Source organism: Mesoplodon bidens (genome assembly GCF_964165515.1).
Source record: "Mesoplodon bidens genome assembly, chromosome: 7".
NCBI classification, from domain to species: Eukaryota; Metazoa; Chordata; class Mammalia; order Artiodactyla; family Ziphiidae; genus Mesoplodon; species Mesoplodon bidens.
This window is the reverse complement of record NC_138164.1, coordinates 115,719,894-115,778,033: the sequence shown is the minus strand read 5'-3', so window position 1 is coordinate 115,778,033 and position 58,140 is coordinate 115,719,894. Positions and strand designations below refer to the sequence as shown.

Below are 58,140 nucleotides of genomic sequence, written 5' to 3'. Positions count from 1 at the left end.
TGTGTGCAAGTGTGCAGTGCACTGTGTGCATGTGTGTGCGCACGTGTGTGTGCGCGCGCAGGCCCAAGGGAGACCAATCCCCCAGGAGTGCTGTTGCCCTGCCCTCTGTGACCCCTGCCCCCTGCCCTGGGAACCTCCAAGTTTCGAAAACCCAGACCCTCTTCCTCAGAGGCCCCAGGGGAGTCCCTGACACCCCCCCCGTGACACACTGGCCTCAGGCTGGACCCAGCCCCACAGCATCACTGGGAAGGTGGGCAAGGGCCGTGCGGATGTCCCTCTCCAGGCATGGAGGGAGCCTGCTGCCCAGAGAGGGCAGCGGAGGGGGCAGGGGGCAGGGTCCAGCACAGGAATGCACAGGCTATCCCGAGCTCCCCAAGCCTGAGTGCCAGGAAGGGGCACCCAGAGCAGACAGGCCCACGGGGTCAGGTGCCAGCCCGCTGACCCCAGCCATTGCTGGGAGGCCAGCCTGGCCTGGACCCCGACGGGGCGGGGGGCTGCCAGGCTGGACGGTGCTGGCCACCAGGGTTGCCCTGGGGCTCACAGTCCCTGCCGAGCTTTCCACTGCTCCGTGCATCTTGGGGCCCCTTTGCTGGGCCAGAGAAGGCCTCGGGGACCTGTGGACACTGGGCAGTGGGCTCGAGTGGCCAGGCGTGGATGCAGGGCAGGGGCGGACACCTCACCGCCTGTCCTCCACGACAACATGGGTGCGGGGGGAGCAGGCTCTCAATGCTGCTGGAACCTAGGCCCGGGGAGGGCAGCTGGCTGGAGGTCAACTGTGGAAACACAGGAAGCTGGACTCGTGTCCTCATGTCCCTGCTGTGGCTCCTGGAATTAGATGCCCACCGCGTCCACCTCACGCTGCCTTGGTCACAAGAACCTGGGCCGGGCTGAGTTGGGCCTGGGGGCCGGTGGGTCTGGGGCTGGTGGCACCAAAAGTCCCACCTCCAGGACCCAGCTGCAGTCCCTGCACTGCCACAAGGTGGCAGCACAGTGGTCTTGGCGCCTCCGGCTGGGCCAGGGGCTCAGGAAGCAGAGTCAGGGGTCTCAGGGGTCCAGGGAGGCGGCTTACATCCTCTGAGGCTGGGCCGCCCCTTGAGGTCCGCAGGGCCGTGAGGACCCTGGATGAGGGCGAGGACCGCCCTTTACAGTTTACACCCCTCTGGCCGGCATTGCCCACTCCCACCCCTGTCTGCCCTGTCCTGGGCGTCAAGTGCCCGGTGCCCTGGTCCAGCTCCCCACGGCCCGCCTGACCCGGCTGTTTGCTCCGGCCGGCCGTGTGGGCAGTGGAGCTGACCTCACAGCCTGACCTCTCCTGTCAGAGACCAGGTAGGGGCTGAGGGGCTCCCGCAGCCATGACCCCACGACCCCTTGGGCCCAGGAGACGGCCTGAGTGGGAGGTGGATGGACGTGGCAACGAGGTCCGGGCAGGGAAGTCACTGCCACCCCCATGGGACGCCCTCCTTGGGAGCAGGAAGTTCCCGGCCCTCTGGCTCTGGGAGCTGCTGCCCCAGTGACTGGCTGGCCCTGTAGCCGCAGGTGGCACCCTAATCAGCGCCACTGCCCCTGGAGGGGATCGGGTGTCGGAGGGAGCCCCCTCTTCCTCTCTGGCTGGGACAGACGCCAACACAGTGATTAACCCTCCACCCCCCCAGGAGTGCACAACCCCTCCCCTGCCTGGAACTGTGACCAGGCAGCAAGAGTAACCAGATAATGGGTCCCTGCTGCCACTCCAGACCCACAGCCCCTGGCCATGTGGTGCCAGGAAGAGCAACAGAGCTGGGTTTGGCCCACCGAGGCGTCCACGGCTCTGCCTGCAGGGCAGCTCCTCCAGGCTGTGCTTGGGGCCCCCACCTGCTGGATGCTGGGAGGGGAGGGGGGGATGATTTGTCACCACGGGGCTGGGGACACATGGCCAGAAGAGGTCCCGGGGCCAGGGCTGGCCTCTGCGGCTCACACCCCACCTCCTTTGGCCCCCGTGGAGTCTGGCCTTGGCAGGGCCATCCCTTCATTTCTGGGTCCTGCCCCAGGCAGATGGGGAAGGGGCGTCCACCCTCACGCTGGGGGGACCTGATTGGGGGCAGCTTCTGCCCAGATAAAGGGCGCTTGGGGCTCCTGGATATGGGGAAGGAGATGGACAGGGACACAGGACACTGGGGAGCCTGTGACTGGGGTGAGCAGGTCGGATTGCAGCCCTCTCCTGACCTCTGCCCCCAGCACACCCACCCCATCCAGGGACACTTGGACTCCCACTCAGGCCCGAACCACTGGAGAGGGCTGCTTGGTCTGAGGCCAGAGCTGGGGCGCCAGCGGCTGGCCTAGTCCTGGGCACATGCAGGTCACAGCTCTGACCTATTTGACCTGGGCCCTGGGCAGCGGATTGGCGATTCACAGCCAACCCCGCGGGGACACGTGGGGCCCGGGCCATCACAGGCGTCTCTGTGAGCATGGCCCAGACAGCCTCGCGGCCCGGTCTTCAGAGGAAGTCAGCAAACTCACTGCAGAATCTGGCATGGACGTGAAAGGTCCTCAGATATCCGGATCAACTGACAAAGAGCCGAGGGCACTGCCCGCCGGCGCGGGAAGTACCGCAGCCACCTCGGGGCCAGGGCTGCGCCAGGAGCTGTGCCACGTGGCAGCCCGGGATCCAGCGCGAGCCGCATTCAGGGACCGACCGGGCCACGCGCAGAGCCACGCACAGCACGAGCCGGGCGATGGCGGGCAGAGTGGACAGATCACTGGGAATGAGGCCACGCGTTAGTGCCATGGGGGAGTAAAGCAGAGAACCCCTTCCTGCTGGTGGGGTCCCGCTCAGTGGCCGTCATGGGAGGGAGGGAGGGAGGGAAGGAGAGAGCCTGGGAATGTCTGGGGGAGCTGCCCCGGCAGGGCCTGGCGGGGTTGGAGATCGGAGCTGCAGGGACACGGGTGTGCCCCAGGTGGGCGAGGAGAGGGGGCTGGAGGGCAGCCGGGCCAGGCGGAGTGGGCCTCAGGGTCAGCCAGAACCAGGCCTTAGCACTGAGTGAAGGGGCCCTGAGGGACTGGGCAGAGGTTGTAGAGCCCTGCCTTGTCCTTCAGGCCCCACTGCAGGGTGAGGACAGACACACGGGCTGAGGGAAGAAGCAGGAGACTAGGTGGGGTCTGAGCTGGGAGGGAGGTCAGCGGTGAAGGTGACTGTTCGGCGATGGACCGCCTGTGGAGTGTGGGTGAATAGACAACATCCTCCATCGGGGGCTGGGGAAAGATGGGGTGGCTGTGGCGGGGCATTGGGGCGGGTAGAAGCTTGGTGGGGTCACACTGTGTCTGGCCATTAGATGCCCGGTGGAGAGGTCAGGGTGGTAGGTGGACATGTGAGTGCGGGGGCCAGGGCTGGAGACTGCCCTCACCGGGAGGCAAAGATGGGAGAAGTCAGAGCTTCGGCTCTTCAGCTCGGGAGATTGTCAAGGGAGTGGGTGCAGATAGAAAAGAAAGGGAGGGGAGGCGGGGGGAGGGAGGTGGGAGGGAGGTCTCCTCTGCTCTGGACTCCAGGAGGCTCAAGACCTCACAGGTGAGGACCCCGCAGGCCCAGGGAAGCTGTGGGAGATGGTTCTGTGATGGGAAGTGGGGAGAGATCCCTTCTGCAAGACGTAAAACCCCAGATGCTGGCAACAACCCTGGGCTTTGCTGACATCAACTCTGTGGTTCCCCTTCACCGTGGTCCGTGGACAGGGTGACACAGCTGGGGTCGCTGTCTGCATCCGTGGCTTTCTCACAGCTCATAGAACCCACCTATAGAGAGGCACACCAGGGTTTTATTTCTTTACAGAATAGAATAAAAATAAAACATCATCGTGTTACCACTGTAAAGCCCCTGTGTCCTGGCTTCCAGAAGAAAATGCATTTATGACTGAGGTTCCAAAGAGCATGGTTCCCAGAGCCAAGCAAGGACGGACAGAGGGACGTGGAAGATGCCTAGAGCTGCAAACAAAACCGAAGGTGGGAAGCCAGCCCAGAACTCGGGTGAGGGGCATGATTAGGTGTGTTCCTGACAGCAGGGGGTGCTCTGTGCGATCAGTGATCAGCCTGGGACTCAGGACACCCCCGCAACGCAGCATCCACCCCGGGGGTGTCCAGCTGCCGAGCAGGGGGCTGCCCAGGGGGCTGGGCAGGAGGGTCGCCAGGGCAGGTCAGAGCTGACGCAGCTGGATGGGAACCGCCCCTCCACCAAGACAAACAGCCTGGGCGCCCCCAGCCCCCGCAGGGCTCAGGGAACTCGGTGCCCTCACTCCCAGGTTGACAGGTCCTGAGGGGACCCCAGCACCCATGCCAAGCTCAGGGCCACCCTGTCCTGTGAGTGCCACAGCCCCCCAACCCCATGAAATGAAGGAGCAGGTAGGGTGTCCTCCAGGGACACAGCCTGTCAGAGGGTGCTGCCAATTCAGGAGACCTTTCTGAGCAAGGCACCCAGCCCACTGGAGGCCGTGAGGGGCAAGAAATCCCCGGGGACATGAGGTGGCCCCCCCCCACTTCCCGCCCAGCCCCTCCCGGGGGCCCTTCCCCGCCCTGGGCCCCAGCCCTTCCTGCTTCCACCAGGGAAGCCAGCCCCGGGGGCACACAGCGTCCACAGAGCCAGCAGCCCCATGGCAGCCTGGGTGTCTGGAGACTGACCCCCAGGTGGGAGGGGTGGCCTGGCCTCGTGGACCCTAGACTCAACCTCGCAGGCCACAGGCTGAGCCCTTGGGTGGAGGGACTTCATGCCCTGTCTCCAGACCCGTCCTTTCCTGGACCCCCTCCTGACCCTTAGCCTCCAGCCCCAGGAAGTGGGGCCTGGAGTTCCGTCCCTGGGGTGGGGTCTCTGTTTCCTGCTGGCTGCATCCACACTCTGTCCTCAGCTGACGGCTGAGCCTCCATGGTTCCACGAGGGGACGGTTCAGTGTGTGTGAAACCAGCAGGGACCCGGTCCTGCTGCTCCGGGCTAAGCCATGCTTGGTGGGGCCCAGGAAACCACCAGGAGCTTCCCCCGGCCCCCATCTCCTCCCAGGGCCCCTGCAGAAGCTGCCCCTGGGGAGGCGGCCACACCCCCAACCCTAGGCATCAGGGAGACGGCGTCTGTCTGGCCATGGCACCTGCGTCTCTGCTCACGTTGCACCGGGGTGTGCGCGTCACTCACACGGTCCCTGGCCAGACCTGCAGACATGGACACCAGAGCCCTGGGGACGGAGGGCAGGGACTGCTCTGCTGGCAGAAACCCCTCTTGCAGAGGCCAGGCAGCCTCCCAGGGAAGGGGGCTGGGGCAGGGGGCTATGGGCAGAGCGCTCCGGCCACTGCTGCCCCCTGTGGGTCCCATCATCCTGCTGGCCAGTGAGATCCATCCCGAGTGGTCCTGAGTTCTGAGGGGCCTGGCAGCAGCTCTGCTGGGCAGATGTGGGGGCAGACATGGCGAGGCAGCTCTAACACCTCCTCCCCCGGCTGGTGCTCCCAAGAAGCCTCCATCCAACCCTCCCCCCAGCCCGCTAGTCCAGCTTGCGCCTCGAGGCCTTTCCTGGCCCCCAGGACCGCTGCTGTTAGCCATCCTCCCCGCCCTCCTGTTACAGTCCAGAGTTCAAACTCACCCATCGCTGGGGTGTACTCCACTTGCTGCATCGGCCACATCCCAGACATGGGGCTAGGCGGGGGCCCTGACAGAACACGAACAAGATACCCAGACACGAGAGAACCCCTTCAGCCTCCCCAAGAAAACGCAGCAGAGTGAAGGCGGGGCCTCCAGAGGTCAGAGATCAGGCCTGGGCCTGGGACCCCCAGGAGGGCTGGGCCTCTCCCACCCCGGGGCCTGAGCCCAGACGAGGGCGGCGTGGCCCAGGATGGTGGTGTGTCCCCCGGCTGCCCTCTCCGGTCACTGGTCACCGCTGAGGCCTTGAGGCCGGTGGGAGAGGGCAGCAGGCGGGGTTTGGATGTGGATGACCAGCCTGCGTAGCCTCAGGGCCAGGCGCCCCTCAGTACTGGCTGGGGGGTGTGGGCCTGGGCTGTGTGGGGCTGCGTCGGGCCCCTCTGCCAGCCTGTGGTGCCGAGTCAACACTGGGGTTCCTGGAGGGAGCAGGGCACGCTGCCCACTGACACCTGGTCACCTCTGCTGGTGGCCAGGACACCCCACCCGCTACTGTTTATTCTCCCTCATGCTGTCTTAATCCTGAGCAAACGTGGGCCCAGGGGCCCAACCTTCTCCTCTGTCCACATCTGCCTGCCCATACTGGGTCATGCCTGCCCCCTCGCCCAGGCTCTGCCCCCTTGGGGGGTCCCGTGACCCTCCCCAAGACCTTGGCCCTGTATGGGAGTGCTGCTTCTCCAGGAGATTCACAACAGGGCTGGGGAAGAGGAGGGGGAGAAGGGGTGGAGAGGGAGGGAGGAGAAGGGGACAGGGAGGCACCTCTTGCACCTGCCTGGGTACCTGCCACGTCATGGGGCCTCTGCTTAGGCTGGCTCTGCCCAGAAGATAGGGTGCCTGCCCCTCCTCCACTCTCCCTTATTTCCTCCCCCTCCCCCTTCCCCCCTTTCCCTTTGGCCCTCCCCTACCTCACCACTGTGTTCCTGCCATGTACAGGTGCAGTGGTCCCCCAATGGCCTCCCTCTAGTCCATTCCCCAAATCATAGCCAGCATGGAGCTTTCTGAAGAACTTTTGGATACAATTTCCAATTTATGGATAAGTTGCAGAAATAGTATAAAGAGATCCTGTCTGCCTTTAGCCCAGATTCTCCAGGGTTTGTAATTGCTCCCTTTACTGTACTGTTTACTCTTGGGCTGTGCCGTGCCTGCCCTCCCCTCTCTCTGTGTCTACATATTTTCTCTGTATCACTGGAGTTTAAGAAGATTGCCCCTTCATCCTAAATAGATGGGGGTGTGTCTCCCAGAAATAGGGCAGGGTCTGTGAAGATGCAGCACCACCTGCCATCCTCAGGCTGCTACACCCCTTGCTTGTCCTGCTGGTGTCCATTCCTCCCAGTCCGGGGTCTGACCCAGGACCACATGTCACATGAGTGCAGCCTTCTTGGTCACCTATAACCTGGAATCTGTCCCCAGCCTTTCTCTGGGCTTCTTGACCATGCCCTTTTTGAGTAGTGTGGGCCAGTTACGTGGTGCAGCACCCCCAAATCTGGGTCTGTCTGTGGCTTCCTTGTGTCGAGGTTGGAGTACACACTCAGCAGGAGTGAAGCTGTGTCCTTCTCGGTTCCTTATACCTGGAGGCATGTGATGTCGGTTGGATCCACCACTGGGAGTTCACTTTGGCTCAGGGTGGGTCTGTCAGCTTTTCCACTGGAAAGTAGCCATTTCCCCCCTTGGCATTAATAAGGGTCTTGTGGGAGAGGCTTGGGACCATGTAAGGATCCCACTCCCTTTAGTGTTAGCACCCACTGATGCTTTTCTAATCACATCCACTCTTCTTACCTGCATTCTTCAGTAAGAAGAGCTTTCTCGTTTCTTCCATTTATTTATTTTTCATTTATTCATTTATATCCATTTAGCCTCATGAACTTGTATTTTCAGAATGACTCTGTGGTGGGCTGGGAAGCTCTAAGGTCTCGTTTTCCACAGAAACGTTGAAAAGGACAAGGAGAAACTGTCTGGAATAACTGTCTTCAGAGCTCTAGAAGATAGTCAGAGGTTAACAGCAACCAAGCCAATGTCCAATCCAGAAAAGGCCATCTTCAGAAGGATAGGAAAGTTCTGTGGCATTTTCACTCACCCTTGCCCATCCCCAGTGCAGTGGCAGTTTTGGTCTTGAGTTGCCAGCCCAGTTCCATTCCCCTCCCCCACCCCAAGCCAGAAGGAGCAGAGAATACCATATTTGCAAATTACTGTGAACATCTGGTGGATTCACGAAGGAATGATGCAAGGCACGCATCTCTGTTTTGCTTAACCTGGAATTCAAGTGGCAAAAGTGGCAGACACTGCTCATAAAAGCTGCGAAGTGACTACAGACCCACAGACTCCTGGGGCAAGAGATTACAGTTGGAGATATATAATGGACCATCTAAGGCCTGGAGCAGTTGAAGTAGGACTTTTTGAGAAATTCGGGCATTCAAAAGCAGCCATGCACATGAAGGAATTCAGAAAGACACACTCATGCCCAGGCAAGATTTCATCTTGGGCTGGTCCCCAGGCTCAGAGCAAGCCTTCCTAAGTGTTGAAGGACAGAGCCAGGCTGTGAAGACTGGGAAAGCTCCTGCTACTCAAGGAAACTCTGCCCAAACACCGGCTGAACACAAGCTAAACCAGCAAAGATTCAGTGATCACACACAACAAGGAATAGTCTTTGTAAAAATTAAGACTTTGGAAAAGTCTCAAAACAAATAGGCCGCTACATCCTTCAACAACAAAAAAAGAAAGAAAGAAAAGAAAAAGAATAGCAAACACTGGGAAGGGGAGAATCTGATTTCCAGAGTGACCTCTCAATTTTCAACAAAAAAATCACAAGGCTTACAAAGAACAAGAAAATATGGCCCATTCAAAGGAGCAAAATAAATTTATAGAAATCATCCATAAGGAGGTCGAGACATCAGTCTCACTAGACAAAGAATTTAAAACTACTGCCTTAAGTGTGCTCAAAGAGCTAAAGTAAAACATGGACAAAAACCAAAGGAAATCAGGGAAATGATGCATATACAAAATGAGAATATTAACAGAAAGATAGAAATTATTTTAAAAAATAGAAATTCTGGAGCTGAAAAATACAGTGACTGAAATGGAAAGTTCACTAGAGGGGCTCAATAGCAGACTTGAGCAAGCAGAAGAAAGACTCAATGAACTTGAAGACAGAACAATTGAAATTATCAAAGTTGGGGAGCAGGAAAAAAAGAATGAAGAAAAGTGAATAGAGTCTAAAGGACTTGTCAGGCATCATCAGGTGGGCCAACATATGCATGATGAGAGTCCCTGCAGAGAAGAGAAAGGGGCGAAAATATTATGTGAAGAAATAATGGCTGAAAACTTCTAAGAAGCTCAACAAACTCCAGGTAGGATAAACTCAAAGAGGTCCACATTGACATACATTATAACTAAACTGTTGAAAGTCAAAGAAGAAAACCTCAAAAGTACCAAGAGAAAAGAGAATTCATTCTCAATAAGATTATCAGCTGATTTATCATCAGAAACCTTGGAAGCCATTAAGGCACTGAATGATACATCTGAAGTGGTGAAAGAAAAAACAATCAACCAAGAATTCTTTATCTGGCAAAGCTGCCCTTCGAAAGTGAGAGCAAAATTAAGACATTTCCAGATAAACAAAAACTAAACCTACTGTATAAGAAATGCTAAAAGAAGCCCTTCAGGTTGAAATGAAAAGACTAGACAGTAAAGCAAAGCTCTATAAGAAAATAAAGATATCCAATAAAGCTAAATATGTGGGCAAATATAAAAGCCAGTATTATTGTAATTTTTGTTTGTAACTCTACATTTCATTTTCTATGATTTAAAAGATAAATTCATAAAAATAATTGCAAATCTATGTTATTAGCACACAAGGCATAAAGATTTAATCTGTTACAACAATAACTTTAGGAGGGGAAGGAACTATATGGGATTAGAGCTTTGTATGCAATTGAAACTAAACTGGTTTAGTTTAGTCTAATTCAAATTAGACGGTTTTAACTTTATGGTGTTATATGTAATCCCATGATAACCATAAAGAAAATATCTACATAATGTATACAAAAGAAAATGAGAAAGGAATCAAAATTTGTCACTACAACAAATCAACTAAACACAAAAGAAGGCAGTAATGGAGGAAATGAGGAACAAAAGAGCTAGAAGACATATAGAAAACAAATAGCAAAATGGCAGAAGTAAGTCCATCCTTATCAGTAATCACTTTAAATGTAAATCGATTTAAACTTTCCTTTCACAAGGCAGAATTGATTAAAAACAACAACAACAATCCAACTATATGCTGTCCACAAGAGATTCATTTTAGAACTAAAGACACAAATAGGTTGAAAGTGAAAGGATAGAAAAAGATATTTCATGCAAATGGCAACCAAAAGAGAGCTGGGGTGGCTACACTAATATCAGACAAAATAGACTTTAAGTTTTTTAAAAAAAGTTTATAAGAGACAAAGAAGGATATTATTTATTGATAAAAGAAAAAAATTCAACAATATATAACAATCGTAAACATATATGCACCAAAATGTATAGTCCCAAAATATATGATGCAAACATTGGCCAACTTGAAAGGAGAGCTAGATAATAAAACTACTAATAATAGTTGGATAATTCAATACCACACTTTCAATAATGTATAGAATAACAAGACAGAAGATCAATAATGAAACAGAGGACTTGAACAAGACTATAAACCAACTATGCCTAACATACATATACAGAACACTCCACCTATCAACTGTAGAATACACATTTTCTCAAGTGCACATGGGATATTCTGCAGAATAAACTAATTGTTATGCTCTAAAACAAGCTTTAGGAAAGGTTAAAAGATTAATATCATTCAAAGTATCTTTTCTAACCATAAAGGAATGAAGCTACAAATCAATAATGGAAGGAAAGTTGTAAAATTCACAAATACATGGAACGTAAACAACACACTCTTAAACAACTAATAGGTCAAAGAAGAAATGAGAAAATCCTTAGAGATGAATGAAAACAATAACACAACATACCAAAACAGGAGATTCAGTAAAGGCAGTGCTAAGAAGAAAATTTATAGCTGTAAAACCTACATTAAAAAAGAAAAAAGATCTCAAACCAATAACCTAACTTTACACCTTAAAGAACTAGAAAAAGAAGAGAAAACTAAACTCAAATCTAGCAGAAGGAAGGAAAAAATAAAGGTTAGAGCAGAGATAAATAAAATAGAGAATAGAAAAACAACAAAGAGAGCCAACAAAACCAAAAGGTGGTTCTTTGACAAGATAACAAAATTGACAAACCTTTAACTAAATGAACTAAGAAAAAAAAGGAAGGAGAATCAAAATTTAAAATCAGAAATGAAAGGGGCATTACTGTCAATTTTATAGACATAAATGTGATTAAAGGTTTGCAACAATATGGATGGACTTGGAGGGTATTATACTAAGTGAAATAAGTCAGACAGAGACAGACAAATACTGTATGATATCACTTATATGTGGAATCCAAAAAATACAACAAACTAGTGAATACAACAACAACAACAACAGACTCATAGTTGTAGAGAAACGACTCTGGTTACCAGTGGGGAGTAGGAAGCGAGGAGGGCAACATAGGGGTAGGGGATTAAGAGGTACAAACTATTATGTATAAAACAAATAAGCTATGAGGATATATTGTACAACATGGCGAATATGGCCAATATTTTATAATAACTATAAATGAAGCATAACCTTTAAAAATTGTAAATCACTATTTGTACACCTGTAAATTGTATAATATTGTGTATCAACTATATTTAAATAAAAAATTAAAATAATAGAATAAAATAAAATATAATACCATGTATGGTTGCTCAAAACAGTTGAAAAAAAAAGGCTTCAGGATCTTTTGTACTACAATATTATTATTATTTTTTGTTGTTGTTTTGTTTTTTGCGGTACGCAGGCCTCTCACTGTTGTGGCCTCTCCCATTGCGGAGCACAGGCTCTGGACGCACAGGCTCAGCGGCCATGGATCACGGGCCCAGCCGCTCCGCGGCATGTGGGATCCTCCCGCACCGGGGCATGAACCCGTGTCCCCTGCATCGGCAGGCGGATTCTCAACCACTGCACCACCAGGGAAGACCCTGTACCACAATATTATTATTACTGGCATTAGTTTATATTGTTCTATGAATATGAAGGTATAATCTAATGAGGGCAATATAGTATATTAAAAACTAAAATCACAAATGCTTAGAATCACAAAGAAATAAATATAATACAAATAATACTAAAAATATGATTAAAGGGAATAGTATGAAGAATTGCATGCCAACAAATTTGATAACCTAGAAGAAATGGACAAATGCCTAGAAACACAGAGTCTAACAAAACTTACTCATGAAGAAACAGACAAACTGAATAGACCTTTAACTAGGAAGGAGATCAAATCAGTAATCAAAAACCTCAAAAAAACCAACAAAAGAAACTATGTTTGGTCCAAATAAAGAGAACTATGTACCAATATCCCTTATGAATAGTTATGCAAAAATCCTCAACAAAATACTAGCAAACAAATTCAGAAATATATTAAAAGGTTTCTACACCATGATCAAGTGAGTTTTATTCCAGGAATGCAAGGATGTTCAACATACAAAAATCAACCAATCACCACATTAATAGATTGAAAAGGGAAAAAACCCACATCTCAATTAATGCAGAAAAAGAATTTGCCAAATTTCAATCTTTTCATGATCAGAAACTCAACAAACTAAGACTAGAAGGACACTATCTCAATATAATAAAGGCCATATATGAAAAGCCCACAGCTAATGTCATACTTAATGGTGAAAGATAAAAGCTTTTCCTTTAAAATCAGGAACAAGACAATGATGCATACGTTCATCGCTTCTATTCAACACAGTATTAGAAGTTCTAGCCAAAGCAATTAGGCAAGAAAAAGAAATAAAAGGCACCCAGATTGGAAAATAAACTATACCTGGTCACAAATGACATAATCTTATATGTATAAATTTCTGAAAATTCTACCAAAAACTATTCAAGCTTGCTATGGTGTGTTTCCCTCCAAAATCCATATGTTGATATTCTAACCCTCAAAGGTGACGGTATTAGGAGGTGGGGCATTTGGGAGGTGCTTAAGTCATGAGAGTGGAGCTCCCATGAATGGGATTAGTGCCTTATTTTTTTTTTGATTAGTGCCTTATAAAAGCAGTTCCAGAGAGATCACTAGCCCCTGCTGACTTTGCAAGAAGTGGGTAGTCTGAAACCAGGAAGAGGGCTTTCACCAGAACCCAATCATGCTGGCTGAATTCCAGTCTCCAGAACTGTGAGAAATAAATTTCTGTTGTTCATAAGCAACCTAGTCTGTGGCATTTTGTTATAGCAGCCCAAATGGACTAAGAGAGAGCTAATGAATGAATTCAGCAAGTTGCTATACACTAGCGAGGAACAACCCATAGAGGAAATTAAGAAAATAATTCCATTCACAGTAGCATCAAAAATAATAAAATACTTAGAATTAAAGTTAAGCAAGGAGGCAAAAGACTTGTACAATGAAAATTATGAAACATTGGGACTTCCCTCATGGCACAGTGGTTAAGAATCCTCCTGCTGATGCAGGGGACCCAGGTTCAAGCCCTGGTCTGGGAAGATCCCACATGCCGTGGAGCAACTAAGCCCGTGTGCCACAACTACTGAGCCTGCACTCTAGAACCTGAGAGCCACAACTACTGAAACCCATGTGCCTAGAGCCTGTGCTCCACAGCAAGAGAAGCCACCACAATGAGAAGCCTGCACACTGCAACAAAGAGTAGCCCCCGCTCGCCGCAACTAGAGAAAGCCCATGCGCAGCAACAAAGACACAATGCAGCCAAAAAGAAATAAATTAAATAAATTTATTTTAAAAATTACAAAACATTGCTGAAGGAAATTAAAGAATACATAAATAAATAGAAAGATATCTCATATCCATGGATTTGAAGACTTAATTCTGATAAGATAACAATATTACCCAAAGAGATATACAGATTTTATGTAATCCTTATCAAAATCCCAATGGTGTTTTTGCAGAAATAGAAAAATCCATACAGAAATTCGTGTGGAATCTCAAGGGAATAGTCAAATTACTCTTGAAAAAGAAGCACAAAGTTGGAAGACTCATTCTTCCTGATTTCAAAACTTATTACAAAGCTGCAGTACTCGAAACACTGTGGTACTGTCATAAAGACAGACATGTAGACCAATGGAATAGAACAGATAGTGCAGAAATAAGCCCTGGCACACACAGTCAATTGGTTTTTGACAAGTGTGCTAAGACCATTCAATAGGGGAAAGGAGCCTTTTCAACAAATGGTGCTGGGAAAACTTGATATCCACAAGCAAAAGAGTGAAGTTGGACTCTTATCTGACACCATATATGAAAATTAGCTCAAAATAGATCGAAGACCTAAATGTAAGAGCTAAAACTATGAAACTCTTAGAAGAAAATTAGGGAAAAATCCTTGTAATGTTGTATTTGGCAATGATTTTTGGATATGACCCTAAAAGCACAGGCAACAAAAGAAAATTGATAAATTGGACTACATCAAAACTAAAACCTTTCTGCATCAAAGGACATTATCAAGAGAGTGAGAAGATATGCTTCCCTGGTGATGCAGTGGTTGAGAGTCCGCCTGCTGATGCAGGGGACACAGGTTCGTGCCCCAGTCCGGGAAGATCCCACATGCCATGGAGCGGCTGGGCCCGTGGGCCATGGCTGCTGAGCCTGCGCGTCCGGAGCCTGTGCTCCGCAACGGGAGAGGCCACAACAGTGAGAGGCCCGCGTACCACAAAAAAAAAAAAAAAAAAGAGAGAGAGAGAGAGAGTGAGAAGACAAACACAGAATGGAGAAAATATTTGTAAATCATGTATCTGATTAGGGATTAATATTCAGAATATTAAGAACTCCTTCCGCCTGCCGATGCAGGGGACACGGGTTCGAGCCCTGGTCTGGGAAGATCCCACAGGCCGCAGAGCAACTGGGCCCGTGAGCCACAACTACTGAGCCTGTGCGTCTGGAGCCTGTGCTACACACCAAGAGAGGCCGTGACTGTGAGAGGCCCGCACACCACGATGAGGAGTGGCCCCCGCTCGCCGCAACTAGAGAAAGCCCTCGCACAGAAACGAAGACCCAACCCAGCCAAATAAATTAATTTAAAAAAAGAACTCCTAAAACTCAACAACAAAAACAAACAAACAACGCAGCTCAAAAATGAGCAAAGGACTTGAATAGACATTTTTCCAAAGAAGATATGCAAACAGCTAATTAGCACGGGAACAGATGCTCAACATCAATAGCCATTAGAGAAATGCAAATCAAGACCATGGTGAGATACCACTTCATACCTGTTAGGATGTGGCTATTATTAAAAAAGAGGGGATCTAAAGTACTGGCAAGGAAGTGGAAAAACTGGAAACTCTGTGCACTGTTGCTGGGAACATAAAATGCTTCTGCTGTTTGGTGATTCCTCAAAAAGTTAAACATAGATTTATGATATGATCTAGCGATTCTACTCCTAGGTATGTACCCCAAAGAATTGAAAGCAGGGACGCAGATATTTACACCGTCATGTTGATGATGTCACAGCCTTATTCACAATAGCCAAAAGGTGAAAACAACCTAAATGTCCATCAAAGGATGAATGGATAAACAAAACGTAGTATATTCATACAATGGAGTATTATTCAGCCTTAAAAAAAGGAAATTCTGACACAGGCTACCATGTGGATGAACCTTACAGACACTGTGCAGAGTGAATAATCCAGTCACAAGAGAACAAACACCGTATGATTCCACTTACACGAGGACCTAGAATAGTCAAATTCACAGAGACAGAAAGTAGGAAGGACTGGGCCAGGACCTGGGGGAGGGGAGGGGGGCGGGAGAGTTGTTTAATGGGTAGAGTCTCTTTGGGATGATAAAAAAAGTTCTAGAGATGATAGTGGTGATGGTTGCACAACACCGTGGATGTACTTAATGCCAGTTAATGTACACTTAAAATGGTAAATTTTAAGTTATATACATTTCTCTACACAGATCAAAAAAAAAATTCCCTATGGTTTCCCTGCTTTAAATGCTCCAGTAAACTGTACCCCCCAAATTCAAAGTAAACCCTGACTCCTCCCCTGGTCCAGCCTTGCCCACGCCACAGTCAGCTCCCCTCTTGCAGGTGCGCCAGTACCAGCCGCACCAGGTGCCTTCAGACCCTCCAAGGAGCCATGTTGATCCCTGCCCCAGGCCCTTTGCACCTGCTGTTCCCTAATTTGCTAAAGGCTGCCTCTTCCCCTTCCTTCAGCTCAATGTCACCCTAGCCCCACAGCGAGCTTTGGTTCCTTCAAAGCTCTCACTGCTCCCTTATATGGCCAGTGAGCTGTGAGCTCCAAAGGGGACCTCTCTTCTCCTTGGCCACATCAAATCCCCAGGGCTTGGGGCTCATCAGAATTTGCTAGAGGCAGAAAGGAAGGAGGGAAGGAGGGTGAGAGGGAGGGAGAGAGGAAACGGGCAAGGAAAGGGGTTGTGTGAAGACCAGGAAATAGAAGAAGATGCTGGGTGGGGGTGGGGGGTCTTGGTCTTCACACAGGGTAGGGGCTTCCTGGGGGAGGGTCTCCACATTCTTGCAGCCCTGGGGCAGGTTTAGGGGAGTGGGCGCAGCCTTTCTCACCGTGGTGGCCGCTCTGGGAACGAGGATGCCCCGGTGGAGCCTGATCCCCCCTCCCCCACACTCCCCGGGGAATGGACCAGGGCGGGGGGCACCCCATCTGCCAAGTGGAGGTTTCCACTCCCCGCAGAGACAGCAGGTGCAGAAGGCCTGCATCCCCAGACAGCCAGGGGCCGGGCTCTGAGCAGGCCTAGAGCCAGCCAGGCCTCTGACGCCCCCAGGGCCATACCTCGTACTCCTGGACCCTCCATGGTGTCCAGTGTGGAGCTGGGCAAACAGCCAGCACTCAATAAATGCCTGAGGCTTGATGCACCCCAGTGCCCATGGACCTGACTCCGCACTGCTGTGGTGAGAGGCCGGTGGGCAGGGAGGGGTGAGCTGAGAAGGGCACCCAACGCTCCGTGATGACTCCTCCAGGGGCTTCCAACAGGGCCGAGGAACTGGCCAGGGCAGCCCAGCTCCGGGCTCTGTGTGTGGGGGGTCTTTTCTGGGGGGTGGGACCACGTCCGCCTGTGGGCTCTGCAGGCTGAGCGCGGGACAGGGTGCGGCCCAGGCGGGGCAGGTCCCTGGCACGTCCCTGCGGCCTCCCCAAGCCCCAGGAGGCCTGGCCTGGGCTCTCCTTCCCAGCAGCCTTGTGCTGCGCTTCCTTCTTCTTCTGTCCTCGGCTCTCTCAACTGTGAAGACGTACACTCACTGAGCAAACAGGCTGGGCTTGGCGTCCACATCCGGGATGTCTCAATCCTGCGACCCTGGCGGCCCCCACGGCCAGCCCTGCCCGAGGATGGTGCTCCGGGGGGGAAAGGGCAGCGTCGGGCCACGGCACAGCCGTCCTCCCCCTCAGTCTTCCGGGGCATTGACTGAGTGCCTACTGTGTGCCAGCTGTGAACAGATGGGCCAGGCCCCTGCCACATGGAGTGCTCCTTCCAGGGTGCTGGTGGTGGTGGGGGGCAGACGATAACCTTGAAGCTTGAAGAGATAACGTCCTCGAGGGCCGAGGCGCCCAGGCTGCTCACACGTGGTGCTGGGGGGTGCGGAGCGAGGGGCCGACCTTCACGGGGACTGGGGCTGGCGGGGCCCCTCTGATGGCTGTGTGGTGCTGGCCACCCAGGGCGGGCGGAGGGATGTACCAGCCTTGAAGGCGCCCAGCTCGGCTCTGGACCAGGGGCACAGATGGAGAGCTGAGCCTTCGGGGAGTGGGGGGAAGGCGGGCACGGGGGCTCAGCCTGGGGGGCCAGGTTCCCTGCTTCCTTCCTTCCTTCAGGTGGAGTCAGGGGTCCGGGCTGTGTGCACTCCCCACCCACATGAGGCACCAGGTGCCACAGCCTCGAGCACCAGCCGTTGGCCTGGAGCAAGGGCAGGAAGGCCAGGCACAGGCACAGCCTGAGAGCTCGGGAGGGCGGGGGATAAGAAGGTGGAGGGAGGGGTTCCAGCGCACCCTCCAGGCCTGTTCTGCAAGGGGCCCCACCCAGCCCTCCCCCAGAGGCCCCTCCAGCTGTGCCCTCTGCAGAGGGGACAACTGGGTTGGCTGTGAAAGAGAACTCTGGAGATCACGAACCCCAGCCCGGGAGGTGACACTGAGGATGGGGGAGGAGCAGCTGGAGGGCAGCCTGAGCGCCTGCCCTGGGGTCCCAGAAGCGGGCAGTGAGTGGGGTCTGAGCCCAAGCTGAGACCCAGGGCCCAGGTCCGCAGGAGCCCCCATGCTGCTGCCAGTGCCGGAAACGCCCCAAAGACACCAGGAACCAAAAGGAGACGCAGGACCTGTGGGGCCATTGGCCAAGCTGGGGGGATGACGTCGGTAAAAGACGTTCATTTTCCCTTTGCCCCAGAAATTCCACTTCAGTGGACTTATCAGAAAAACAAAGGCGGAGGGCAGGGCTGGGGGGAGTGGGTACCAGGTGCTCCGGGCTTGTTAACCACGAAAGCCTGGAAGCTGCCGACCGCCCAGCTGACGGATCACAGCCCGGTCCTGTGCACCCCGCCCCCCAGCCGTCCTGTGCTCAGACACAGCAGGTTTGGGGTGAGGACGCCCAGTAGCCAGAGGAGGGAATGGGGGGAGGAGGAGTGTGGCTGGGGGGCTGCACTGACCAGGGCCCCCCCCAAACCTGCCATACCCGTCGGGGGAGCAGGCCTTCTTGGCTCCCGCTTGGGGCAGGTACTGGGGTTTAGAGATCCCCGGTCCCCCGGTGTCCCCTGTCAGCCCTGCGGGGGCCCCCGGGGGCACATCACTGTGTACATGGGTCCCTGTTCAGACTGCCGTTGGCTGGGGACCCCAGGTGGGTCTGGGATCCCTCTGTGCCCCTTCCCTGGGGTTAACCAGCCGGCCTTGGGCATGAGGCGAGGGTCAAACAGGACCCAGGCTGGGAGCCCCTGGCCCTGCCTTGGCCAGTCCCGGCGTGCGTGCCGGCCGGGGCGTCCATCCTCAGGGCCTCGGTTTCCCCTTGAGTTTGACCTTGGTGACAGAGAGGAGCCCAGAGGCCTGGCAGGGTCCTGCTGGCACAGCTGGGAGCTCTGGGACCCCCAGGAGCCTGCAGACCGGTACCCCCCTCCATACACGGCATGCGCACCCCGCAGTGAGCAGGAGCCCCGTCCCCACCCCCGCCAGGCTGAGCGATGGCCTCGCAGCCCCCCTGCTCACCCCTTGGGGACGGGGGTGGTGAGCACCTCTGGGCAGCTCCCCAACGGCCGCCTCTTCCCCTCCAATCCCCCTTGACCGCCTCAGCCAGGCTCCCGGGAGGTGCTGCCCCGGGGTCGGAGCCCGCCTGCTGCCCACACACTGCACCCCACCCCAGCCCCATCCTAGCGAGGGCGCGGGGCTGCAGCAAGGCGGGACCCAGGCAGGCCGAGGCGGCCCTGCTTTGTGGGGGCTTTGCCAGCACCACCCTCCGGCTCCATCCACGCTTCCTCTCCTGACTCTCAGAAGCGGCTGGCTGGGGCGTGGGGGAGGGGTCCTGCACCTCTGGGGCCCAGAGCCGCAGATCCTTCCTCCTCTAGGCTCTTGTGTGCCACAGCCCCTCCCCAAGAGCAAACATACGTGGCTGCCGTGGGGAGGAGGACAGCACCCTGCGTGGCCCAGGAGCTGGGCACGGGGCCAAGCCTTCCTGTTATATAAGCCCCAGGGCCCCCAGGGCAGCGAGCATCGTGCCCCACTCCCTCCTCGCCACCTGCCCACCGCCGTGCCGGCCCTCAGGATGGGTGCCCAGAGCGGGTGCCGGGCCCTGGCGTGGGCCCTCGTGGTCCTGCCCTTGGTGCAGAAGGCAGGTAAGGCCTAAGCCCCTGACTCCATCTCGTCGGCCCCCGCAGGGCACAGCGTGTCCTCCGTGGGGCCCTGCATGCCCCAGACTCCAGGCCCCCCCGAGGGCGCCCAGCCTGCGTTGGGAGAAGTTAGGTCCCCCTGGGGAAACTGAGGGTCTCAGCCTCCGGGATGGGACGGGGGGGTGCTGTGGGTGAGGAGCCTGGGCTGGGGGTTCTCTCTGGTTCCCGTGAGGCCCCCAGAGCAGAGCGGGCAGGAGACGGCACAGGTGCCTGATGGCAGGGGGAGCAGCAGGGTTGCATCTTCCACACTCCGCCCTCCAGGGCTGGCCCGGGGTCACGGCCGTCACGGCAGCCCCGCCCGAACGCTGGCCCTGCTCCTGGAGCCGTAACTGCCCTGCGGCCTTGCTCATCCTCCTCACCTGACTGCCGCCTGTCTGGCCCTGTGGCACTCCAAGCCAGGGAAGCACCGTGAGCCCTAACACTTACTGTCAACACGAAAGATGCTGCCTGGGGCAGCCGGTGACACCCAGCGGGGCTGGCCTGGAGCCCTGGCCGCCGGGGGCCACACCTCCCATCCCCGGGCCCCACGGACTGCTCCTGCAGCCCCTCTATGGCACCTCACCCCAAGCTCGGGGGTCTGGGCAGGTGGGCACCAGCCCGAGGCTCTCTCCATCTGTGAAAGGGAGGTGGTGAAGGGGAGGGGGTTGTCTCCCAGAGCCCCTGTCCCAAGCTGCCTTCCTTGGAGGGTGAGCTGGGCTGGGTGCGGGGGCATTTCCATAGGAGCTCCCAGTGGGTGTCCCGCACGGTTTGGGTGGCCGGCCAGCCTGCCTGGCCCAGCCGTGGACCCGCTCAGCCCCGGGCCAGCAGACCCGCCGTCAGCCCACTCCCCCTCCTCTGGCTGGGGGCAAATCCCTGAGATGGGTCTGTGCTCCTGTCAGAAGGAGACGCGTGCCGTGGCGGGCGTGGGCCGGGAGACGGAGCAGTGAGCAGCGGCTTGAAGCAAGACCTTAGTTCCCTGCCCAGGAAGTGGACCTGGGTAGCCTGGATGAAAACCAGGAATCTTAGCCGCTAGTCCACCAGAGGCTCAAGGCTAGAAGCAAGGTTCCCCTGGCCCTTGCCCCCACTGAAAAATGCATTTCTCAAGGAGGCGAAAACTGTAAAAACAGGTACAAAGTATATTACTAGAGACACAGCACAAGCCGTGGGAGAGCTCACAGAGAAACAGCTTGTTTAGTTAAGAAGCAGGGCAGAGATGCCCTGATCCTAACCGCCCCCTCCCCCAGAGAGAAAGGGCGTGGGCGCCCCCCCAATGAGGAGGAGCCCAGGAAAGAGGCCCTGAAGTCATTCATACAGGGCAGTTCTTCTGGGTCTTTGTTTACCTCTGGCCAATTATCCGGTTTCCCTTTCCACACCCTGAACCGCCCTAGGACCCTCCCCAACATGCGTGCGCAACATTTAGCCAAGATGGATCCCAGCCCGGAGGCCTATGGGAGGCCTTGGCATTACCTATTAGGGGGTGGCGCCCCCTCCTTTTTGACCCCCAAGGAGCCTTTCTGCGTGTGTGCAGCGTCTCCCTTGCCCCAGGGACGGGAAATATGTGACCTCTTGTGACCCTCAAACAAGGGTCAGCCCCTCTCTGTCCCTGCCATGACTGTTATCTTAAAGCGTCCACCAGAAACAAAGTAAAGCTATTTACCCTGTTCCTGTTGTTATTTCCATCTCCAAGTGCAGAGGGGAGGCTGGTTGTAAATATCTAGCCTGGAGCCCACCTGCCTCCTGCCTCGGGAAATGTAAACAGGAGGCTGACTGTAAATGTCTAGCTTGAAGCCTATCTATCTCCTGCCTCAAATGGGTGTCCCCTGGGCTGGAGCCCCCTTATGGGTGGGTGAGGTTGGGCCCTGTGTGTGGGGGGGTTTCCATCAGGGGGATGTGCACCCAGACCGCAGCGTGATGGGGAGGTCAGCAGTGGGCACTTCCCTGGCCAAGCACTGGACCCAGGGTCACTGGGCGGTCACCTGGCCCAAGGAGGGTGTGCCATGTGAGCCTGTCCGTGTGAAACCCCTGATTTCTCGACCATGGGGTGGGTACAACAGCGGGCACATGCGGGAAGGGCCGCAGGTCTGGGGTCAGGGTGGACAGGGGAGCAGCCACGCTTCTGGGAAACGCAGTCCACTAGGGCCCTTAAGAGGAAAGAGAAATTCCAGGCCAGTCCCTGTGGTTCCCATGTCGGTGTCCCTGACGGGAAAGTCGCACAGGGAGTGGAGGCTGGCATGGTAGCTGCGGAGCCGAGCCCCAGCGCCCCCGGGGACGTGGGGACCCCTCTGGGGCTGCCCCTCCCACTCCCGAAGAGGCGCAGGCTTGGGCCGAGCATGGAGAACCCCACAGACGTGACGAAGGAATTCGGAGGTGCCAGCCCGAGAAAAGGGTGCCCCAGCCTGAGCCTGGGACAGAGGGGCCTGGAGGGGGGCACAGTCCTGTCCATCAAGATTGTGGGGGCACCTGGACACTGGAGGGCTGTGCCTGGTGGCGGGGGACACACAGGTGACCTGGGGAGCCGTGCCAGCACCAGGGCCCCCAGGCCTCCCACCTGCCACGGCTGGTAGTTCTAAGGTGGAGCTGGCTCTGGTCTTGGGTTTCTGCTAAGTCACGCCCAGGAGCCTCCCCAGCCGTGTGTGTCCTTCTCCCCAACAAAGCCAGGCTTTGTCCTTCTCTGAGGGGTGTGTGGATGGGGCCAAACGCTCTCCCTGGGATGACCTGGGGTCAGTGAGGCCAACAGCTTTTCCTGATTCCATTCTACCCTGAGCCACAGTGAGATGCGGTGCAGACGGGGAGGGCGGGTCAGCTCCCTGCCGAAGCTCCCATCCCGGCATCGGGTGCTGTTCTCATGGCCACCATCCTGCAGCCCTTGGAGACCAAGGGACAGGTGGCTGATGTCAGGCTTCTCATGGACTCCGGTTCCCTTTTCCCACAGAGACCCAGGGCAGCATGGAACAGAGCTGGGCGAGTCAGGAGGCTACCATGAACGGTGAGAGGGTGGACGGTGGTAGGAAGGGCCCCACACGGAGCCGGCAGGGGATCTGGGCAGGGGTGGGGGGTGGACCCTTTGCCACATTAGCTACGTGTCACATAAAGACCCTCCCGGATCCCATCTGCCCACAGGACGGGACAGCAGAGGTGGCCTAAGAAAACAAAGGCACCGAGCAGACAGGCTCAAACGCTCACATGCACTCACACATGTGTGCACACACATGTTCACACACACACGTCTGTGCTTACACGAATGCCCACCCACTCACTCGCAGGTGTGGACACACTCACATGCTCACACACACACACAACTGGGGAAACACACAGACCTGGGCAGGAGCGGGTCCTGGGCAGATAGGTAGGGTCCTGGAGGGGACAGCGTTAGTCCTGGGCTCCCTCGGCTGGGTCAGGGTTGGCCTGCGGCTCCCTGCTGCCCCAGGGTAGCCAGTGAGGAGGACGGGGGTCCTGGGAAGGGGTGTCCTGGCTGGTCCCTTCCCGGCCATGTTCGGGTGTAACCCGGCTCCCTCTGCAGCCCAGCGTGTGACCTTCATCCCACAAGTCACTGGCTTCCCCACCATGAGCTGTAAGTGGTCGCCGCCCACTGCCCACGGGGGCAGGGGTGTTTGCCAGCCTCAGGGGGTGGTCACAGACCTGGGGATAAAGCCGGGACAGAGTGGGCAGCCGGGAAGCTGGAGCTTGGCTGGAGCCGGGCCTTGGGCGTGGCTGGGAGCCATTCCTGTAGATGGTTCTGCTGGGGGCTGACCCGGGTGCTGGTGTCAGGGGAATGGGAGAATCCGGAGCAGAGGGGAGTGAGGAAGGGGGCGGCGGCTCCCCAGCCGGAAACCGGGGGCCTGGTCCCAGGGAAGGCTGCCCTCCCCCACCGCGCACTCCCCACAGCCCTGAACACGGCGCACCGCGGGCGGGTGTGCAGCACATGGGGCGACTTCCATTACAAGACCTTCGACGGCGACGTCTTCCGCTTTCCCGGGCTGTGCAACTACGTCTTCTCCACGCACTGCGGTGCCGCCTACGAGGACTTCAACCTCCAGCTCCGTCGCGGCCTGGTGGGCTCCAGGCCCACAGTCACCCACATCATCCTCAAGATGCAGGGGCTGGTGCTGGAGGTCTCCAATGGGTCCATCCTGGTCAACGGGAGGCGGTGAGCCTGCCCGGGCGTGGAGGGGCCAGGCTCCAGGGTGGGCTGGGCTCAGAGCTGGCGGGGAGGGCGCTGGACCCGTGGGAGCACCGAACTTTCTGCCCCAGGGAGAAGCTGCCCTACAGCCGCGCCGGCCTCCTGGTGGAGGAGAGCAGTGCCTATGTCAAGGTCAACATCCGGCTGATGCTGACCTTTATGTGGAACGGAGAGGACAGCGCCCTGGTGAGGCTGCCCACCCCGACGCCCTCCCCACCCAGGGGGAGCCCTGCGGGAGCTGGGTGGATGGGGGCTGGGGGCCCTGCCGGGCCCGCAGAAGCTGGAGCTGCCCCTCCCCCGCCCCCAGCTGGAGCTGGACCCCAGGTATGCCAACCAGACCTGCGGCCTGTGCGGAGACTTCAACGGGCTCCCGGCCATTAACGAGTTCCATGCCCACAGTGAGTGCACAGCAGGTGGCCGAGCCCAGGCTGTAGGGTCCCAGGGAGGCTGGGGGCGCAGGGTGGGGGCCTCGCCGGGGCACTGGGCAGGGAGCAAATCGGGGGGTGGCAACGCTTCCAGTGATGCCCCAGAGGGAAGCTTCGGGGGTCCTGAACATGGGTGGGAGCTCTGCCCCCAGCGCCCCTCCGGGCCCCTGCATGGAGTGCCTCCTCTCTGCAGATGCCAGGCTGACCCCTCTACAGTTTGGGAATCTGCAGAAGCTGGACGGGCCCACGGAGCAGTGCCAGGACCCCCTGCCCTCCCCAGCTGACAACTGCACAGATAGGGTGAGTGCCTGACCGCAGCCCCTGCAAATACTTGCCCCCCCAAACACAGTCTCACCAAGAGGGGGGCACTCAGGAAGCCCAGAGCAAAAGCCCCTCCGATGCGCTGGGAGGACCCCACCTTTGGAAGTGGCCTAGCAGCTCCAGGATCCCCGAAACCAGCAGAATCCGCGAGCCTTAAATGAGGACCTGAAGCTAGTCAGGGGTGGGGGCTAAACAAGGGGGACGGTCTCGGCACTGACCCTGCCGGGGCTGACGGTGGGCGCCTCCGCCTCCCCCTTCTCTGAGCCGCCTCCAGCATGGGGTCTGCACCCATCTTGGGCATGCGCGCCGTGGGCAGGTGTGTCCTGGAGCCCGGGGTGGGCGCAGGGAGTCCAGGGTCGTGGGTCACCAAGCAGAGCTCCGCACAGAGCAGTAGCAAGCTCTCAGTAGCTGAGCAGAAGGATGGGTGGATGGGTGGATGGCTGGCCGGCTGGCTGGAGGGATGGATGGATGGATATGTGGATGGACAGATGGACAGAGGAATGGAAGGATAGATGGGTGGATGGAGGGAGGGAGGATGAGAAGATGGATGCGTGACGGATGACGGGCAAGCAGGTGGCTGGCTGGCTGGAACCTCAGGGGAAGGGGGCTTCCTGGCCTGGGGAAGGGCTGCAGGGTTGGGGTCCCCACTGATACCGCACAGAGGACAGAGCGTCCAGCCTCTGTCTCACCAGGAGGACATCTGTCGCCACACCCTGCTGGGCCCAGCCTTTGCTCCGTGCCACAGGCTGGTGGATGCCGAGGTGTACGTGGCCACCTGCACCCAGGACCTGTGCCGCTGCCCCACCTGCCCATGTGCCACCTTCGCGGAGTACTCTCGCCAGTGTGCCCACGCTGGGGGACAGCCGCAGAGCTGGAGGGGCCCTGACCTCTGCCGTGAGTGCCCCCATGCACTGGGGAGGAGCCCAAGGCCCTGCACCCACACCGGGTCCCTGGGGAGAGTGTGAGGGAGGTGACCCTCAGGCAGGACACCTGGCACCTGGCTGGGGATCTGGGCAGGTGGAGCCCCTCGGGGGGCCCATGGCGAGAGGATGGGCAGGAGATCAGAGGGGAATATGAAAGGCCTGCGGGCCCCCGGGGACCCAGAGGGAGGACCTGGCTTGGGCGCACTGAGCCAGGCTCACCCCTGAACCCAGGTGGGGGCGGGGGCGCTGCCCCCGGAGGCTCGGGGCCCCACGCTCCTCTCCCCTCCCGCCTCACTCAGAAGATGGCTAGACGGGGCAAGAGGCGCCCCTTTGGGGACCCCTGGTGGCACACGGAAGGCGGGAGCAGGGTGGCTTCCTGGGGCCAAGCCCTGTGTCCTCCTCCCCACAGCCCAGACGTGTCCCCTGAACATGCAATACCAGGAGTGCGGCTCACCCTGCGTGGACACCTGCTCCAACCCTGAGCGCTCCCAGCTCTGCGAGGACCACTGCGTTGACGGCTGCTTCTGCCCCCCAGGCAGGTCCTCGGGGCCCTTGGGGACCGCCCCCCACCTGGGCCTTTGCCCCCATCTGGTCACTGTGTTTCCAACGTCTGAGCCCAGCCTCCGCTGACTGCTTGTGTCCCCCCACCCCGCTGCTCCCCAGGCACGGTGCTGGACGACGTCACCCACTCGGGCTGCCTGCCCCTGCGGCAGTGCCCCTGTACGCACGGCGGCCGCCCCTACGCCCCGGGGGCCTCCTTCAACACCAGCTGCAGCTCCTGGTAGGTCCCCCGGCCGGCCCTGCCCCTGCCCTGCCCCTGCCCCACATGGGGCTCACCTACCCCTCACCATGGCCCCTCTGTCACGGCCACCCCCCCACCCAGCACCTGCTCCGGGGGACTATGGCAGTGCCAGGACCTCCCATGCCCGGGCACCTGCTCCGTCCAGGGCGGGTCCCACATCTCCACCTATGATGAGAAACTCTACGACGTGCACGGGGACTGCAGCTATGTTCTAACCAAGGTGAGCCCCCCCTGCTGGGCCCTCCCGGGACCCTCCGTCCTCCTCCGCCCCAGGAAGGGTTCCATGACGGCCATCCGAGCGGTGAAGTCCCCTGGGGTTCCATTCTGAGAGGAAGCTCACACTCATGGGGGCCAAGGGGCTCCCAGGTCTGGACAAGCTGCCCAGAGGTGACCAGGTGCCAGAGGCCCCCGACCCTGCAGGGGCTTCCTGGGCACAGGGCACCACACACACACAGCCCCTCCCTGCCCGGGTTGGGGGCTGGCCGACCCAGGACACGGGCGGGCTCTGTCCCGTCAGATATGTGCAGGCAACGCCCTCACTGTGCTGGCCGAGCTGCGGAAATGCGGCCTGACGGACAACGAGAACTGCCTCAGAACAGTGATGCTGAGCTTGAACGGAGGGGACACGGTGAGGGCCCGGCTGCGAGGGGGCGGTGGCAGCGGCCCTCTGCGGGCTGGCCGGCCGGGCTCCACCCCACGCTGACCGCGGCCCCGCCTCCTCTCGCCAGACCATCCAGATCCAGGCCAAAGGCGGGGTGTTCGTGAACTCCATCTACACGCAGCTGCCCGTGTCAGTGGGTATGTGGCCCCCAGGGAACGGGCCCTGCGGCGGCCAGGTGGGACCTCTAGGTGGCGGCACCGAGCCAGCAGAGTCCCTCGCTAGTTCTTTGTAGCCTTGGGAGTCCCGGAAAGGCCCAGGGCTGGGTTCCCACCTGCAAGGTGGGGCTGTCACGGGCCTCATCTGTGACTCTGGGGACCCGTGTGGCGCACACTCGGTGCCTGGCCTCATGGTAGCGTCAGTGGTCACGGCCCAAGCACACATGTGAATTCCCGCCCAGCTCCCGGGCCCTGGAGGGGAGGCCGGGGTTCCTGCCGGGCAGCCCCCGGAGCCCTCGGCTCAGGCTCGGCTGGTCAGCACGGCGGCCTCTGACCGTCCCCCCCAACCCGCAGCCAACATCACCGTCTTCAGGCCGTCATCCTTCTTCATCCTGGTGCAGACGGGCCTCGGGCTGCAGCTGCAGGTGCAGCTGGTGCCCCTCATGCAGGTGTTCCTCAGGCTGGACCCCTCCTACCAGGGCCAGATGTGTGGTGAGGCCAGCGGTGGGCTTGGGGGGCCGGGGGCGGGGCAGTGGGGGGGGGAGCAGGGGCTGGGCAGTCAGGCCAGAGGTGGGGACTGGGGAGTCAGCAGCTCCCCGGGCGCAACAGGGACCCCGGCACGGGAAGGCGGCCCGGGAGGATGGAGAGCAGGGCACGCTGCCCTCACAGCGGGCTCCATGTGGGGGCTACCCGCCCCCACACCAAGGCTCATCTGCAGATGGTTTTGGAACAAACATCCTGGGATGGGGCTCTCCGGCAGGGCCACGGTGTGGTGGTGCCTGTAGGACCCGCAGGCGCCCGGGAGCCTGGGCCGAGCTGGGCGGCCCGCTGATGCCCAACCCCCGCCCCCAGGCCTGTGCGGGAACTTCAACCAGAACCAGGCCGATGACTTCCGGACCATCAGCGGCGTGGTGGAGGGCACGGCCGCCGCCTTCGCCAACACCTGGAAGACCCAGGCCGCCTGCCCCAACGTCAAGAACAGCTTTGAGGACCCCTGCTCCCTCAGCGTGGAGAATGGTACCCTCAGCCTGGGGGTGGGGGGGGCCTCGGGTTACCCTGCGGCCGGGCCTGGGAGCTGCCCGTCTGTCTCACCTGGGCTCCGGGGCAGCCGGGGCTGGGGGTGAGCAGGGCGGGGTGCGGGGTCACCGACAGGCTGCAGGCCCGCCCCCGGGGAGGCGCCCGCTGCCCTGTGAGCAGGGCCCACGTGGCGCGGCTGGCGAGCCCCCAGTTCCAGTTCGGTTTCCTCAGCGGAGGGGCCCCCACAGGGCCTGCATATGCCGAGAAGAGGCTGGGAGGGTGGGCAGGTGCAGGGGAGGAGGTGTGGGAGGAACGCCAGTGACCTCTGAGCTGTGCCCACGACGGTCCGCCGTGCCTGCCCTCCCCAGAGAACTACGCCAAGCACTGGTGCTCCCTGCTGACCGACCCTGCCGGGGCCTTCTCGTCCTGCCACTCTGTCATCAACCCTGGGCCCTTCCACTCGGTGAGACCCCCGGCCAGCCCCTGGGTGGGGTGGGGTGCTGGGGGCAGGACATGCCCCGCTCCAGGCTCCCTCTCTCAGCACCGCCCTCACCTCCGTGGCCGAGGGTCATCCCACTCTAGGGACATGGCCACTGCTGGTGTGTTCGTTGCCTGGGGTGGCCATAACAAAGGGCCACAGACTGGGGGTGCTGACAGCCGGAAGCATCTACCCACTGCCCAGGTCCTGGGGCCAGAAGGTTAAAATTACAGTGCTGGCAGGGTCCCCAGGGGGTCCTTCCTGCCTCTCCAGCTTCTGGGGGCCACGAGGCTGCATCACCCCAGCCTCTGCCTCGTGGCCTCCTCCTTGCATGTCTGGGTCCAAAGCTCTCCCATAAGGACACCAGGTGTGTTGGTCCAGGCCCACCCTAATGACTTCACCCTAACTTCGTCACATCTGCAAAGACCCCGTTTCCAGCAGGGCCATGTTCACAGGCCCTGGGGTCCTGACATGGACACATCCTTTGGGGGGACAGAACTCGACCCGACAGTTGGCTCACAGGCCGCTTCTCTGGAAGCCAAAGCCCTAACACGCATGTGACTCCAGCCCCTGGGAGTGCGTGTCCACAGCTGGAAGACCCAGGCCCGCTTTGGGGGCTGCACCCCCTGCCAGCACCCTCCCATCCAACTCACCTCCAGACATCTCCTGCCTTCAGTCTCCCCCCACATGCAGCTCAGCCCGTGAGGGATCTAGAACTCAAGCTGGTCCTGGTCCCACAGAGGCCCCTCCCTTGGACCCTGTCCGCAGCCTGGCCTGGCCTGGCCTCTCCAATCCCTCAGAGCAGCATGTTCCCGCCCGCCCCCCAACCTTGGCCTTACACCAAGTTCCCCGCGGGAGGCCCCGCTGCCCTGTCTCCCGGCCCAGACAGGGGTCCCAGGAAGGATGGACACAGAGAGAAGGGTCCCTGCTGGGCTGGGGTCCCTGATGTCCCAATGCCCCCCCAGAACTGCATGTTTGACACGTGCAACTGTGAGAAGAGCGAGGACTGCATGTGCGCGGCCCTGTCCTCCTATGTGCGGGCCTGCGCCGCCCGGGGTGTGCTGCTCGGCGGCTGGCGGGACGGCGTGTGCAGTGAGTGTCCGCCAGCCGGCTTGACGGGCCGCGGGGTGGGGATGTGGGGGGACCGGAGACCCTGGGGCGCATGCCACCACCTGTCCTCAGCGAGAGCCTTAGGCCTCCCCACCCCATCCAGAGGGGAAGCCAAGTCTCGGGCCGCTCCAGCCCCAGCTCGGACGTGGTCAGGCGGGGCTGGACGGGCTGCCCGGCCACTGACCTGTATGTCACCTGCCGGCCCCCAGACAAGTACGTGAGCAGCTGCCCCAAGACCCAGATCTACACCTATGTGGTGGACAGCTGCCAGCCCACCTGCCGCTCTCTAAGCCAGGCCGATGTCACCTGTGACGTGGCCTTCGTGCCTGTGGATGGCTGCACCTGCCCCTCGGGCACCTTCTTGGACGACACCGGTGGCTGCGTGCCTGCGGAGGCCTGCCCCTGCTACTCGCGTGGCTCCGTGCTGGCTCCAGGGGAGGTCCTGCACGACAACGGTGTGGTGTGGTAAGGGGCCCTCCCCGCTGTCACCCCCTCCCCGATGTCATGCCCCCCACCCCGCCTGCTCCACACACAAAGATCTCTGTGCCTCCCCCAGGGGACTTTAAAACACAGGGGACTCCCTGGGGAGGGAAGTTCAGCCCCGTGCACCCCTTAGCCCTTCTTAGAGGGACCCCTCCTCTGGCCCGGGAAGGTGTTCCGTGGGTCTGGGGCCCGTAGGGGGCATGGTGTGTGCCCTGGAGGGCCCACCTGCGTGCACCCCTGTCCTGGCCTCCCCCATCCCCTCCCGCCCGACTCCAGGTACCTTCCTGGCACCTCCGCTCATTCACTCAGTGCGTTCACGGGGATCTGGGGCCCTCACCGCACCCCGGAGCAGGCGCCTCCCTCCCCTCATGACAAGGCCCGGGGGCCCAGCCGGCCGAGATCTGGGTGAGGCCTGTGGGGCAGCGGGCAGCTGCCCAGACCGGCCATTGTTCTCATCTCTTGTAGTTCATGTGCGAACGGGAAGCTGAGCTGCCTGGGAGCCGTGGAGCGGAGCACAGGTTCTACCCCCCACCCCGCCCCGGGCCTCCCCCACTCAGGGCCCCGCGCCACCCCCCGACAACCAAGGGGAGGGGCTGCTGCTGGGCCGGGCGGCCCACCCAGCGTGGTCTCCTCCTCAGGGTGCGTGGCCCCCATGCTGTTCCTGGACTGTAAAAACGCCTCCGCGGACACGCCCGGGGCCGAGTGTGTGCGGAGCTGCCACGTGCTGGATGTGGACTGTGTGAGTCAGCTGGGAGGGCACGGCAGCGCCTGCCCGGGCCCGGGGGTGGGGGGGCAGCGTCCCCTGCCCCTTGGTGTCCCCGAGCCGAGCCGGACAAGCCGCTGATGGGCATCTGCCTGTCCACAGTTCAGCACGCACTGTGTGTCGGGCTGCGTCTGCCCCGCGGGGCTGTTGGCCGATGGGAGCGGGGGCTGTGTGGCCGAGGACGACTGCCCCTGCCTGCACAACGAGGCCGCCTACAAGCCTGGGGAGACCATCAGGGTCGACTGTAACACCTGGTGTGTGGAGGGGCCGCGGAGGGGGCGGTGTGGGCGGAGGCCACGGGGACAGCGGCCCGAGCGGGCCTCGGCCAGGATGTCCTTGGCAGGAGGCGGGAGAGGAGCTGAGGCCTGGAAAGCCCCGGGTGGCCCGTTCGTCCTCTGGAAGGTGCCCAGGGACTGGCCTTCTCTGCCCAGCAGACAGCAGGGCCAGTTGAAGCTGCCCCCAGGGCCGTGGGCCCTGCACCCCAGGCGCCAAGGGTTAGGGGAGCCTGCAGACAGGAGCCCAACTCGGGGGTGGGGTGTCGGATGCCGTGTGCCCCGAGCTCCCTGCTCCATTTAACCCCTCCAGCCTGGGGAGGGGCACCACCGCGTTCCTGTTTTATGGAAGAGGCACTGTGTCCTCGTCCTTGTCACAGTCGTGACGGGCTCTGCCGCGGCTGCCTGGTGAGGTGGTCTCCTGGCCCGGCGGCCTCCTGGCCCGGCCCCCTGCAGCAGGGCATCATCTCCCCTCCCCTGCAGCACCTGCAGGGGCCTGAGCAGGGCATCACCTCCCTTCCCCTCCAGCACTTGCAGGGGCCGCAGGTGGGAGTGCAGCCGCCGGCCCTGCCTGGGCACCTGCGTGGCCTACGGGGACGGCCACTTCATCACCTTTGACGGCGAGCGCTACAGCTTTGAGGGGAGCTGTGAGTACACGCTGGCCCAGGTATGCGGCCCCCTCCCTCGGCCAGCACATGCTGGCCCAGGTACACGGCCCCTCACCCACCCCCCGGCCAGCGAGCTGGCGCTGGGGCCGTGACCACGACCCTCTCCTCCCCTTCCCAGGACTACTGTGCGGGCAACAATGCCAGCAACGGGAACTTCCGCATCGTCACCGAGAACGTCCCCTGCGGGACCACAGGCGTCACCTGCTCCAAGGCCATCAAGATCTTCCTGGAGGTGGGGGCACCTGGGAACCGTCTTCCTCCCTCTGCAGCCCTGTTGGAGCCCCAGCCGGGGCCCCTGGACCTCCAGCTGTGGCCTCGGGTCTCAGGGCCACAGTAACAGCCACATCCCAGGGACTTGCAACCCGAGAAATTAATTCTCTCATGGTTCTGAGGCCAGGCTCCCGCCACAGGCTCCAGGCGAGGGTCCTTCCTGCCTTATCCAGATTCTGGGGGCTCCTGGCTTGTGGCCGTGTCCTCCCCGGTCTCTGCTCTGTCCTCACACAGCCCCTTCTCTGTGTTCTTTTCCCCTGTCTGACCTGGTAGCAACCCCCGTCCCTGGATCTGGGCCCTCCCTAAATCCACGATGGTCTCACCTCCAGATCCTTCACTTCATCACAGCTGCAAAGACCCTTTTTCCAAATCAGGGCACATTTGCAGATTCTGGGGGTTAGAACTCGACGTGTCTTTTTGGGGGGCTTCATTCAGCCCCCCACACCTGGGGTGACCACTTCTAGCAGAGGGTGGTCAGAGTTCACAGTGCAGAGAGCAGGGCTGCTGACTGGGGGCCATTTCCCACACTCCCCAAAGGTGGGGAGAGGTGTGAGGAAGGCAGAAGAGTGGGGTGCAGGCCCGAGATGGGGCTGGGTGGTCTCCTGCAGCTCCTGTGCCCTCTGCCCAACTCTGCTTGCCCACAGCTCCCAACTTCCCACACAGCCTCTGCGGGCTCCCAGCCTCTCACCTCAAGTTTGCAGACAGTGTCAGGAGTCTGGCTCATTCCTAATGCCAGCCCCATGCATTGGGCCCCTGAGCACCCACAGAGTCCCTGTCCTGGGCCACGGGGGGAAGGGGGCTCCGGCCCCAAAGCTGGCCCCTCAGCTGCCTGCAGCCGTCGCCTCCCCTGTGCCCCTCTGCAGAACTATGAGCTGATCCTCCACGAGGGTTCCTACAAGGTGGTGCAGAGGGGGCCAGGCGGAGACCTGCCCTACAAGATCCGTTACATGGGCATCTACCTGGCCGTCGAGACCCGCAGTGGCATGGTCGTGTCCTGGGACCGGAAGACCAGCGTGTTTATTCGGCTGCACCAGGAGTACAAGGTGGGGGTGGGCAGGCTGCGGGACCCCCTTGGGGAGGGACAGAGCTCTTACTCCTAGACCTGGCCCGGCAGTGCAATCTGGCAGCTGACGGACTGCTGAGGGCTGGGGAGGCCGTGCACCATGTCCGGTTCCCGAAGGGGCAACATGTTGAGACCAAACTGACCAGTGGGCGTGTCAGTCCTGTGGGCATGTCAGTCCTGTGGGCGTGTCAGTCCTGGTTGGAAAGCGCTCTTGCTCCCTGGTCTCTGAACTCCGCTGTTCCATGCCCACTGGGCTAAGGTTCTATAGGGGAGCAGGTGCCTGCCTGCCTGTCTGCCTGGTTTTCTGTCCACCTGTCCACCTGCCCACCTACCTGTCCACCTGCCCACCAGCCTGCCTGCCTGTCCATCTGCCCCACTGTCCACCTGCCCACCTGTCTACCTACCCACCCCCCTATCCACCTGCCTACCTGCCCACCTTCCTGTCCACTTGCTTACCTTTCTACCTGTCTACTTGCCCACCTATCCGCCTGTCCACCTGCCTATCCACCTGCCCACCTGCCTTCATGCCCACTGCAGGACCCCTTGTGCACCCTCCCTTCCTGAAAGTTCACTGGGTGCTGCCTGGGGGAATAGGGTGGCCTGCAGTCACGCCTCCCAGGCCAGGCTCTGTGCTGCTCCCTCAGGCCACCCCATGCAGCCCCACCCTGTGCCCATCTCTGCATCCATCTGCAGGGGAGGGTTTGCGGGCTGTGCGGGAACTTTGACGACAACGCCCTCAACGACTTCACCACGCGGAGCCAGTCCGTGGTGAGCGACGTGCTGGAGTTTGGCAACAGCTGGAAATTCTCCCCGTCCTGCCCGGACGCCCAGGCCCCCAAGGACCCCTGCACCGCCAACCCGTACCGCAAGTCCTGGGCCCAGAAGCAGTGCAGCATCATCAACAGCGTCACCTTCAGCGCCTGCCGTTCTCAGGTGGGCCAAGGGGGTGCTGGGGCTGCCTCCTTCCCTCCTGGTGGGACCTGGGTCTGGCCCAGGCTGGTCCTCTGAAGATGGCCTTGACCCTGACCATTGTACACGGCACACTGTGTGGACCTCCCACCAGGCAGGTGCCCATGTCCCCAGTCCTGCTTTGCTTCCCCTGATGGCACTCAGCCTCATCCCCTGGAAACGGGGCTGTGAGCCACCCAGGAAGGACCTCAATGTCACCTCCCGGTCCTCCCCCACATTCCCTGAGCCGCCAGCCCCCAGCACGGACAGAAAGCTCAGGGGGCCTCCAGCCCAGCCGGGCCCCACGGAAGCGGAGGATCGCCACGGCCTAAGAGCCTTCCCCGAAGCCCTTCCTGCTACTGAACCAGGACCGCAGGGCCCACTCACCGACTCGGTCTCGCAATCTGGGACTCGCGGGTGCCGAGCAGGCGGCGTAGCGGGACTGGTCCGCAGCTGACGCTGGCCAGTCTGCGTGAGGCCTCGCGTCCCGCCGGGCTCGCAGCCCCCGCCCACACCCCAGGTGCCCTGCCCGCTGGCTCAGAAAGTCCTCTGTGAACCTGACACAGCAGTCCGCACCTCGGATGGTGCCGCCCGTGGTGGCGGATGCGCGACACGGTTGCCCTGGGCTCTGCCACCTGGGAGGGAGGAGCGGGGGGCACCCCGTGACCCTGAGGAGACAGCACCCCGTTTGTCAGGACAGGTCACAGCACGGTCACGGGGGGGCTGGCCTAGAGCTAAGGGAGGTGGCCGGGCAGAGGCGAGGGAGGAGTGGCAGGGGTGGGTGCCCAGGTGGGCGCGTCGCAGATGGCAGATGGGGGTTTGCCGTGCAAATGGGGAGCCGGCTGCCCAGGGGCAGGCTTCTTCTCGCTGAGCAGACACCTCCCCCACCCAGGTCGACTCCACCAGGTACTACGAGGCCTGCGTGAGCGACGCGTGCGCCTGTGACTCGGGGGGCGACTGCGAGTGCTTCTGCACGGCCGTGGCCGCCTACGCCCAGGCCTGCCGCGAAGTGGGTGTGTGCGTGTCCTGGCGGACCCCGGACATCTGCCGTGAGTCGGGCTCTGGCCATGGTGGCGGCTTGAGGTGCAGCTGCACCAGCTCTGGGGCCTGACGGGCACGCATGCACACATAAGGACACGTGACACGTGTGTACTACACGCGTGTGCTCACGTTCGTGTGCGTACAAACCAGACAGACAGGTAGCCCCCAAATGGGATGGCTCAGCGGGGGACAGGAGTTCTGAGAGCAGGGCTGAGAAATGAAACTGGAATTCGGGGGGCCAGGCCCTAAGACCCCTCGGATCTGGGAGGAGTCAGGTGATGGGGCCTGGCGGGCGCCCACAGCCTCTCTCCCCCTTGCTCAGCCCTGTTCTGTGACTACTACAACCCCCACGGGGAGTGTGAATGGCATTACCAGCCCTGCGGGGCCCCCTGCCTGAGGACCTGCCGGAACCCCAGCGGCCACTGCCTGATGGACCTGCCAGGCCTGGAAGGTGAGGGCAGGCTGTTCGGGGGAGGCCACGCCTCATCACCGCAGCACAGCGTGCAGGCAACGGGGCAAGGGAGCTCCTGCCTCCCCATGCCCACCCTCGGGACAGGGGGACAGAGACGGGTGGCGGCCGGGGCAGTCCCACCACCCGGCCTGAGAGGGGAGTCTTCTCCCTGCCCTGTGCCTGCCCCAGGCTGCTACCCAAAGTGCCCGCCCAGCAAGCCGTTCTTCAATGAGGACCAGATGAAGTGCGTGGCCCAGTGTGGGGGCTGCTACGATGAGAATGGAAACTACTATGATGCCGGCACCAGGGTCCCCACGGCAGAGAACTGCCAGAGCTGGTGAGCCAGTGGTGGAGCGGGGTTGGGGTCTAGGAGGACATGAAGCGGTGCTGGGTGGGCACAGTAAGGCCTGGGCCCTGCTGGCCCTCAGCTCTTCTCTCTCCCCCTCCCAGCGACTGCACCTCCAGAGGCCTCCAGTGCACATACAGCCCCGCGGGTAAGCGGGGCCCTGTTGGTTTGAGGGCTGGGGGCTGGGGGCTCTGAATGAGCCCCGTACCTGTCCGTCTCCAGCCTGTACGTGCACCTACGAGGGCAGAACCTATGCCTACGGGGACGTCATCTACAACACGACCGATGGGCTGGGCGCCTGCCTGATTGCCATCTGCAGAGACAATGGAACCGTCATCCGAAAGGCCGAGGAGTGTCCCGGAACCCCATCCACAACGCCCTTCACCTTCACCAGCACTGCGGTTCCGCCCTCCACCACAGGTAAGCCTGGCAGACACACCACTGGTCCTGCCTCACTCACCAGAGCCCCTGACCCGGGTGATGGTCTGGGTGCCAAGAGAGAACCCAGTGGGCACCTGGTACAGGTGTCCTGGGTGCAAAGGATGGCCCGGGGCCAACGCTGGGGCAAGGGGACATGAGTCACTCCTCTGGGCGTGGCTGGCGAGGATGCAGAGGAGGCTGATGGGGACCCCGGCACTCCACCCACAGGCTCGGTTGCCACACCCTCCACCGTGTGCGTGCAGGAGCACTGCCGCTGGTCCAACTGGTATGACAGTGGACGTCCAGAGCTGGGCATGGAAGGGGGAGACTTCGAGACCTTTAAGAACCTGAGGCAGAGGGGCTACCAGTTCTGCCCGGCACCAGCGCATGTCGAGTGCCGGGCCCAGCAGTTCCCAGATATGCCTTTGGAGAAGCTGGGCCAGAAGGTGGAGTGTGGCCAGGCCCGCGGGCTGACCTGCCTCAACAGCGAGCAGAACCCCCCGCTTTGCCACAACTACGAGCTGAGGGTCCTCTGCTGTGACTACGTGCCCTGCAGCACCAGCCCGGCCCTGAGCACCAGCCAGCAGCCATCCTCCCAGCCCCTGCCCACCTTCACCCAGACCACACCCACCAGAGGAACCACCCTCCTGTCCACGCCAGCCTCCACCTCACAGACCCCATCCACCAAGTCCACCTCAACCGTGACCCGAGTGGGCAGCAGCTCTGTGGTCCCAGCCACCAGCACCTGTGAGCCCCGCTGTCAGTGGACAGAGTGGTTTGACGAGGACTACCCCAAGTCTGAGGAGGCCGGGGGGGACGTCGAGTCCTATGACAAGATCAGGCGTGCGGGAGGGGCCGTGTGCGAGCAGCCCCAGGGCATAGAGTGCCAGGCCGAAAACTTCCCCAACGTGAGGCTGGAGGAGCTGAATCAGCATGTGCACTGTGACGTCAGCTTCGGCCTGGTCTGCAGGAACGACGAGCAGGTGGGCCTGTTCAAGATGTGCTACAACTACAAAATCCGCATGCTGTGCTGTGGGTACAGCCACTGCAGGGAGCCGACATCCTCCACCGCCACTGCCACCACATCCACTGCCACAGCCGCCACTGCCACCACATCCACTGCCACAGCCCCCACTGCCACCACATCCACTGCGACAGCCCCCACTGCCACCGCATCCACTGCCACAGTCACCACCGTGGCCACCTCTATAGCCTCCACTGCCACAACATCCACTGCCACAACCTCCACCGCTACAGTCACCACTGCAGCCACCTCCACTGCTGCCATTGCTACAGCAGCCACCTCTGCTGCCACAGCCACCACATCCCCCACTGCCTCCAGCACCACCACTGCTGTGTCACCAGCCACGCATTCTAGGACCTGGTCAGGGAGCACAGGAATGACCAGGTCCCCCGCCAGCAGTGCCACACCAGCACCTTCCCTTTCCACGGGACTGACAGCCCAAGTAACATCCTCGTGGCCCAGCCACACAGGCACTCTCCCAGTGTCTGCCACGTCGGTCCTCCCGACTCACACAGCCTCAAGAGGGCCCACCCCGACATCGATGATGATGCAAACCTCCACGTCTCAGCTGCTGACGGGAACAGCAGTGGGCACAACGGGCACCACCTCCACGGGCCCGCTGTCCACCTCGCACCCTGAGACCAGCACAACAGGAACCCTGGGGTCAACGGCCACCACCACCTGTGAGCCCCGCTGTCAGTGGACAGAGTGGTTTGACGAGGACTACCCCAAGTCCGAGGAGGCCGGTGGGGACGTCGAGTCCTACGACAAGATCAGGCGTGCGGGAGGGGCCGTGTGCGAGCAGCCCCAGGGCATAGAGTGCCAGGCCGAAAACTTCCCCAACGTGAGGCTGGAGGAGCTGAATCAGCATGTGCACTGTGACGTCAGCTTTGGCCTGGTCTGCAGGAACGACGAGCAGGTGGGCCTGTTCAAGATGTGCTACAACTACAAAATCCGCGTGCTGTGCTGTGGGTACAGCCACTGCAGGGAGCCGACGTCCTCCACCGCCACTGCCACCACATCCACTGCTACAGCCACTACGGCCACAACCTCCAATGCCACAGCCACCACTGTGGCCACCTCTACAGCCCCCACTGCCACCACTTCCACTGCCACAGCCCCCACTATCACTGCATCCACTGCTACAGTCACCACTGTGGCCACCTCTACAGCCCCCACTGCCACCGCAGCCACTGCCACAGCCCCCAGTGCCACCACATCAACTGCCACAGCCACCATGGCCACCACATCCACTGCGACAGCCTCCACTGTCACCACCTCCACTGCCACAGCCACCACTGCCACTGCTACAGTCACCACTGCCACCGCATCCACTGCCACAGCCCCCACTGCCACCACATCCACTGCGACAGCCCCCACTGCCACCGCATCCACTGCCACAGTCACCACCGTGGCCACCTCTATAGCCTCCACTGCCACAACATCCACTGCCACAACCTCCACCGCTACAGTCACCACTGCAGCCACCTCCACTGCTGCCATTGCTACAGCAGCCACCTCTGCTGCCACAGCCACCACATCCCCCACTGCCTCCAGCACCACCACTGCTGTGTCACCAGCCACGCATTCTAGGACCTGGTCAGGGAGCACAGGAATGACCAGGTCCCCCGCCAGCAGTGCCACACCAGCACCTTCCCTTTCCACGGGACTGACAGCCCAAGTGACATCCTCGTGGCCCAGCCACACAGGCACTCTCCCAGTGTCTGCCACGTCGGTCCTCCCGACTCACACAGCCTCAAGAGGACCCACCCCGACATCGATGATGATGCAAACCTCCACGTCTCAGCTGCTGAAGGGAACAGCAGTGGGCACAACGGGCACCACCTCCACGGGCCCGCTGTCTACCTCGCACCCTGAGACCAGCACACCAGGAACCCTGGGGTCAACGGCCACCACCACCTGTGAGCCCCGCTGTCAGTGGACAGAGTGGTTTGACGAGGACTACCCCAAGTCCGAGGAGGCCGGGGGGGACGTCGAGTCCTACGACAAGATCAGGCGTGCGGGAGGGGCCGTGTGCGAGCAGCCCCAGGGCATAGAGTGCCAGGCCGAAAACTTCCCCAACGTGAGGCTGGAGGAGCTGAATCAGCATGTGCACTGTGACGTCAGCTTCGGCCTGGTCTGCAGGAACGACGAGCAGGTGGGCCTGTTCAAGATGTGCTACAACTACAAAATCCGCGTGCTGTGCTGTGGGTACAGCCACTGCAGGGAGCCGACATCCTCCACCGCCACTGCCACCACATCCACTGCCACAGCCACTACGGCCACAACCTCCAATGCCACAGCCACCACTGTGGCCACCTCTACAGCCCCCACTGCCACCACCTCCACTGCCACAGCCCCCACTATCACTGCATCCACTGCTACAGTCACCACTGTGGTCCCCTCTACAGCCCCCACTGCCGCCACCTCCACTGCCACAGCCCCCACTATCACTGCATCCACTGCTACAGTCATCACTGTGGCCACCTCTACAGCCCCCACTGCCACCGCATCCACTGCCACAGCCCCCAGTGCCACCACATCAACTGCCACACCCACCACGGCCACCACATCCACTGCGACAGCCTCCACTGTCACCACCTCCACTGCCACAGCCACCACTGCCACTGCTACAGTCACCACTGCCACCGCATCCACAGCCACAGCCCCCACGGCAACCACCTCCACTGCTACAGCCACCACTGTGGCCACCTCTACAGCCCCCACTGCCACCACCTCCACTGCCACAGCCACCATTCCCACCTCTACAGCCCCCACTGCCACCGCATCCACTGCCACAGCCCCCACTGCCACCACATCAACTGCCACAGCCCCCACTGCCACCACATCCACTGCGACAGCCCCCACTGCCACCGCATCCACTGCCACAGCCCCCACTATCACCGCATCCACTGCCACAGTCACCACCGTGGCCACCTCTATAGCCTCCACTGCCACAACATCCACTGCCACAACCTCCACCGCTACAGTCACCACTGCAGCCACCTCCACTGCTGCCATTGCTACAGCAGCCACCTCTGCTGCCACAGCCACCACATCCCCCACTGCCTCCAGCACCACCACTGCTGTGTCACCAGCCACGCATTCTAGGACCTGGTCAGGGAGCACAGGAATGACCAGGTCCCCCGCCAGCAGTGCCACACCAGCACCTTCCCTTTCCATGGGACTGACAGCCCAAGTAACATCCTCGTGGCCCAGCCACACAGGCACTCTCCCAGTGTCTGCCACGTCGGTCCTCCCGACTCACACAGCCTCAAGAGGGCCCACCCCGACATCGATGATGATGCAAACCTCCACGTCTCAGCTGCTGACGGGAACAGCAGTGGGCACAACGGGCACCACCTCCACGGGCCCGCTGTCCACCTCGCACCCTGAGACCAGCACAACAGGAACCCTGGGGTCAACGGCCACCACCACCTGTGAGCCCCGCTGTCAGTGGACAGAGTGGTTTGACGAGGACTACCCCAAGTCCGAGGAGGCCGGGGGGGACGTCGAGTCCTACGACAAGATCAGGCGTGCGGGAGGGGCCGTGTGCGAGCAGCCCCAGGGCATAGAGTGCCAGGCCGAAAACTTCCCCAACGTGAGGCTGGAGGAGCTGAATCAGCATGTGCACTGTGACGTCAGCTTTGGCCTGGTCTGCAGGAACGACGAGCAGGTGGGCCTGTTCAAGATGTGCTACAACTACAAAATCCGCGTGCTGTGCTGTGGGTACAGCCACTGCAGGGAGCCGACGTCCTCCACCGCCACTGCCACCACATCCACTGCTACAGCCACTACGGCCACAACCTCCAATGCCACAGCCACCACTGTGGCCACCTCTACAGCCCCCACTGCCACCACTCCCACTGCCACAGCCCCCACTATCACTGCATCCACTGCTACAGTCACCACTGTGGTCCCCTCTACAGCCCCCACTGCCACCACCTCCACTGCCACAGCCCCCACTATCACTGCATCCACTGCTACAGTCACCACTGTGGTCCCCTCTACAGCCCCCACTGCCACCGCAGCCACTGCCACAGCCCCCAGTGCCACCACATCAACTGCCACAGCCACCACGGCCACCACATCCACTGCGACAGCCTCCACTGTCACCACCTCCACTGCCACAGCCACCACTGCCACTGCTACAGTCACCACTGCCACCGCATCCACTGCCACAGCCCCCACTGCCACCACATCCACTGCGACAGCCCCCACTGCCACCGCATCCACTGCCACAGTCACCACCGTGGCCACCTCTATAGCCTCCACTGCCACAACATCCACTGCCACAACCTCCACCGCTACAGTCACCACTGCAGCCACCTCCACTGCTGCCATTGCTACAGCAGCCACCTCTGCTGCCACAGCCACCACATCCCCCACTGCCTCCAGCACCACCACTGCTGTGTCACCAGCCACGCATTCTAGGACCTGGTCAGGGAGCACAGGAATGACCAGGTCCCCCGCCAGCAGTGCCACACCAGCACCTTCCCTTTCCACGGGACTGACAGCCCAAGTGACATCCTCGTGGCCCAGCCACACAGGCACTCTCCCAGTGTCTGCCACGTCGGTCCTCCCGACTCACACAGCCTCAAGAGGACCCACCCCGACATCGATGATGATGCAAACCTCCACGTCTCAGCTGCTGACGGGAACAGCAGTGGGCACAACGGGCACCACCTCCACGGGCCCGCTGTCCACCTCGCACCCTGAGACCAGCACACCAGGAACCCTGGGGTCAACGGCCACCACCACCTGTGAGCCCCGCTGTCAGTGGACAGAGTGGTTTGACGAGGACTACCCCAAGTCCGAGGAGGCCGGGGGGGACGTCGAGTCCTACGACAAGATCAGGCGTGCGGGAGGGGCCGTGTGCGAGCAGCCCCAGGGCATAGAGTGCCAGGCCGAAAACTTCCCCAACGTGAGGCTGGAGGAGCTGAATCAGCATGTGCACTGTGACGTCAGCTTCGGCCTGGTCTGCAGGAACGACGAGCAGGTGGGCCTGTTCAAGATGTGCTACAACTACAAAATCCGCGTGCTGTGCTGTGGGTACAGCCACTGCAGGGAGCCGACATCCTCCACCGCCACTGCCACCACATCCACTGCCACAGCCACTACGGCCACAACCTCCAATGCCACAGCCACCACTGTGGCCACCTCTACAGCCCCCACTGCCACCACCTCCACTGCCACAGCCCCCACTATCACTGCATCCACTGCTACAGTCACCACTGTGGTCCCCTCTACAGCCCCCACTGCCACCACCTCCACTGCCACAGCCCCCACTATCACTGCATCCACTGCTACAGTCATCACTGTGGCCACCTCTACAGCCCCCACTGCCACCGCAGCCACTGCCACAGCCCCCAGTGCCACCACATCAACTGCCACACCCACCACGGCCACCACATCCACTGCGACAGCCTCCACTGTCACCACCTCCACTGCCACAGCCACCACTGCCACTGCTACAGTCACCACTGCCACCGCATCCACAGCCACAGCCCCCACGGCAACCACCTCCACTGCTACAGCCACCACTGTGGCCACCTCTACAGCCCCCACTGCCACCACCTCCACTGCCACAGCCCCCACTGCCACCACCTCCACTGCCACAGCCACCATTCCCACCTCTACAGCCCCCACTGCCACCGCATCCACTGCCACAGCCCCCACTGCCACCACATCAACTGCCACAGCCCCCACTGCCACCACATCCACTGCGACAGCCCCCACTGCCACCGCATCCACTGCCACAGCCCCCACTATCACCGCATCCACTGCCACAGTCACCACCGTGGCCACCTCTATAGCCTCCACTGCCACAACATCCACTGCCACAACCTCCACCGCTACAGTCACCACTGCAGCCACCTCCACTGCTGCCATTGCTACAGCAGCCACCTCTGCTGCCACAGCCACCACATCCCCCACTGCCTCCAGCACCACCACTGCTGTGTCACCAGCCACGCATTCTAGGACCTGGTCAGGGAGCACAGGAATGACCAGGTCCCCCGCCAGCAGTGCCACACCAGCACCTTCCCTTTCCACGGGACTGACAGCCCAAGTAACATCCTCGTGGCCCAGCCACACAGGCACTCTCCCAGTGTCTGCCACGTCGGTCCTCCCGACTCACACAGCCTCAAGAGGGCCCACCCCGACATCGATGATGATGCAAACCTCCACGTCTCAGCTGCTGACGGGAACAGCAGTGGGCACAACGGGCACCACCTCCACGGGCCCGCTGTCCACCTCGCACCCTGAGACCAGCACACCAGGAACCCTGGGGTCAACGGCCACCACCACCTGTGAGCCCCGCTGTCAGTGGACAGAGTGGTTTGACGAGGACTACCCCAAGTCCGAGGAGGCCGGGGGGGACGTCGAGTCCTATGACAAGATCAGGCGTGCGGGAGGGGCCGTGTGCGAGCAGCCCCAGGGCATAGAGTGCCAGGCCGAAAACTTCCCCAACGTGAGGCTGGAGGAGCTGAATCAGCATGTGCACTGTGACGTCAGCTTCGGCCTGGTCTGCAGGAACGACGAGCAGGTGGGCCTGTTCAAGATGTGCTACAACTACAAAATCCGCGTGCTGTGCTGTGGGTACAGCCACTGCAGGGAGCCGACGTCCTCCACCGCCACTGCCACCACATCCACTGCTACAGCCACTACGGCCACAACCTCCAATGCCACAGCCACCACTGTGGCCACCTCTACAGCCCCCACTGCCACCACTTCCACTGCCACAGCCCCCACTATCACTGCATCCACTGCTACAGTCACCACTGTGGCCACCTCTACAGCCACCACTGCAGCCACCTCCACTGCCACAGCCCCCACCCCCATAGCCCCCACGTCCTCCACCGTCACTGCCACAACCTCCACCGCTACAGTCACCACTGCAGCCACCTCCACTGCTGCCATTGCTACAGCACCCACCTCTGCTGCCACAGCCACCACATCCCCCACTGCCTCCAGCACCACCACTGCTGTGTCACCAGCCACGCATTCTAGGACCTGGTCAGGGAGCACAGGAATGACCAGGTCCCCCGCCAGCAGTGCCACACCAGCACCTTCCCTTTCCACGGGACTGACAGCCCAAGTGACATCCTCGAGGCCCAGCCACACAGGTATGCCCCTAGTGTCTGCCACGTCGGTCCTCCCGACTCACACAGCCTCAAGGGGGCCCACCCCGACGTCGGTGATGACGCAAACCTCCACGTCTCAGCTGCTGACGGGAACAGCAGTGGGCACAACGGGCACCACCTCCACGGGCCCGCTGTCCACCTCGCACCCTGAGATCAGCATGATGGGAATCATAGGGTCGACGACCACCACTGGGGCCACCACCAGCCAGGGCACAACCAGTTGTCAACCCAAGTGCCAATGGACAGAGTGGTTTGATGTGGACTTCCCCACCTCGGGGGTCAGGGGCGGAGACATGGAGACCTATGAGAACATCCGGGCCGCGGGTGGCAAGATGTGTCTGCAGCCGCAGAAGATTGAATGCCGGGCGGAGAGCAACCCCGAGGTGAGCATCGATCAGATCGGGCAGGTGCTCAGCTGCAGCCTGGAGGTCGGGCTGGTCTGCAGGAACAAAGACCAGAGGGGGCAGTTCACCACGTGCTTCAACTACAACATCCGTGTGTACTGCTGCGATGATGTCCGGCACTGCCCCCCCACGGCTACCCCGCCCCTCACCTCCACCACACTGCCCGCCACCAGCAGCTCCACAGCCACGGTGCCATGGCCCTCGACCTCTGCCACGACCCAGACGGGTGCCCCCACCACGGCCCCTTCAAGTGCGGACGTGCACAACACCACCTTCGGGACCACCCTGCTCCCCACCCCCGTGACGCCCAACACTAGAGCTACCACCTACACCCGCTCCCTGCACCCCACGGCCTCTCCTCAGGTCACAGGGCTCCCCACCAGGCCCTCCGAGACCAAACCTGGACCCCCCATCACCACACCCAGCACAGGCCAGGCCACCTCCAGCACAAGGGCAGGCACCAGAGCCTCCCTCTCCACCCCCATGCATGAGCCCAGCACCTCCTCACTAGGCACCACCCTCGGCTCCTCCATGGCCACCTCCACAGCCACGGTGTCCTCGCAGAAGACCCACACGCTGTCGGTCACCACGTCCCCAGAGACCAGGTCCACAGCCTCAGATATCACGTCCACAGCCTGTCAGCCTCGCTGTGCCTGGACAGACTGGCTGGACCAGAGCTACCCGATGCCAGGGGCCACTGGGGGGGACTTCGAGACCTATGCTAATATCCAGGCGGCTGGTGGGGCCATCTGCCAGCAGCCTCTGCAGCTGCAGTGTCGGGCCGAGGCCCTGCCTGAGAAGGCCCTGCAGGATCTGGGCCAGGTGGTGCAGTGCCGGCTGGAGGAGGGCCTGGTGTGCCGGAACCGAGACCAGAGTAGCCTGATGTGCCTCAACTACGAGATCCGCGTGTTCTGCTGCGACCACAGCCACTGCCCCAGCCCCGCCGGTCCCACGTCCACCACGCCGGCCCCCTCACCCTCCACCATCAGCACCAGCACTGGCAGGCTGTCATCGAAGGTCACCACCCAGACGCACCTCTCCTCCCCAGGGACGATCAAGAGGGACTCCACCCCCACTAGTGTGACAGGTCCCTTCTCCACGGGGACCACCCAGAGGGTCTATGCCTCCACCAGTGTGACAGGTCCCTCCTCTACGGGGACTACGCAGAGTGTCTACACCTCTACCAGTGTGACAGGTCCCTTCTCCCCTGGGACCACCAAGAGCGTCTCCACACCTAGTCCCTCTGCCTTCCCGGGGTCCCCACCCATGACCACCAAGCCAGGCTTGCCCAGTGTCTCTCCTACGGGTCCCCTTTTGACTTCCCCCACATCGACCGCCCCCGGGTCCCCACCCACCACCCCTTCCTGGTCTGGGGTGACCTCTGGCAGCCCAGGGACCTTCTCTATCTCCACCGCCTCTCCCAGCCCCACCACAGCCTGCCTTTGCCACGCCTTCGGAAAGCTCTTCCTACCAGGTGAGTGGAGACCTGCAGCCTGGACGCTGGGTCCCGCGGGCCGTGTCCATGTGCCTGCCTGTCTGGGGACGCCCTCCTGTCCCCCCTCCCTGGCTGACCCAGTGTCTCTGTATTCATAGGGGACATGATCTACAACGAGACCGACGGAGCAGGCTGCCACTTCTTAGCCATCTGCAACCAGCGCTGCGGCATCGACCGCTTCCAGGGCACCTGCCCCACCTCCTCACCCTCGGGGACCTCGGCCTCTGTTCCCCCATCCACCCCAGTCCCCGGCTGCAATCGCACCATCCCTCCCCGACAGGTGTGCCTCCCGCCTCCTCCCTGAAGCGCCAGGCCCTTCTGTGTGCACAGGGCCTCGGGTGCCCATCAGGGTGACGGCACAACCCCCAGCCCCTCGGTGACCGCTCCACAGCTAGCTTGGCTGGAGGGAGGCACGCGGGGTCTGGGCCTGGTTAGCACCGGCCCGGCCAGGAGGCGGGGGCAGCCCTGCCCAGGCCGAGGGGGCCCTGAGGCAGCGGCGATGAGGGGGGGTCTCACAAGCCCACCTGTTGAGCGCTCTGCCCTTCTCTCCAGGTGAATGAGTCCTGGACCCTGGAGGACTGCATGGTGGCTCGGTGTGAGGGTGACAACCGTATCGCCCTGCTGGGGCCGAAGCCAATGGGCCACGTCGTCTGCGTGAACGGGCACCTGCCCGTGAGAGTGCAGAACGGGGATGGGCCCTGTGACTACAGCTACGAGTGCGAGTGTGAGAGCCTGCCGCTGGGGGCGGGGGGGGGGGCGGGGGAGGGGATGCGCCGCCAGGCATTTGGGACACGCACATGTCCCCCATGCCCGATGCCCGGGATCACTGAGCCCACCCCCCATCAGGCTTGGCGGTTTGAAGGGAAGCCGGGGGTTTCTGAGATCAGGGAGAGGAGGGGATCGTAACCTGAGGGGTCCTGAGCAGATTTCCCCATGCAGCAGCACGTAGGAGCGGGCGATCTTACAACCCCCGGGGGGTCTGGGGCAGCTAAAATGAAGGACCACAAACTGAGTGGTTCAAAACAACAGAAAGTGATTCTCTCCCAGTCCTGGAGACCAGAAATCCAAGATCAAGGTGTCTGCAGGACTGAGCTCCCCCCAGAACTTTAAAGGAGGGTCCTGTCCGCCCCTTCCAGACTTGGGGCCTCAGGCACCCCGGGCTGTGGCCGCGTCCCTCCCACCTCTGCCCCAGTCATCACACGGCTTCCTCGCCGTGTCTCTTCTGTCTCTTAGAAGGACACCTGTCATTGGATTTAGGGCCACCCTGGTAACTCAGGATGACCTCACCCCGTGATCCTTAATCACAGTTGCAAAGACCCTTTTCCCAAAGGAGGTCACATTCGCAGGCTCTGGGTGGATGCGTCTTCGGGGCCCCCATCCAACCTGCTATACCCATGTCATAAGCGAGAGGACTGAGGCCCTGGGGGCTGAGTGACTCCCCAAGGTGGCAGCTCTGGGTGGCACTGGGTAAGGCCCGTCCACACCCCCCAGGCTCCTGCAGCGGCTGGGGGGACACCCACTACGAGACCTTCGATGGCACCTCCTACTCTTTCCTGGACAACTGCACCCACGTCCTCATGCGGGAGATCCAGCCGCGCCACGGGAACCTCAGCATCCTCCTACACAACCACTACTGTGAGGCCGCCGCCAGCTGCCCCCGCGCCCTCAGCGTCCACTATGAGACCATGGACATCATCCTCACCACCACCCCTGGCGCCGACGGGCAGGAGGAAAGCCTGGTGAGTGCAGGCAGCAGAGCGGCACTGGCCTGTCCCAACCTGGTTAGGGAAGGCAGGGGCCGGCAGAGGCCCAGGAGCCCTGGTGCACACAGAGCGCATTTCCCCTGCGCGGAGGGCAGCTCCCATGGGGCCTCAGGGGAGGCAAAGGGCACACGGCGACCTGGGGCCCCAAGCACAGTGACTCCTGAGCGAGGAAGGAGCGTGGGAGGTGCCCGCGGCCAAGAGCACCCTGGGACCCAAATGCGCCGACTGTGACCCAGGCCCGAGGGGGCATCTGCGCTTCGGGGTGCAGATGCCGAGGAGGGGGCCCAGCGTCTGACAGGCAAAGCCCCAAAGGTCAGCCCGTGCCCCTCGGCCCAAGTCACGGGTTCTCCGGTCACGTCCCAGATCCTGTTTGGCCAAACGCGGGTGAGCCAGAGCTTCAGCAAGAACGGCCTGACCGTGACGGAGACGGGGGCCACGGCGATGAGCCTCAAGATTCCCGCCATCGGCGTGAGCATCGTCTTCAACGGGCGAGTCTTCCAGGTCCAGCTGTCCTACAGCCGCTTCAGCTACAACACCGAGGGCCAGTGTGGTAAGCAGGGACCCGCAGGACACCTGCTGGGGGAGCGAGGGGCCGGGCACCACCGCTGCGGGCACACGCCCCCAGGCGGCCCTGGCTCTTGACCGCCTGCCCCCGCCACAGATTCCCACCTGCTCCCCCTGCCACCTGCTCCGGGCAGGAAGCAGTGTTTCATAGCTGACTGTCTGCCAGGGAAGTCGGGGGGATGGAAGGGGAGAAGAGGATGGTCCGGTGCCCCCCCCACAGTGATGCGCCTGCCCCGCCCTCCCTAGGCACCTGCACCAACAGCCGCAGGGATGACTGTCGCCGGCCCGACGGCACCACGGCCCCCACCTGCCAGGACATGGCCCGGTACTGGCTGGTCCCCAACAGCAGCGGGGAGGGCTGCTGGGCAGCGACCGGCCTGCCCCCGACCACCAGCTCCAGCTCGCCGGCACCCAGCACACCCACCTCCACTCCGTGCCCCCCGGAACCCCTCTGCGAGCTGATGCTGAGCCCGTGAGTCCTCTGCACGGCCTGGGCGGTCAGGGGCAGCCACCCCCCAGGGCATCCACCCTGGCCTCTGACCGGCCCTGCCTGCAGGGTCTTCGCCGGGTGCCACGGCCTCATCCCGCCCGGCCCGTTCTTCAGTACCTGTGTCAGCGACAGCTGCAGGCCCAGCCGCCCTGACCACCCTGACGTGCTCTGCCAGAGCCTGGAGGCCTACTCTGTGCTCTGCCGTGCCCGGGGCGTGTGCCCCGACTGGCGCAACGCCACCAGCGGGCTGTGTGGTGAGTCGGGTGTGGCCGCCGGGGGCCCTGGCTTCCTTGGCCCACCTGACACCCTTCTGTGTGCTTGCAGACCTCACCTGCCCGCCCACCAAGGTGTATAAGCCGTGTGGCCCCATGCAGCCCAAGTCCTGTGACTCCAGGTGAGCCCAGCAGACAGGGACGGGATAGGACGGTGGGGACAGCAGGCCTCCCAGGCCTGCCTGAATGGTCTGGGGGAACCCAGGAGGAGACCCACAGAGGGTCCGGGACCCCAAGCCCCAGATCTCAGGGTGCCCTTCCCCCGCCCTGACCTCCGACCCTGGACTTCAGGAGTGACCCCAGCCCCCCACCATGCCCACTGCACTCCTCCTTGGACTGCCCTGGTCGCCTTGCAGGAGCCAGAGCCCGGCGAGCGGGGGGCAGGCAGAGGGGTGCTTCTGTCCCGACGGCCACATCCTGTTCAACTCACACACGGACATCTGTGTGCCCGAGTGCCGTAAGCAACCCCACACCTGGGCCCTCCCCAGCCCCGCAGAGCGGGATGGGGAGGGCCACGGGGCGGGCAGACCCCGGCCTGGGCCCGTCCCACCCAGTTCTGCCAGCGGTGCAGGGTGGGCTTGAGCGTTCCTGAGCCCCCTCCTAAGTGACCACCACCCTCGAGTTCTCCGGGGGCTTCTGTCCCCAGCAGGAAGGGGGAAGAGGCCTCTGTTGGGGGGAGGGGATGGCCAGGCCTGCTGGGCCCCAACCCCAGCACTCCCAGTGACCCCCTTTCTCCCCATCCTTCCCTCCCAGCCTGCGTGGGACCAGATGGGTTTCCCAAATTCGTGAGTGTTCCGCCCACAGCTGCCTGACTCCTTGCTTGAGCAGAAGGAGGGAGGGGGTCTCCATCTCAGGGCGGCAGCTCTACCCGGGCCAGGGATGGGCTGGTGTGGGCACCCCAGCGTGAGCTGCATCACCGTCACACACCTGCTTCAGAGAGGGGGAGGCTGAGGGCGGAGCCCGCATGCTGAGGGCTGGGGCCTGACCCGCTGCTGGACGCAGCCCCAGAGGCCGGGCACCACCCAGGAGCCCTGGGGGACCCCGACCTGGTCTGTTCCAGCCCGGAGAGCGGTGGATCAGCAACTGCCAGTCCTGCGTGTGTGATGAAGGCTCCGTGTCGGTGCAGTGCGCCCCTGTGCAGTGCGAGGCCCGGGACCAGCCACAGGAATGTGGCGGGGCCGGCTTCGTGGCCCAGACCAGGCCCCTGGCCGACAACCCTTGCTGCATGGAAACTCTGTGTGGTGAGGCCTGCACCCCAGGGGGCCGGGTGGAGCGGAGAGACAGCAGAGGACGGTGTTGGGCACAGGCCACCTGGCCGGCAGGCCTGCAGGGCAGAGGAGGGTTGCAGGGTCCTAGCTGGACTTGGCTGGACCACGAGGTGGGGAGGCCTCTTGGGCCTTCATTTTTCCACCTAAAAATGAAGCTGATGACCTCTGGTGTGCCCTGGTACCACCCAGGGTCTTGGGGAAGACCGGGGAGGTGACAAAGCGTGGGGACCCAGAAGGGCAACAGAGAGCCGTCAGCTCCCATGGAAGGGGGATCTCTTTGGTCCAGTGTGGGTAGATGTTACCCTGGGAACCAGAATAGCCAGAGGGCAGAGGGCAGGGACACCCCAGGCAGCCCCCCAACTTTCCCACAGTCTGCAACACAAGCACGTGCCCCCAGAGCCCACCCAAATGTAGGCCGGGAGAGGAGCTGGCCTGCACCCAGGCGGAGGACAGCTGCTGCCCCACCTTCAGCTGCCGTGAGTCTCTGGGGTGGGGGTGGGGCCGGGGGCTCTGAACACTTCCTTCCGCTGCCTGGGCAGGTCCTCAGCCCTCTCTTTCCTTCCAGGGCCTCAGCTGTGCACCTACAACGGCACCGTCTACGGGGTAAGGGCTCAGCTAGGCGGTCGGGGTAGGGCGGAGAGTGGGTCCGGGCCTGGGCACATCCGCCGAGGGATGCCCCGTGTCCACTCCTTGTCTCCCCACGCCCAGCCCTATCCAGCCCCTCTCGCCATGACAGCAGGTGAGTCGAGGCTCTGGGCCCTTTACACGCACCTTCTGTAGAGAGCCTCTGGGAGCTTAGCTCTCCCAGCAAGAGCTTCGGGGCAGGACTGCACCCTCCCACCCCTCCTGCCTGCCCTGGTCTGTGCTCAGCCAGGGGGCACATCCATAATCCCATGTGAAGAGGACAGAGACTGCTCTGTGGGCCTCACCGACACGGGGAGAGGTCCTGGCCCTGGTGCCCCTTCAGGGTCCTCAGTGTCACCTCCCCTCACCCTCTCCACTGCAGGTCGGTGCAACCTTCCCAGCGGTCATTCCCTGCCACACGTGCACCTGCCTGTCCGTGGACACCCATGACCCGACCGTGCAGTGTGAGGAGGATGCCTGCAACACCACTTGTCCCCAGGTGAGGCCGGCCTCCTGGGCAGACCCAGGCCCCTGGGGCAGCCCCCAGTCACCATACCCTAGGGTCCAGGAAGGGTCTCCAGCTCAGGCTTCACTGGGTTTTTTTTCTTCCCAAGGGAGGGAGTGAAGCAGGAGGATGGTGTAAGGGGTCTTGGGCAAGGGGCAGGACCTGCAGGCTGCTGGGATCAGGTTCCTGGAGGGCATGAGTGCAGAAGGTGCTGGAAGCAGGGGTGAGGCTAAGAGGGGACACTGGGGCAGGGCAGGGACACTGCCTCACAGAGGAAAGGTGCTGCTAGGGAGGCCCTGGGCCCCTGGGATATGGGCAGGAGAGCAGGAGGGCTGACGAGCCAGGCTGGGGCTGAGGGACGTGACCCCCCCCCCCGCCCCCAGGGCTTCCAGTACTCGAGGGTGGCCGGGCAGTGCTGCGGGGAGTGCGTGCAGACGGCTTGCCTCACGTCCGACGGCCGGCTGGTTCAGGTAAGGGGGGCTCAGTCTCAACCCCCACGCCCCAGAGACCCTCCCCACCAGCTCCTCTAGGCCCACCAGATAATCCTCAACCCGGCCCCCACTCTCCCCCTTTTATTTCAGCCCAACGAGACCTGGGTCAACAGCCTCGTGGACAACTGCACGTTGTACCACTGCCAGGCTGAAAACGGGCCCCCTATGCTGACCCCGACGCCCGTCGCGTGCCCGGACGTGTCCAGCTGCAGGGTGTGTGTCTGGGGCCCAGGACCGCCCCGGAGGCCCCGCCCACGCCCAGAGCCACACCCACCGGGGAGCCCCGCCCACACCCACCCCAGGAGGCCCCGCCTGCCCCAGCTCGCCCTCTGTCCCCCTTCCCCCGCAGGGCATCCTTAAGAAAATCGGCTGCTGCTACTCCTGTGAGGAAGTGGGTAAGTCGAGGCCCGCCTTCGCGCCCCCCAGCCCCGCCCCGCCCCGCCCACTGACTCCTCCCGAAGCCAATCCCGCCGCCAGAACCCGACCCTGAGCGGGAGGTTACGTGGGGGTGCGGCGCGGGCGGGGACCTCAGAGATCCGCCTCCACCGCCTTTCGTCTGCCCAGACTCCTGCCGGGTACGCGCCAGCATGACGGTCCTGCGACACCGGGGCTGCGCCACCCAGGCCGCCGTCAGCGTCCCCTTCTGCGAGGGCTTCTGCCCGGGAGCGTCCCGGTGAGCGGCCCGCGCCTCCCCCCACCCCCGGGACACACGGGGACACCACCCGGTGCCCCACGTGTCCGTGTCCCTGGCCGGACACCTGGCACTGGGCTGGGGCTGGATGGCCCAGCTTGCTACAGGAAGGAAAGAAGCGCCGCCCCAACAGGGCTGCACCAACCCTGGGGCCTTCCCTGACCCCCAGAGCCCGGCCTGGGAGAGCTTGGCAGGGCCACGTGGGGCAGGGCACCAGGGCTGCCACCCAAAGGTCAGAGTCCACGTGCAGGACGGACAGAACCCAGGGGGACCAGACTGTCAGGGAAGAGCTGCTGGCAGAGCCCCGCCCCACCCCCGATGCCCGGGCTGCAGCCAGCTGTGAGCAGACGGGCTGGAAGAGGCAGGAGGATGGGTCCAGGCCTGGCTGGAGGGCCCCGGGCAGGTTCCTGGAGGAGGGGTCTGACAGGGTCAGCAAGTCAGAGGAGTTGCTTTGGGAAAGAAAGGGGGCCTGGCTGGGGAAGGTCGGGGTTCAAAGTGACCGAGAGTGCTGCCCGGGCCAGTACAGAGAAGCCCCGAGCACTCAGGGAACAGGCACGGGGCCGCTGCCTCCCGACCCCCGAGAAACCAGGAGCCGGGCAGTCCGGGCGGTTGTGGCTGAGTGGGCAGGTCCTGAGGGCCGTGCATCTGCAGGTACTCCACGGGGGCCCGGGCCACGCAGTGCCCGTGCTTCTGCTGCCAGGAGACCAGGGCCCACCAGGAGGTGGTGACCATGCAGTGTCCCAACGGGACGGCCTTCCAGCACACCTACACCCACGTGGACGAGTGCAGCTGTGGCCCATCCTGCGTCTCCTCGGCCCAGGCTCCCGAGGACAGCACCCCCAGCTTCCCGATCTATGGTTCCACCACTGTCTGACGCACCCCCCCCCCGCACGCCCACCCTACCTGCCCCACCTGGAGCCAGAACACCCACCACCCAACCACGGAAACCGCGGGAGCCCACGCACACCTTCCGTGGATACCACTGTCCCCGCCCACTTTACACCTGCCCCAGGTGAAACCCAGGCCCTGGAGGGTGACAGCGTAGTGAGGGTCGGCTTGAGGAGGACCCCAGGTGAGGGGGGGCTGCCCTCAGAGCCCCTCCTGCCTGTTTTGGCCACCTGCCTGGCCTTCGGGACCTGACCCTCATCTGAAACACAAGCATCCACTCCACCCAGGCTCACCCCCGTCCTGGTGTCAGAGGGATGCCCCAGAGAAAACTGCACACCCACCACTGTGCTGCTCCCACGGCGGGCCTGTGTGCCCCCCACTGCCCCTCGAAGCCCCGTGGCGCACAGGTGCCCGCTGGTGACACCTCCTGCAGCTGAGCGCAGACTGAGGCCTGTCCAGGCAAGGCCGGCTACCTGCCCACGTCTGGACCCCGGCCTGAGGCTACGAGGGCCAAGGGACGGGCCCCGGTGGGGTCGGCACCCCACAGCACCCCCTCTGCTCACCCAGCCCCAGTCTTTGAAAATAAACACCGAGCATCACATACACTTCCTGGTCCTGGCGACTCTCCCCTCCATGTGTGGGCCCGGCTGTCCAGAGCCACACCCCTGCTGGACCCCCGGGAGGGACAGGCGGGGCAGGAGGCAAGAGGCCCCCAGGGTCAGTCTTGGGCTGTGGGAGTACTGGCCAGAGTCAGGGGTCATCCGAAGGTTCAAACACGCGGGTTTTATAAGGAAGTTGGTTCACAGCTGCAGAAAGACCGGACGAGCCAATGAGGGGAGGCCCACGGGGGGACACAGAGGTCATCAGTGTGGGAAGCACTCCCTGCGCCTCTGCGGGGCACCTCCTTCAGGCACTTGTCACAGGTCAACTTGCCGTGTATCTGACCTTTGCTTCTCTCTCCACCAAGGGCAGGAATTGCCGCCTTTCTCTTCTGCTGCCCCACCCAGAGTGAACACTGCCAGCACAGGATGGGGTGGGACGAGCTGGGGGCAAGAGTGGGGTGGTGCCCCGGCTTGAGTGTCCACATGGGTGGGGGGCAGCTACGAGAGGGCGGGGCTTCCACCGGGGAGGCAAAGGCGGTGCTGGCCAGGGCCAAGGAAGCCTGGAGAGCGTGTGCGGGGCGGGGGGCTTTTGGGGCCTCCTGCATCACGTGACCTGCCTCTGCGCTCTGTGTGCGCCTGCCCACCCAGGGAACGGCAGCCACAGTGATTTACATTGTCCCCCATGGGCTGGGGTCCTCAGCTCCCAGAGAAGGCGGGGCCTGTGGTCTCTTTAGTGGCCTTTCCTACTCATGTCACCGAGGTCTGGTCAGGGCAGGCCACCCTGGGACTGGGCCGGAGATGGTCCAGGAGGGCTGACAAGGTTACAGACACACTGCAGGTGAGTCTGGCTGCCCCCCTTGGTCACCACTGGAGTCAACTGTAAACTTGCTGTGTCTCACAGTCTGATTTCCTGGGGTGGGGGTGGGGGGCTGTGGCCAAGTCATGCCCCAGCCTTAGTCTTTGTTAACCCACGTGTAAAACAACAGCATTTCCTAAACCTCAGTCATTCTCAGGGCACGACTGCTTCCTTAAACCCACGTACCTCTTACAAAACTAAGCGTGTTTCCAAGGTACCTGTAAAATGAGTGTCCGTCTCCACAGACCAGAGCTCACGTGTGTGAAGTGTTTTTCACCCGTCACAGACTAGAGCTCACTTTGGAGACCAGTGCCCAGATATGCTCTTTGCAGGCTCGCTCTCTGCCTGGTGTGGAATTAATTAAGGAAACTGAGCTAAAGTTGGAGTCGGGACAGGCCTGCAGGGGAAGCTCTCACGCCCTCAGTGCATCATCAACTACTCCAAACAGGAAGAGACGTCCCCCTGCACGCCCCCAACAGGAAGGTATCTCTACCTGACCACCCAGCAGGAGGAAGGAAACTTCTCTCCTCCCACAGCAGCCCAGCCAGAGACTGCAGTGGCCCAGCCCACAGGAAGCTTCCTTACTCCGGACCCCCAGCTCCTCCAATGGGCTCTGGTTATCACAGCCCCTCCCAGCTCCCCCTTTTCCCCATAAAAGCAAGATCCCCCTCCTTGTTCTCTGGATGTGCCTGTGGGCCACCATGGTTCACAGATACTGAACTGCAATTCCTCTGCTATTCCCGAATAAACTCACTTTTGCCGGTCAAACAACTCTCTCTGTTATTATTGAAGTCGATGCTGGACAAGCTGCAACCCCACCTCCCTCCAGAGGCCACAACCCCACAGTCACTGATGGGGGCTGAGACATGGGACCCTGGGACCAACAGGTGCTGCCTCTCAGCCCTGGGCGGCTCTGTGCTCTCATCTTGCTCCAGGCAAGGCTCACCGCTGGTCAGCCAGGTCCAGCCCTGAGTTCAGGGCCCTGACTGGGGTCCCACTGTGCCACCCCACCCAGAACTTGGGCTCCCTGACCCATCAGAGCGGACGCCGGGTGCCCTCATCCTCTGCTTGGTGTCGCGGCCCACCTGGACCCCGCATGGGCTTCTGCAGCTTGGGTGGACCCAGCTCTGCTGCCAGGCTCGTCGGGGGCAGCTCCTGTGCGATTCGTGATGGGCCGAGGGCGTGGGGCCCGGGCAGGTCACAGACGTTTCCAGAACTCCGCCAGTGCTCTTTACGAGACAACTCATCCTAGCTCCATCCTAGGAAGGGTGTGGAGGGCGCCTGGCACGGATCTTCCTGCTGTCCGGGTACCCTGGGGTCACGTCCTCGCTCGCCCTCCAATCTGCTCCCTCGCTGAACCCAAGCCACGTTGGTTTCCCAGCCTGTCTGGGGCCTGAGAGCAGAGCTGTGGAAGCAGGGGTCACGGAGCTCTGCGGGGGGCGGAGCTCCCGCCCACAAGCCCAGGGCTCAGCCTGGCCGCCGAGCGGTCCGTCCACAGCTCCAGCTCAGCAGAGCCCCTCCCAGACCAAGGCCCCAGCCGGGCCCTCCTCCAGGACGCCCCTCGGCCAGCGCCGGACGCGTCTCCCTGCGCTGGTGTGAAGGCCACACGCTCTGTCCATCCTGCCCGGGTGTCCACAGGAAGAACAGCGGGCCAGCTGTATGTCAGAAAGAAAACCGCTCTTCCACACGGAGTTAATAACCCTTGCACTGCAATTTCTGTAATTTTTCACTTTTCCATTTTGTCCTAAATGAGGTTTATTGCTTTAATCTGGGCAGTACCTAACAGTTAATAGACACCGAAGATAATTACCTTAGTGACAACGTTACAAATTACTGAATGAACGTTTTGTTATCACTGGGTTTAATGCGCTTCACAGTGACGCCTGCACTCAGGGAACCGCGTGTTTCTCACTAGACTGACTCGTTAGCACAGAAAACTTTCAAGCAAAACCACCACTGACATGCTCATCCCAAGCAGCACCGCGCTCTGCTTCGCCGCGCTGGTTTGTCTCCGGCCCTCCGCCCTTGGGGACATGGGGACACAGCTTCGCTGAGCGCTAGGGGACTACGGCCCTGGACGCAGGGCTTTGCCTCCAGAACAAGTCAAACGTCAAACTGGGCTGCAACCTTTGCTTCCACAAAGGTTGCTTTTCAGAAATCAACAGTTCCGAGGGATGCTCTGAACATTACTTCTGAAAATAAAAATGGAAGAGAAACGATAATAAATCGCTCTCCTTGTCAGCACAGGGAAGACGGCCCTGAAGGCCCAGACTCTGTGCGCTCTGGGGGCCCCGTGAACCCAGAAGCCCAGTCCAGGGAGGTCCTGCCACCCTTGGGGCCATGGCGGGGAGGGGGACTGGCTGAGCTCAGAATCCCTCCTGCATTTGTTCATCCAACAAGTGCTGACCAAGCCCTGCTGTGCGGGCAGAAGCCCGTGCTTGACCGCCCAGCATCCCAGCAGGATGGACACCAAGCAGAGGAAAGAGAACGGGTGCGTCTGGATGACCCAATCGAGAGGGGCTGGGTATGGGGAGGGCGGGGAGTTGCCAGAGAGGCTGGGAAGCTGCCCCGCTAGCCATGGGGAGCAGGTGGAGGTCAGGAGCCTTGCAGGGGGACGGGAGGCTTGGCAGGAGGCCTCTCTGAGCTCCTGGGTCCTG

At 61.0% G+C, this 58,140-nt stretch overlaps 1 protein-coding gene across 1 annotated transcript; it reads left to right on the top strand.

The window, feature by feature from the left end:
• The first annotated feature begins 20,957 nt into the window (after nt 1-20,957).
• Nucleotides 20,958-56,146, top strand: MUC5B (mucin 5B, oligomeric mucus/gel-forming). Its single transcript, XM_081240760.1, has 45 exons — nt 20,958-23,970; nt 24,092-24,182; nt 24,403-24,509; nt 25,223-25,424; nt 25,863-25,988; nt 26,117-26,234; nt 26,337-26,475; nt 26,773-26,883; nt 26,984-27,053; nt 27,426-27,563; nt 27,924-28,088; nt 28,457-28,551; nt 29,532-29,658; nt 29,886-30,141; nt 30,625-30,677; nt 30,798-30,898; nt 31,025-31,176; nt 31,723-31,861; nt 31,981-32,094; nt 32,996-33,175; nt 33,889-34,128; nt 35,036-35,192; nt 35,507-35,635; nt 35,825-35,972; nt 36,086-36,129; nt 36,204-36,401; nt 36,630-46,448; nt 46,568-46,749; nt 47,022-47,193; nt 47,961-48,208; nt 48,596-48,782; nt 49,043-49,268; nt 49,353-49,540; nt 49,611-49,680; nt 49,915-50,015; nt 50,312-50,343; nt 50,619-50,799; nt 51,198-51,302; nt 51,392-51,429; nt 51,833-51,949; nt 52,339-52,425; nt 52,537-52,659; nt 52,796-52,841; nt 53,011-53,119; nt 53,789-56,146. The coding sequence occupies exons 1-45, from the start codon at nt 23,335-23,337 to the stop codon at nt 54,009-54,011; spliced, it is 16,290 nt and encodes a 5,429-aa protein (XP_081096886.1). The 5' UTR covers nt 20,958-23,334; the 3' UTR covers nt 54,012-56,146.
• Nucleotides 56,147-58,140: the final 1,994 nt, after the last annotated feature.

Bases quoted from the DNA above. Each gene is read 5' to 3' on its own strand.
- MUC5B (XM_081240760.1), top strand. From the start codon at position 23,335: ATGGTTCTGCTGGGGGCTGACCCGGGTGCTGGTGTCAGGGGAATGGGA. The intron at 48,209-48,595 runs GTGAGTGCAGGC...GTCACGTCCCAG, and splicing joins ACGGGCAGGAGGAAAGCCTG to ATCCTGTTTGGCCAAACGCG. The intron at 53,120-53,788 runs GTGAGCGGCCCG...GTGCATCTGCAG, and splicing joins TTCTGCCCGGGAGCGTCCCG to GTACTCCACGGGGGCCCGGG.